Source organism: Staurois parvus, unplaced genomic scaffold, assembly GCF_062004578.1.
Source record: "Staurois parvus isolate SC_StPar_1 unplaced genomic scaffold, SC_StPar_1.0 ptg002776l, whole genome shotgun sequence".
Taxonomy (NCBI): domain Eukaryota; kingdom Metazoa; phylum Chordata; class Amphibia; order Anura; family Ranidae; genus Staurois; species Staurois parvus.
In genome coordinates this window covers 51,798-106,686 of record NW_028320572.1, presented here as the reverse complement: position 1 = coordinate 106,686, position 54,889 = coordinate 51,798, and the positions used below count along the sequence as shown (strand labels likewise).

General features: G+C 50.3%; 1 protein-coding gene and 1 non-coding gene across 2 annotated transcripts; both read right to left on the bottom strand.

Moving 5' to 3' along the window:
• Positions 1-18,462: 18,462 nt before the first annotated feature.
• Positions 18,463-32,901, bottom strand: LOC149429142 (eukaryotic initiation factor 4A-I). Its single transcript, XM_089666684.1, has 11 exons — positions 32,801-32,901; positions 25,585-25,633; positions 23,423-23,555; positions 22,771-22,910; positions 22,102-22,270; positions 21,724-21,833; positions 21,175-21,318; positions 20,253-20,390; positions 19,957-20,046; positions 19,360-19,439; positions 18,463-19,133 (listed from the first exon to the last, which is right to left on the bottom strand). The coding sequence occupies exons 1-11, from the start codon at positions 32,821-32,823 to the stop codon at positions 18,989-18,991; spliced, it is 1,221 nt and encodes a 406-aa protein (XP_089522810.1). The 5' UTR covers positions 32,824-32,901; the 3' UTR covers positions 18,463-18,988.
• On the bottom strand, positions 21,388-21,527 carry LOC149429143 (small nucleolar RNA SNORD10). The gene has a single exon (XR_016310600.1). It is a non-coding gene; the product is annotated as a small nucleolar RNA SNORD10 (small nucleolar RNA).
• Positions 32,902-54,889: the final 21,988 nt, after the last annotated feature.

The window sequence follows — 54,889 nt, the reverse complement described above, 5'->3', positions numbered from 1 at the left end:
AGTAGCTGCCCCCCCACAAGCTGCTCACCATCCATGCCCACATCCCCCCTGTTGGATTGGGCCCAGTACAGGGGGACTGGGGGTACTCCCTTATCCACAGCCCTGTTCCCACCATCCCTGTGCTGAGTTCCCGGGTCTGTACCCCTACTGTGCCCATTATGTGGGGTTCCCACCATCCCTGTGCTGAGTTCCCGGGTCTGTACGCCCGCTGTGTCCATTATGAGGGGTTCCCACCATCCCTGTGCTGAGTTCCCGGGTCCGTACACTCGCTGTGCCCATTATGAGGGGTTCCCACCATCCCTGTGCTGAGTTCCCGGGTCCATACACTCGCTGTGCCCATTATGAGGGGTTCCCACCATCCCTGTGCTGAGTTCCCGGGTCTGTACGCCCGCTGTGCCCATTATGTGGGGTTCCCACCATCCCTGTGCTGAGTTCCCGGGTCTGTACGCCCGCTGTGTCCATTATGAGGGGTTCCCACCATCCCTGTGCTGAGTTCCCGGGTCTGTACGCCCGCTGTGTCCATTATGAGGGGTTCCCACCATCCCTGTGCTGAGTTCCCGGGTCCATACTCTCGCTGTGCCCATTATGAGGGGTTCCCACCATCCCTGTGCTAAGTTCCCATGTCTGTACACCTGCTGTGCCCATTATGAGGGGTTCCCACCATCCCTGTGCTGAGTTCTCGGGTCTGTACGCCCACTGTGCCCATTATGAGGGGTTCCCACCATCCCTGTTCAGGAATCGTGTGTAGGAGATCTCAGTGTAGGAGACATAGGAGTTCCATGGGCTGAATAAAAGGCCATAATAGAAGTCTCAGCTGCAGCACAACATCAGCACACTGTGCTCTGTCTCCCCCTGCTGGTACAGAAGAGTACTGCACTTACTTTTCTTCTGAGTAACAAAATGTTTCCTGCTCTCTGCATATATTGATCTTATATCCTGTATAATAATATTACAACAATAGACCGAGACTCCGCCCACACTGTATACGGTGGTCTTATACATATTACAATCATTTTGTATCTGTCCCCAGACTCTCATACTGCCCACATGCTATATGGTGATCTTATATAACATGGTATCCATACCTAGACTCCGCCCACCCACGCTCGGTATGGTATTTTATCATGGTTCACTGAGACTGCATTATCTTTAACCCGTGACAGACCATAATAACTCCAAAGAAGTATTTTTAATGTCTCGCTTATCCATTGAGTGACAAATGAATTCTTCAATCATTGGGTTATACTGCCACCTACTGGAGGATTGGACATCGGCAACCAGAAACACCAGCCTCCACTATCACCCCTTCTCTACCCAGTCTCAGTTTTGAGAGCAAGCAGTGCAAGGGCCATCATCAAAACCTCTCAATGTTCTCCAGCATAAGGATTCTACAGTAAGTCCTTTTCTTTCTTATCCATTGACTGACACAGATATATGTACACCTTTGCGAGGAGCACCCACCAGAGGAACAACAGGAATACGGAAGTATCTGAAGAACCAATGCCCAAATCCAAAGCATGAAGAGCCAATGCCCAAATCCAAGGCATGAAGAGCCAATGCCCAAATCCAAAGCATGAAGAACCAATGCCCAAATCCAAGGCATGAAGAACCAATGCCCAAATCCAAGGCATGAAGAACCAATGCCCAAATCCAAGGCATGACGAACCAATGCCCAAATCCAAGGCATGAAGAACCAATGCCCAAACCCAAGGCATGAAGAGCCAATGCCCAAACCCAAGGCATGAAGAACCAATGCCCAAATCCAAGGCATGAAGAGCCAATGCCCAAATCCAAAGCATGAAGAGCCAATGCCCAAATCCAAAGCATGAAGAGCCAATGCCCAAATCCAAGGCATGAAGAGCCAATGCCCAAATCCAAGGCATGAAGAGCTAATGCCCAAATCCAAGGCATGAAGAACCAATGCCCAAACCCAAGGCATGAAGAACCAATGCCCAAACCCAAGGCATGAAGAACCAATGCCCAAACCCAAGGCATGAAGAACCAATGCCCAAATCCAAAGCATGAAGAACCAATGCCCCAATCCAAGCATGAAGAACCAATGCCCCAATCCAAAGCATGAAGAACCAATGCCCAAATCCAAAGCATGAAGAACCAATGCCCAAATCCAAGGCATGAAGGACCACAGCCCATATCCAAGGCATGAAGGACCAATGCCCAAACCCAAGGCATGAATGACCAATGCCCAAATCCAAGGTATGAAGAACCAATGCCCAAATCCAAGGCATGAATGACCAATGCCCAAATCCAAGGCATGAAGAACCAATGCCCAAATCCAAGGCATGAAGGACCAATGCCCAAACCCAAGGCATGAAGAACCAATACCCCAATCCAAAGCATGAAGAACCAATGCCCAAACCCAAGGCATGAAGAACCAATGCCCAAACCCAAGGCATGAAGAACCAATGCCCCAATCCAAGCATGAAGAACCAATGCCCCAATCCAAGCATGAAGAACCAATGCCCAAATCCAAGGCATGAAGAGCCAATGCCCAAATCCAAAGCATGAAGAACCAATGCCCCAATCCAAGCATGAAGAACCAATGCCCCAATCCAAAGCATGAAGAACCAATGCCCAAATCCAAGGCATGAAGAACCAATGCCCAAATCCAAGGCATGAAGAACCAATGCCCAAATCCAAGGCATGAATGACCAATGCCCAAATCCAAAGGCATGAAGAACCAATGCCCAAATCCAAGGCATGAAGAACCAATGCCAAAATCCAAGGCATGAAGAACCAATGCCCAAATCCAAGGCACGAAGAACCAATGCCCAAATCCAAGGCATGAAGAACCAATGCCCAAATCCAAGGCATGAATGACCAATGCCCAAACCCAAGGCATGAATGACCAATGCCCAAACCCAAGGCATGAATGACCAATGCCCAAACCCAAGGCATGAAGAACCAATGCCCAAATCCAAGGCATGAAGAGCCAATGCCCAAATCCAAAGCATGAAGAGCCAATGCCCAAATCCAAAGCATGAAGAGCCAATGCCCAAATCCAAGGCATGAAGAGCCAATGCCCAAATCCAAGGCATGAAGAGCTAATGCCCAAATCCAAGGCATGAAGAACCAATGCCCAAACCCAAGGCATGAAGAACCAATGCCCAAACCCAAGGCATGAAGAACCAATGCCCAAACCCAAGGCATGAAGAACCAATGCCCAAATCCAAAGCATGAAGAACCAATGCCCCAATCCAAGCATGAAGAACCAATGCCCCAATCCAAAGCATGAAGAACCAATGCCCAAATCCAAAGCATGAAGAACCAATGCCCAAATCCAAGGTATGAAGGACCACAGCCCATATCCAAGGCATGAAGGACCAATGCCCAAACCCAAGGCATGAATGACCAATGCCCAAATCCAAGGTATGAAGAACCAATGCCCAAATCCAAGGCATGACTGACCAATGCCCAAATCCAAGGCATGAAGAACCAATGCCCAAATCCAAGGCATGAAGGACCAATGCCCAAACCCAAGGCATGAAGAACCAATACCCCAATCCAAAGCATGAAGAACCAATGCCCAAACCCAAGGCATGAAGAACCAATGCCCAAACCCAAGGCATGAAGAACCAATGCCCCAATCCAAGCATGAAGAACCAATGCCCCAATCCAAAGCATGAAGAGCCAATGCCCAAATCCAAAGCATGAAGAGCCAATGCCCAAATCCAAGGCATGAAGAGCCAATGCCCAAATCCAAGGCATGAAGAGCTAATGCCCAAATCCAAGGCATGAAGAACCAATGCCCAAACCCAAGGCATGAAGAACCAATGCCCAAACCCAAGGCATGAAGAACCAATGCCCAAACCCAAGGCATGAAGAACCAATGCCCAAATCCAAAGCATGAAGAACCAATGCCCCAATCCAAGCATGAAGAACCAATGCCCCAATCCAAAGCATGAAGAACCAATGCCCAAATCCAAAGCATGAAGAACCAATGCCCAAATCCAAGGCATGAAGGACCACAGCCCATATCCAAGGCATGAAGGACCAATGCCCAAACCCAAGGCATGAATGACCAATGCCCAAATCCAAGGTATGAAGAACCAATGCCCAAATCCAAGGCATGAATGACCAATGCCCAAATCCAAGGCATGAAGAACCAATGCCCAAATCCAAGGCATGAAGGACCAATGCCCAAACCCAAGGCATGAAGAACCAATACCCCAATCCAAAGCATGAAGAACCAATGCCCAAACCCAAGGCATGAAGAACCAATGCCCAAACCCAAGGCATGAAGAACCAATGCCCCAATCCAAGCATGAAGAACCAATGCCCCAATCCAAGCATGAAGAACCAATGCCCAAATCCAAGGCATGAAGAGCCAATGCCCAAATCCAAAGCATGAAGAACCAATGCCCCAATCCAAGCATGAAGAACCAATGCCCCAATCCAAAGCATGAAGAACCAATGCCCAAATCCAAGGCATGAAGAACCAATGCCCAAATCCAAGGCATGAATGACCAATGCCCAAATCCAAAGGCATGAAGAACCAATGCCCAAATCCAAGGCATGAAGAACCAATGCCCAAATCCAAGGCATGAAGAACCAATGCCCAAATCCAAGGCACGAAGAACCAATGCCCAAATCCAAGGCATGAAGAGCCAATGCCCCAATCCAAAGCATGAAGAACCAATGCCCCATTCCAAGGCATGAAGAACCAATGCCCAAACCCAAGGCATGAAGAACCAATGCCCAAACCCAAGGCATGAAGAACCAATGCCCAAACCCAAGGCATGAAGAACCAATGCCCAAATCCAAAGCATGAAGAACCAATGCCCAAACCCAAGGCATGAAGAACCAATGCCCAAACCCAAGGCATGAAGAACCAATGCCCCAATCCAAGCATGAAGAACCAATGCCCAAATCCAAGGCATGAAGAACCAATGCCCAAATCCAAGGCATGAATGACCAATGCCCAAATCCAAGGCATGAAGGACCAATGCCCAAACCCAAGGCATGAATGACCAATGCCTAAACCCAAGGCATGAATGACCAATGCCCAAACCCAAGGCATGAGGAACCAATGCCCAAACCCAAGGCATGAATGACCAATGCCCAAACCCAAGGCATGAAGAACCAATGCCCAAATCCAAAGCATGAAGAACCAATGCCCAAACCCAAGGCATGAAGAACCAATGCCCAAACCCAAGGCATGAAGAACCAATGCCCCAATCCAAGCATGAAGAACCAATGCCCAAATCCAAGGCATGAAGAACCAATGCCCAAATCCAAGGCATGAATGACCAATGCCCAAATCCAAGGCATGAAGGACCAATGCCCAAACCCAAGGCATGAATGACCAATGCCTAAACCCAAGGCATGAATGACCAATGCCCAAACCCAAGGCATGAGGAACCAATGCCCAAACCCAAGGCATGAATGACCAATGCCCAAACCCAAGGCATGAAGAACCAATGCCCAAATCCAAAGCATGAAGAACCAATGCCCAAACCCAAGGCATGAAGAACCAATGCCCCAAACCAAAGCATGAAGAACCAATGCCCAAATCCAAGGCAAGGAGAACCAATGCCCAAATCCAAAGCATGAGGAACCAATGCCCAAATCCAAGGCATGAAGAACCAATGCCCCAATCCAAAGCATGAAGAACCAATGCCCAAATCCAAGGCATGAATGACCAATGCCCAAACCCAAGGCATGAAGAACCAATGCCCAAATCCAAAGCATGAAGAACCAATGCCCAAATCCAAGGTGTCAAGGATTTGCTTAAAAACGATCCACCCCGTCACGTGTCCACCACACGCCACGCCCACAGCGACTAGCTAACCGTGCGGCCGCGACAGGGTGGTAAAGAGGGGATAGTAAAGGGATTTGCACTTGAATATCTCAAACCGTATATAAGATCAGCCATGATACCTTTTCACAGCCCGCACTACCTCTGGCCACCACCGGATGGAGACTCCACTCCAATCCAGCTGGTTGACCACACACTGGCAGATACGATCTTACATACAACCTGGTGCCCTGATTAGAGTTGAGGACCAGCTTAGTAATCACACACCCTTCTAAAGGTCCCTTCAGCTATCCTAGCTTGAACCCCGGTGTTGATAACCCTTCCACTGTCCACACACCCCCACACCAGACGCACCACAAAGGTAGCCTGCCACCACCCAACAGTTTATCCGCAGAATGGTCTGTGGAGACACCCCACACACACAGATCTCCGTCTGGCAGATCTGTTACCTTTGCAATCTGCGTGCAATCTGCCCACTCACAGTGCAGTTGCATACAGACTGGCAATGAGCTTAACCGAGCGTTTTAAAGGCACTAAAATACAATACAATATAACCCAATCTAATCTCTCCGATCTCGTCTCCCCGATCTAGTCTCTCCGAAGATATGACCCCGAGCTTAAATACACAGAAGTTCACTAATTAATTTTAAGATTTAATTCCCCAAAGTGGGCAGTGCATAACATGTACAAAATATAACAAGTTACAGAAATACAAAAGATATAAGAAGACACACAAATGACTAATTACTATAAAATAAAAGGGAATAAAAAGACAGAATAACACTTTACCCTGCGGCTGGAGCAAGCCAGAAACTTGGCAATCCGCTAGCCAATCGAACCAGCTCCGTACGGATCACCCTGTCCAAATGTCCGTGCGTTCAATTTATTGCGATTTGGACATGGGCGGGACATTAGTCTTCGGCCAATTGACTCTGGGGGAGGTGGTCCTGACCTGCCTACAAGAGGTACTGTGTATGGACCTGCCCAAGTTCAATTGGGCCGAGACTGGCCTGAACACCAAGTCGGGGATTGGATTTCTGACACCAGCGCGTCAGCCCGATCGCAACAGTACCAAACACCATCAGACTGTCGCACCCCCGCGTCATCTAATCATTCCATGCATTTCCCTGGCTTCCTCCCCAAGCCACAAATATGATTCTTATATGTAAATGTAGCGCACAGAATGGTCTGCACAAAGGAAGCATTTCCATCTCTCTCCAACTAATATTTTGGCTTTTATAAGAGATTAAACATACTTCTTTGATGTGAATATTACTTATAAAGCTTTCCACAAAAGGCAGACAGTCTGTCTGCTGTCACTGGTTTTCCTCAGAAGGTGATAACCTGATTGACACACAAAAGTTGTCACCTCCAGGAACCTGGCTTTAGACTAATTAATGCTAAATGATGATTGGGTCTGTAAGGCCTATGGAGTAATTGTGTATACATACACATCTGACCCCAGACCATTTGTACCTTCTATTCATTTCCCTACTGCCCAGGCGCTCAATATACATCCTCAATGACCAGACTGTTCCTGAACACACCTTTGCAATGAAAGGGCCTGACATAATCTAATCTACTCAACCTGTCATGACTATGATTCCATATTTCCACTCAAATCCTACATGTCCGTTACAATAAATCTTACACGTACATTACACAAGGCATGAAGAACCAATGCCCTAATCCAAAGCATGAAGAACCAATGGCCAAATCCAAGGCATGAAGAACCAATGGCCAAATCCAAGGCATGAAGAACCATATGGCCAAATCCAAAGCATGAAGAACCAATGCCCGAATCCAAAGCATGAAGAACCAATGCCCAAATCCAAGGCATGAAGAACCAATGCCCAAATCCAAGGCATGAAGAACCAATGCCCAAATCCAAGGCATGAAGAACCAATGCCCAAATCCAAAGCATGAAGAACCAATGCCCAAATCCAAAGCATGAAGAACCAATGCCCAAATCCAAGGCATGAAGAACCAATGCCCAAATCCAAGGCATGACGAACCAATGCCCAAATCCAAGGCATGAAGAACCAATGCCCAAATCCAAGGCATGAAGAACCAATGCCCAAATCCAAGGCATGACGAACCAATGCCCAAATCCAAGGCATGATGAACCAATGCCCAAATCCAAGGCATGGTATATTATGGTGATATGGTATATTTACACATATTTATTTGTCAAACATTTTGAAAACCATTTCTCATTTTCCTTCCACTTCACAATGATGTGCCACTGTGTTGGTCTATCACATCAAATCCCAGTAAAATACATTGACGGTTTTGGTTGTACCATGACAAACTGTGCAAAATCTTCATGGGGTATGAATACTTTTTCAAGGCACTGTAGGCCAACACAAAGTGTGACCAACTGAAGCGACCGATGATGCAAAACTCAAAAACAGGTCTCGAGGAACCCGGGACAAGTACAAATGGAAAAACCAGCTGGTCCACCTAGGAAGGCCCAAACCTTAACCCCACCCCCCAGGATCAGGGAGCGAGGAAGAACCTGGGTTGCCCAATTTAGTGAGATGGGAAAACCTGTAGGAATCACCACTGTGTCACAATTTCACCAGATGAGGATAGCCCCAGAAGACAGCTTGACTTTAGTATAAGGGTGGCCAAGGAATAACCGTGCAAGGGTAGGCAGAGAAAAGAGATCCTTAGCTGGTACGTAAGAGTGCCAGAAGAACCAGGATAGGCATCAGCCCACCCATAGGCCAGCAACAGGTGGCTTTGGGTTAGATGGAGAAAATCTACAAGCCAGCCCCAAAGCTGGCAATTCAGTTATAATGTCACCATTCTTGATAAACGATGCAGATAGAGGAATCTTCCACTGCGACTATTGTACTCTAAGAGCCAATGCTGCAATTGTTAGCATACCTGAACTGCATTCATTAGGAACCGATCAAAATTCGCTCAGTTTATGGCCACCTTAACTTTAGCTTGGGGCCCCTTAGAATCCAGTCTTTAGGTCACAGAGGAATACTCAGCCAAGGAACGAGGAGTGGGAATCTTAGCAATAGTTCCAAAATTCTTCGTCTGATCAGGGGCTCTGACAAAACTTTGTTAAGAAGCTGTTATCCATACCCCTTCCCCTCCCTCTCCAGAAAAAAAAGGACCCATCACCTAGCAATTAGGTTCCATGGAGCCCTCCATACTCAGGGTCTCCCTCACAGCAGGTTCCAGCAACAGCATCTACCCATGGTACAGTACCAGGTCATCCAGCGGTGGGCATACTGGGCAAAGAAGGGGACTAGGAGTAGCCAGGAACCAAATCCTCACACTAGGATGAGGTGTCTCCCTGTGAAGGAGATCCTGATGGCAAAGTTTTGCCTCCAATTCAGACACAGAAGTCAGGGAGTACTACCCCAGTGTAATTCTACCAGGTTATTTGACGACACAGGGAGAAGTAATAAACAAAAATTTACAGAGGTAAGGGGCCCACAACACTACGGTACTGTCAAGCAGCGAGGAGGATAGCATGCCCAAACTCAAAAAGATCCCCTAACTGACTGGGAACTGTCTGATCTGGAGCATCAGACGTAGACCCTGAATCTGGAGATACATCAGAGAAAGGAGTCCGCTCTGGCCATGAGGAAAAAGCAGCTCACTCATCCCAAGAGACTGAGGGGTGGGCAGCAGGGATGGCTTGGTCTAAATAGACCTTCTGGATGCTATGTCCTGAGGTTAGGTCCCCAGCCATAAGGGTACGGGCTGAAAATGACCAGAAGTTAGAAAAAGGAGAAAACCCACTGCTCCGAAAATGGAAGGAGGGGATATGTTCCCTACAGGAGAGGGGGGCACCTAGGACCCACAGAGACTGACACCCCCACTCCTAATGGAGATCCCTGGGTACCAGCACCCAACAACTAGAGGCTCTTGTTCAAGTGTAGCTTTTGGGCGAAAGGCCCCTCTGAAGGAGTCTTGTCACAAGAATAAAAAAAAAATCAAGTTACACTTCCGGTAACGTCTTTTCCAGTAGTCTTTCAGGACAGCACCTTGAGAGACATCGGCTCCTCCCCACCTGAGGAAACACCTCCACCCAAAATAAAAGTTCTCCACTCCCCTCCGACCTCAGTTCTTAAATCGTACCTCCGGTCACCTGGGGAGACACAACATGAGACAACGTGACCGTAATAGGACGTTCTCACATAAGCAAATATCAACACTGGGTGGGCAATCGGTGCTGTCCTGAAAGACTACTGGAAAAGACGTTACCGTAAGTGTAACTTGATTTTTCCCCTTTCGTCTTTCAGGACAGCACCTTGAGAGGATAAGCGAGTACTCACCCCTCGGGCGGGCGGCTTGCAAGACTTTACACCCAAAGGCCTGTTCCTGCACCGAGACCAGGTCGAGTCTGTAATGCCTTACAAACGTGTCATAGCTGGACTAGGTGGCTGCCCTGCAGATTTGTCCTGGGGAAGCCCCTGCTAGCTCCGCCTGGGTAGTCGCTACTGCTCGGGTGGAATGCGCCCTGATTCCCTCTGGGGCCTCTAAGCCTTCCGCTTGGTACGCCCTTGTAATTGCCAGTTTTAACCATCTGGCCAGTGTCCTTCTAGAAGCTTTCTTGCCCTTCCTAGCCCCTGCAAAAGAAACAAAAAAAGATTCCGTGCTCCTAAACCCTTTTGTCTTTTCAAGGTACAGGAGTACGCACCTTCTAACATCCAAAAAATGTAGTTTCTCCTGAACTTTCCCAACCGGGTCAGAAAAAAACGAGGGTAGCACTATATCCTGCTCCCTCTGGAAGCTCTGGGCCACCTTCGGAATGAAGGATGGGTCCGGCCTTAACACCACCCTATCTGGAAAAATCTGTAGATAGGGGGCTCTGACTGAAAGGGCCTCTAGCTCACACACCCTCCTTGCTGTGGTAATCGCCACTAAAAAGGCTGTCTTAATTAGTAAGGTCTCTTATCGGGCAGGACTCTAGGGGCTCGAACGGGGCCTTAATCAGTACTCCAAGCACCTTGGCTAAGTCCCACCTTGGAAAAGGCCCGGACTTCGGAGGTCTCTGCCTCGCCAGGGCCTTAAAAAATTCTCCCTACCAGTGCCTCCCTGGCTAAGGGCGTCTCTAAGAAAATGCTGAGGGCCGAAACCTGGCCCTTGAGCGTGCTGATAGAAAGCCCCTTGTCCGCCCCTGCTTGAAGGAACTCCAATACCGAAACCATGCTATGGGTCGCTACTGACGCCCTATCGCACCAGGCCGTAAAGCAACCCCAAACCCTGCTATAAATGGCCTGAGTCTCCTCCTTTCTACTAGCCAGCAACGTTGCCACTAACCTGGTTGAAAACCCCTTCGCTAAAAGAAGCTGCCGCTCAAAAACCAGGCCGTTAGCCTCAGTCTCTCCAACCTGGGGCATAGTACCGGCCCCTGTCAGCAGATCCCTCCTTGGCGGTAACTCCCAGGGCGGGTGTGTGGCTAAGCTTTTTAGGGTAGCAAACCACGCTCACCGTGGCCAGAAAGGGGCGATAAGGATGAGTGAGGTTCTCTCTGCCCTGAATTTCCTTAACACCAGGGGGAGTAAGGGGACCGGGGGGAAAGCGTAGCACAGCGGGTAATCCCACCTCTGTCCTAACGCATCCACCGCTTCTGACCCGTCCCCGCGGTTCAGGGAGAAGAACCTCGGGACCCTGTTGTTCTTCCCTGAGGCAAAGAGATCTATGTCCGGGGACCCCCATCTCCTTATGATCGCCTGAAAAACCTCCATGTTCAGGGCCCACTCCGACTCTCTGAGCCGAGTCCTGCTCAGGAAATCTGTCTTCTGATTCAGTTCTCCCTTCAGGTGTACCGCGGACAGGGAAGCCAGGTTTCTTTCTGCCCAGGATAAAACCAGTGCCGCTAGGGATTCGAGAGCCCTGCTCCTTGTTCCCCCCTGCCTGTTTATGTAAGCTACTGTCGTAGCATTGTCCGTCAAAACCCGCACGTGCTGGCCCTTGATCCTGTCTTGGAAGGAGCGGAGAGCCTCTCCTACTGCCCTCAACTCTCTCCAATTCGAGGATTCTCTCCTCTCTACTAAGGACCACTCCCCTTGAACCACTAAATCTCCCAGGTGGGCTCCCCACCCAAGAGCGCTGGCGTCCGTTGTGACTTCCCTGGTCATGGGAAAACACCACAACAGCCCCTGGGTCACGTTGGACAACCTCCTCCACCACCACAGAGACCTCTTCACACTGGGGGGAACAAAGACCTGGTCCTCCAAGGATTGAATCTTTCTGTCCTAAATCCTCAGAACCCACAGCTGGAGGGGACGCAGATGCAAGCCTGCCCACTGCACCGCTGGAATGGAAGACGTTAATAACCCCAGTACCAACATGGACTGCCTCATTGTTACTGACCTGCTCCCCTGTAACAATCTGATCCCTGCATCTAATTTGGCAACCTTTTCCGAAGTTAAGATGGTCCTCTGCCTTACGGAATCCGGAATGTACCCCAAGTAAACCGCTCTTTGGGAGAGCACAAGACAGGACTTTTCCAGGTTCAAAAGCCACCCCAGGTTTTCTAGATGACCCCTTACTACGGCAATGTTCTGATGCAGCTGGAGCTCTGAGTCTGCGAAGAGCAGCAGGTCGTCCAAGTAGGCTATAACTGCAATCCCTTTCATGCGGACGGGAATCAGTGCCTCTGTCAGAATTTTGGTAAACACCCTTGGTGAGGAAGATAGTCCGAACGGCAGAGCCCTGAACTGCCAATGCTGTATTCCCCCCGTACTGCCAACTTGAGAAAACGTTGTGAGGGTTCCGCGATGGGCACGTGAAGATATGCGGCCCTTAAATCTATGGAGGCCATGAATGCTCCTGGTGGGAGTAGGGCTTTGACCGTGAAAATGGAGTCCATATGAAACCTCCTGTATCGCACCAACCTGTTTAGGGGCTTCAGGTTCAGAATCAGCCTGAATGCCCCCGACTGCTTCTGAACCATAAATACGTGGGAAAACCTTTCCCCTTTTCCCCCTCTGGGACCTTGGTAATGACTCTTTGGTCCTCCAGATCCCTCAGTGCGCCCATTAGGGCAGAGGCCCTTGCTGGGCCCCCTGGCCGGGCTGTCACAAAGAACCTTCCCGACGGCGGCTCCGAAAACTACAGCCGATAACCCCTTCTCACGATGTCTAGAATAAAGGGGCTGGCGACCGCTACTTCCCACTGTGGGAGAAAAGCCGCCAATCTTCCTCCCACAGGAGGAATACTGTCACCGTGGCTTCTGGGGCTGCTCAGGAGGGCGAAAAATTGCCCCTCCCCTGCCCCTCTGCCCCCAAGACCTACTCTGTCCTTCTGTCCTGAGGTTCTGTCTCTTTGCTGGGTGAGCCTTTCGCGTCCCTCCCTCCTGCAACTTCCTTTTTAGGGGGAAGGACTTTTTCCTGTCTGCCATCCGGTCTAGAATCTCCTCCAACCCCGGCCCGAACAGGAAATCTCCCGTAAAGGGGATGCCACACAACCTCACCTTTGAAGTGATATCGCCCTGCCAAGTCTTCAACCATAGAGCTCTCCTAGCAGAGTTCGTCAGGGCTGCTGACCTGGCCCCCAGCCTTACTGATTCTGCGGACGCATCCGCGATAAACCCCACACCCTGTAACAGGGTCTCGAAAGAAGCCAAAATTTTCTCTTTGGGGGAATCTGCTACAATATGGGCCTGCAACTGTGTCAACCAGTATTCTAGGTTCCTGGCCACGACAGTTCTGGCCATAGCAGGCTTCAGGTTGGACAGGGTTGAATTCCAAGCCTTCTTAAGGAGAGATTCCGCTCTCCTGTCCAATAAATCCGGCAAGACCCCCATATCCTCAAATGCTAGGTCCGTCCTCCTCGCTGTTTAAGAAAAGGCTGCGTCAAGCTTGGGATTTTTATTCCACACAGCCCCCGGATCCTCACTAAATGGAAATCTCCTTTTCAAAGCTCTAGAAAAGAAGGGCTTCCTTTCCGGATCCTGACACTCTTTTTTGATGGTATCCACTAAAATATTGTGTACAGGAAACACCCTGTGCAGGAGTGTGCTACAGCCATCCAAAGTATTGCTAATGACATGTCAAGAACGTGTCAAAAGCTGACATTACTTGAAGAGTGGTCTATTAAAAGATCCATGGACAGTTGATCCACGTCCCAAGCATGTAGCCATAGTGCCCTGTACAGACATCAGTCCCATGCGAGACACCAACTTTATTGCTTTTCATAAGCCATCGTAAGATAGGGAAACTGGAGTCATAAAGGGATGAACATGGTCAGCAACAAAACGCAGGTAGGCCGTGGCATTCAAACGATGCTTAATTGGTACTAATGGGCCCAAAGTGTGCCAAGAAAATCTCCCTCAAACCATGACACCACCACCACCACCCTGAACCGTTGATACAAGGCAGGATGGATCCACCACACCATGACACCACCACCAGCCTGAACCGTTGATACAAGGCAGGATGGATCCACCACACCATGACACCACCAGCCTGAACCGTTTATACAAGGCAGGATGGATCCACCACACCATGACACCACCACCACCAGCCTGAACCGTTGATACAAGGCAGGATGGATCCCTCCCACACCATGACACCACCATCCTGATCCGTTGATACAAAGCAGGATGGATCCCCCACACCGAGACACCACCACCAGCCTGAACCGTTTATACAAGGCAGGATGGATCCACCACCACCAGCCTGAACCATGAATACAAGGCAGGATGGATCCCCCACACCATCACCAGCCTGAACCATTGATAAAAGGCAGGATGGATCCCCACCACCAGCCTGAATCGTTGATACAAGGCAGGATGGATCCCCCACACCATGACACCACCACGAACCATTGATACAAGGAAGGATGGAACCCCCACCAGACTGAACCATTGATACAAGGCAGGATGGATCCATGCTTTCATGTTTACGCCAAAGTCTGACCCTACCATCTGAATATCCCAGCTGAAATCCAGACCAGGCAACGTTTTTCCAATCTTCTATCGTCCAATTTTGGTGAGCCTGTGCAAACTGTAGCCTCCATTTCCTGTTCTTAGCTGACAGGAGTGACACCCCGGTGTGGTCTTCTGCTGCTATAGGCCATCTGCTTCAAGGCTTGATGTATTGTGTTCAGAGATGGTATTCTGCATACCTTGGTTGTAACAAAGTTATTTGAGTTACTGTTGCCTCTCAAACATCATAAAACAGTCCGCCCATTCTCCTCTGACATCAACAAGGCATTTTCCTCCACACAACTGCCAATCACTGGATATTTAGCTGATAAGCAGTTTTTGAAATCCCCAGACTGACCCTGTCTGGCACCAACAACCATGCCACATTCAAAGTCACCTAAATCTTCCACATTCTGATGCTCAGTTTGAACTTAAGTAGTCTTCACCACATCTAGATACCTAAATGCATGGAGTTACTGCCATGTGATTGGGTGATTAACAAATTGTGTCATCAAGCAATTGAACGGGTGGATCTAATAAAGTGGCCGGTGAGTGTATGTTCTGACATCTGGCACATTTAGACCAGGAGGTGGAGATCCACACCAGTTAATTCAAGCTGGGATCCAAGGACTGAATATATATATATATATATATATATATATATACTGCCCATCACTGAAATCCTGAGGGTACAGATGTGACATGGACTCATTGTAGCATCTATGGGTATAGACCACTGGTTACTAAAGTCCCTAGCAAAGGGGAAAAGCTCCAACACTTGCTTTTGAGGGCCCCAAGATCCTGCAGGATGTTCCTAGTCATCACAAAAAAATAAAAAAGGCTGGATTTTAGGTAAACACAGAAAAACCCTTGAAACATTCTGGTCTCCAGGAACCCCAGCTAAAAAGAACTAAGTCTACAACTCATGATACGTTGGTGTGGTCAGCGGGAAGAATTATTCCTCTAGACACCTATAGGTGTAATGTGCCCCTGCCTACCATGCCCTACTGACCCCCTGCACCTCACCCTTAAGGCTCTCACTAACCCATTTTTGCATTTAAAAACACCAAGGAAAGAAAAACCTGCATGACAGTCAAAATCCTAAAAAAAGAACTCTTCACACTGGTTAGCTGTGTCTTTCCAAGTCCTACATCTTCGGTGTGAGGCACCAAAAATACACCTTCCCATTGAAATGAATGGAAAATGCATCAAAACACATCCAAGTATTTTTTTTCTAGTCACTTTTTCCCCCAGTTGCCAAACATAGGAAAACCCAATACAAATAAATTTTTTGCAAGGGACCAGCGTGATAGTAGCCTAAATAGCAAGTTAACAATTCCATCTCTAAAAACTGTTATATTACTAGCTTTCCAAGGGACCCCTTGAAGGTAGAGAAGTTGGGAAACCCTGAATACTACAAACCTTCAGACTCAATGCTGGAAGACATTGATAGAGGTTCTCAAAATGAAGGAAAACCCAGGGTTACCTTTATGCACATCACTTGGCCCATTAGAGATGTCCCGGCTTCATCAGGGTCTTGGAACCCTAGATGGACCACCAGTATAGCACACATCGAACTTCATGCCAAGATTAAGCACCTAAAAGCACAAGCCAGTGCCCAAAGCAAGCATTACTGGTTGGCCCTACACAGTGGGGTCCAGGTACAGTCCCCGAGGGGGAACCTATTAAAAACTACTCAGGGGAAAGAAACCACAAAAAACCCCCAAAACACGGTAGTCCGGAGAGGGTGTGGATCCAAGTGCCCACTAGGAGCAGCCCTACCAAGGTTTTTGTTAGCGTTCCATCACCTGAAGGTAGCAGCATGAAACCAACAGTCTACCAGTTCCAGTCTGGTACTAATAACCACTTGCCCTCCAGAGGCTCCCCCACCCCCATCCTGACCAGGATATTTTTTAGTGATACGGCGCTGCATTAGACAATTCCAGTCATGCAACACTGCACCCAAAATTAAATTCATGTCCTCCCCCCACACAAATAGAGCTCTTTTGGTGGTATTTGATCGCCTGACATCCCCATTGACACCCATACAGTGATCATAAAAAGCACTGACTGTACTAATGGCACTGGGCAGGAAGGGGATAACAAGGGGTGATCAAAGGGTTAACTGCTTTATACTGCAAGCACACTGATATGCAGAGCCATACAAAGCAGTGTGCAGGAGCTGACGGGAGAGATCTGTTTACACATAGGTATCTCCCTGTTGGAGATACTCAGCAATCACCGGCCAGGACCTAGTGACAGCCGAGGGCATGAATGGTGGCACAGGCAGGGCACATGCGCCCCCTACCCAGAACAGCAAAATCAAATGTATATACACATGCAATTTTGCACACCCATGCCCCCCTGTAGCAGTATTTCTGCTATAGGGTGGCACAGAACTGGCTAAGATACCTGCCTAGCGGATATTTAGAGGAACTTATTTGGCCTGTTCAGTATTACTCCTAGCAACCTCTGGACAAACCATAGCTGAGCATGGCTACTCTGGGGGAACCCTAGTGTTCCATGGAAACCTGGTTGAGCATGGCAGCTGTGGAGGAACCCTGGTTAAGTCTGCTCTGGGGGAACCCTAGTGTTCCATGGAAACCTGGTTGAGCATGGCAGCTCTGGGGGAAGCCTAGTGTTCCATGGCAGCTGTGGAGGAACCCTGGTTAAGTCTGGTCTGGAGGAACCCTAGTGTTCCATGGAAACCTGGTTGAGCATGGCAGCTGTGGAGGAACCCTGGTTAAGTCTGGTCTGGAGGAACCCTAGTGTTCCATGGAAACCTGGTTGAGCATGGCAGCTGTGGAGGAACCCTGGTTAAGTCTGGTCTGGAGGAACCCTAGTGTTCCATGGAAACCTGGTTGAGCATGGCAGCTCTGGGGGAAGCCTAGTGTTCCATGGCAGCTGTGGAGGAACCCTGGTTAAGTCTGGTCTGGAGGAACCCTAGTGTTCCATGGAAACCTGGTTGAGTATGGCAGCTGTGGAGGAACCCTGGTTAAGTCTGCTCTGGGGGAACCCTAGTGTTCCACGGAAACCCTGATTGAGCATAGCAGCTCTGGGGGAAGCCTAATGTTCCATGGCAGATGTGGATGAACCCTGGTTCATAGCTGCTCTGGGGGAAGCCTAGTGCTCTGGAGAAACCCCCAGTTGAGCATGGCAGCTCTGAAGAAACACTGGTTTAGATTCACTTTAAACCCATTCCTGCCCAGACAAGCATCTCCAGTAAGGTCTGTACATCCAGGGAGGAGGAAAGGATTGGTGATGTGACCAAACTGTCACATGATCAGGAGCCATGTTGCCGGCTACTGAGTTACTGCCGGCTACGGACACCAAGCAGTCTTGGACAGCTGTCTGCTATGGAGCATGCTTTCAGAAAACATTGGCTGCCAGTTTCCTTTTTAAAGTCCACCCCTTTTACGGCTACACATGCGTTGGATGGCAACAGGTTAAAGCCCTAAAGTGCACACGGCTTGCATAATTGCCATGCCAACTGAACACACCATTCAGGCAGATTGAACACGTAGCATGGAGGGGTCCTTCGTACACCTATGGGTCTCGTCTGAACACAAACTCCTGAGATTTCATTGCCGCTCGATTGTTAGAGGTCACAATGGTGGCCAACATCTGACTGCAATGTATAATGAAGCATTTCCCACCAAGACCAGCCTTATACAGAGGTAGGGGAAGGAGGGCGGGGGATGGGGCCAGCTGCTTAGTTTGGAGGGGGAGGTAATCAGGGATGACAGGGAAATGGGGGGGGGACAAGCAAAAGAGACAAACTATGTTGCAAAAAAAATTTGTTTTATTTAATAAATACTATACAGAAAAAGCAAATAAAATGGCAACAATTTATAGTCTTTGGGGAAAATTTCTTTAAAAAAAAAAAATTCTGAAATCCGAATTGATAGCAGCCTGATTGGAGGAGAGGGGGGGGATGGGTAGTGATTGTTTGGTCCTCTGATTTGGTGGGGAAACATTTTTTGGGGTACAGGAGGGGGAGGGGTTAGTGTTCAGTTTACAGAAAAAACACAAACAAATGTTTTACGGTCACAATACCTCAAAATAACATTTATTTGAAAAACAAAAAAAAAAACAAAAAAGTAATATAAATCATTTTAAGTCATACAGGAGGGGGATGGGGAAGCCCAAACGTTAAGGGGCTTAATAGAAAGCTGTACGCCTCCTCCCTGCCCGGGGACCCCCTGAGGAGGGGGCCCCACCAAAATGCAGAAAGGGTGTTTTTTGTATTTTCAGTTATACTATTTTTTTGTTCTTTTTTTTAATTAATGATCTCCTCGTCGGGGGAGGGCTCAGATGAGATCTGCCACGTTCATTGGCATCTCTTCAACAGTTGTGTTGTAAAAAGTCTCAATGTCCTTCAGGGTGCGTTTGTCTTCCTCGGTCACCATGTTGATGGCGACTCCTTTCCTACCGAAACGGCCGCCTCTGCCGATCCTGCAAACAAAGATGGAGGAGCATGAGGGGGAGGAGCCTATACAAGTACTAAACATAGATGGCGGTGTAGGCCATGTTTAAGTTGCGAAACGCGACAAAGCAGCGTTAATCGCGGTGGAGCATGGTCAAGGTTCATCTTCCAAGAGTCTACTGTCCGCGTTCAGCATGGAGGCTGGGCAGAGAGGGAATTCCCTTGGGTGCAGCATTCATATCAATGGCAGCTTACCTGTGAATATAGTTCTCTCTGTTGGTTGGCAAGTCGTAGTTGATGACCAAGGAGACCTGCTGGACATCAATTCCTCGAGCCTGCATGGAGGGAACCAAAGGGGTTAACTCAGCAGACCAATCAGAGCCGCAGGAGAAAAGCGCATGCAAGGATGAGTGATGTTTGAAAGCGAGGGGACAGGCCGGCCCCCTCAGCGACGTCACCAGTCGGGCGAGCGGACAGGCCGGCCCCCTCAGCGACGTCACCAGTCTGGCGAGCGGATGGACAGGTTACAGTGAATGGATAGGCTGCCCTTAGTGAGGTTAGTGAATGGATAGGCTGCCCTTAGTGAGGTTAGTGAATGGATAGGCTGCCCTTAGTGAGGTTAGTGAATGGATAGGCTGCCCTTAGTGAGGTTAGTGAATGGATAGGCTGCCCTTAGTGAGGTTAGTGAATGGATAGGCTGCCCTTAGTGAGGTTAGTGAATGGATAGGCTGCCCTTAGTGAGGTTAGTGAATGGATAGGCTGCCCTTAGTGAGGTTAGTGAATGGATAGACTGCCCTTCTCAGTGATGTCACCGCTCTAGGGAATGGATAGGCTGCAGTTGGCAATACTCACCAATAAATCTGTAGTAATAAGGACACGACTGGAGCCAGATCGGAACTCTCTCATAATGACGTCTCTCTCCTTTTGGTCCATGTCGCCGTGCTGGAAATAAAGTGCGATTTATTAGAACACAGAGCCGGCCGATATTGGCCGTGTCCCCACAGCATGAACCAGCCGACAGTCACAGGAGCTGCGCTGGGATGAATGTGGGTGGATTCTATTCCCCTGTCAGATATAAGACCACACGCCACGTGACGTGTCCTTGCCCAGTGACCCGGGGGGAGGTGTATGAAGACTGGAACACTCACCAGTGCAGACACAGTGAAGTCTCGTGCGTGCATCTTCTCCGTCAGCCAGTCCACCTTCCTGCGGGTGTTTATAAAGATGACGGCCTGTGTGATGGTGAGCGTCTCGTAGAGATCGCAGAGCGTGTCCAGCTTCCACTCCTGGAGGGGGAGAAAATGATTGAGGATCATACAAAATACTAACCCACGGCCAAGCAAGCCCCAGCCCAGGGTCCCCAAGGCCAAGCAAGCCCCAGCCCAGGGTCCCCAAGGCCAAGCAAGCCCCAGCCCAGGGTCCCCAAGGCCAAGCAAGCCCCAGCCCAGGGTCCCCAAGGCCAAGCAAGCCCCAGCCCAGGGTCCCCAAGGCCAAGCAAGCCCCAGCCCAGGGTCCCCAAGGCCAAGCAAGCCCCAGCCCAGGGTCCCCAAGGCCAAGCAAGCCCCAGCCCAGGGTCCCCAAGGCCAAGCAAGCCCCAGCCCAGGGTCCCCAAGGCCAAGCAAGCCCCAGCCCAGGGTCCCCAAGGCCAAGCAAGCCCCAGCCCAGGGTCCCCAAGGCCAAGCAAGCCCCAGCCCAGGGTCCCCAAGGCCAAGCAAGCCCCAGCCCAGGGTCCCCAAGGCCAAGCAAGCCCCAGCCCAGGGTCCCCAAGGCCAAGCAAGCCCCAGCCCAGGGTCCCCAAGGCCAAGCAAGCCCCAGCCCAGGGTCCCCAAGGCCAAGCAAGCCCCAGCCCAGGGTCCCCAAGGCCAAGCAAGCCCCAGCCCAGGGTCGTGTGCAACAGGTAAATTTGTCCCCACAGCATGAACCAGCTGACAGTGACGGAGCGGCTGCGCTGGGATGAATATGGGGTTGTATTATATACCCCTGTCAGATATAAGAATCTACGCCATCACGTGACGCATCCTTGCCCAGTGACAGGGAAGGGGGGAGGGTCATTGATAAGGCGACACCCACCTCACGCTCCACGTTGATGTAGAACTGCCGGATACCCTCCAGAGTCAGCTCCTCTTTCTTCACCAGGATACGGACCGGGTCCCTCATGAACTTTTTCGTCACCTCCAACACATCGGAAGGCATGGTGGCCGAGAGCAGCACCACCTGGACAAAAACGTAGACAATTAGAGATGGCCTCTCCAAAAAAAGCAAGATTCCATCGATGAGAAGGTTGCTTTCAGACAAGGTGGTGTGATCATCTCCCAGAACCCTCTGCGGCAGACTCTTCTGGCCAGCAGGACGCAGACCAGAGAGCTGCCGCAAGAGGGGAACATGGGCTTCAGATGACACGCATGGGATATCATCATTAAAGCAGCCCAACAGAACACAGGCTTTCCCAGCTACGACCCATTACTGCAACTACTCTGGTCAATGACTTCTGATGCCGCTGACCCTTGAACTCCTCACACAGAGGCCTCCCAGACCAAGTGTTCAGGCATTCGGCCATCATAAGAACCCCCCCCCCCAGGCCCCACACCAATGCAATTCTACATCCGGCTGCCCCCTTACCTGAGCGTTACTGCTCAGCTTCTGGAAAATATCGTAGATCTGGTCCTTGAAACCTCTGCTTAACATTTCATCAGCCTCGTCCAGAACAAACATCTTGATGTATTTGGGAGCTGCAAGAAAGGACCACAAGTCAATTTAGAGGATGCCGGAGGCCACTGTACAAGCCACCCCCTAACAAGAAGACTGACACCAAGCAACACCCCCACAGGTCAAGGTACACAAGCTTTGTCCCCACAGCATGAACCAGCTGACAGTGACCACACACCTGCGCTGGGATGAATATGGGGGTCACTCTGCCCCTGTCAGATATAAGGCTCGCATCACGTGATGCACCCTTGCCCAGTGACAGGGAGGGAATACACCGCCCCGGATACTTACACAGGTATCGCCTGTTCAACATGTCAAATACTCTTCCTGGAGTGCCGACCACTATGTGCGGAGCTTCCGATTGCAGCTTCTGTACCTCTGCCCGCACGTTGGTGCCACCAATACAGGCGTGGCAGGAGGCGCCCATGTAGTCTCCCAGTGCCATCACTACCTTCTGGATCTGGAAGAGAACACGTCACCGTCTGTTAAATCCATCAATATTGTATATTAGTTGTAGTTTTGGTTTGAGCCAGTAGGCAGTGCTGTAGGCTCCTTTTCATGTTTTCCAATGGACTGCTCAGCTCTTGTTGTAAAAGACCCACTTGCACAGGTCAGAATGTCAGAAGTCCACCCACCTCACTACCCCCCCATAACTCCAGGCAGGGATACATGCATCCCACCGCCACCAAATCATCCACCTCACCCCCATGGGACCACACACCACCAACAGGAGTCTATATACACCACCAACCCTGCTATGGTCTGCACACCTCAACATTCCATCAGGAGTCCACGTACCTCACACCCGTTCCCTGCCAGGATTCCCTCACCACCACATGGAAGCCATCCACCCACAAACTTGTTAACAGCCCCATTCAGCCCTCCCCTTGCCACAAGACCATGCAGATCACCATCAGTAGGTCATTCACCTCGTCCCCCATTATGATAGTCTGTACTCACCTGCTGGGCCAACTCTCGGGTTGGGGCCAGGACCAGGGCTTGTGTGGCCTTCATATCCAGCTCAATTTGCTGGAGGATGGAAATGGCAAATGTTGCTGTTTTCCCAGTTCCAGACTGAGCCTGAGCGATGACATCGTAACCTGCAGAGATACCACAAACTTTACTACGGCTGCCAATAGACCACACAGGGCCCCCATGTTTTAGTCTCCCTTCCCTTCATATGCACACATCTAGAACAGCCAAAAGCTTTACATTGGGGTGTATTTTGAGTGTTCAAGAGCATTCAATCTTTTCAGATGCCCCTAGAAAGTGCAATTAGGATGAAAACCAATGACAACTCTTAGAGCAGAAGGGTGGGCATCTCCTTTTAGTTAGAGCGCCTGTAAAGACAAGCTCAGATCTCCACCCCACAGGAGGGAACCCAATCAGACCTGCACTGCATGCATCTCCCAAAAATCAGCTCCACCCTTCCAGAACACATCGGGAGCTACGCCCACCAGGAACTACCTGTAGACCGCTCACCATTCCTGTCCCGAAGAGGACAGAGCCGTGTGCTGCACAATAGATCTGAACACAGAAGAGAGTTCTATGGGATAGCTCTGTAGAACATCTCCCCTCCCCCCATGGAGAGAACATGGCGGTTTTCACTTACCCTTGATACAAGGTAGAATAGCACGCTGCTGGATTGCAGACGGTTTCTCAAAACCATAGGCGTAAATCCCTCTCAGGAGAGACTCTGACAGGTTCATATCGTCAAAACTGTCCACCACCTCATTCCAATTACTCTGTGGAGACAGAAGGGTTTAGCTGGTGGTTACTATAATCCCAAAACAATCTTAGGGCAATGCAGCGTATGTCCCAACACAACATATCTACTGAACGTATGGAGAACCCCAAGGAGTGGGGGGGGCACACAAAAAACCCAGAAACCATGTAACTACTATTCCTCCCCATGACAACCAATGGCAGGGCACTATTCCTTACCCTGATACTAACAATGGGGCACCATTTACACCGGGGCATTTTTGTTTACTCCCAGTAAACTGCCACTTTGTTTAGAAAGGGGAGACCCCCTTATATAGAGGAGCCCAAAATAGCAGTTACCACGGAACCTCTGGGGGAACCCAAAGAGACACTATCACCAGTAAAAACTTGTGGAGCAGCTCAAAGCCAGTCACCACTGACCCCATGGAGGACCCCAGTCACCACTGACCCCATGGAGGACCCCAGTCACCACTGACCCCATGGAGGACCCCAGTCACCACTGACCCCATTCACCACTGACCCCATGGAAGAACCCCAAACCAGAAACCACTGAACCTATGAAGGAACCCAACATCAATCACTAGCGAAGCTATGGAGGACCCCAAAGAGCCAGTCACCATAGAACCCACTGAGGAAACAAATGAGCCAGTCACCACTGAAACCATGGAGGACCCCAAAGAGTCAGTTACCATTGAACTATTCTTCCTACTGACACCCAATAGCAAAGCACCATTCCTTTCCCCAATACCAACAAAGGGGCACCATTTACACCAGGGCATTTTTTTTTTTACTCCCAGTAAACTGCCCCTTTGTTTAGAAAGGGGAACCCCTTATATAGAGGAGCCCAAAATAGCAGTTACCACGGAACCCCTGGGGGAACCCAAAGACACTATCACCACTAAACTTGTGGAAGAACCCCAAACCAGAAACCTCCGAACCCATGGAAGAACCCCAAACCAGAAACCTCCGAACCCATGGAAGAACCCCAAACCAGAAACCTCCGAACCCATGGAAGAACCCCAAACCAGAAACCTCCGAACCCATGGAAGAACCCCAAACCAGAAACCTCCGAACCCATGGAAGAACCCCAAACCAGAAACCTCCGAACCCATGGAAGAACCCCAAACCAGAAACCTCCGAACCCATGGAAGAACCCCAAACCAGAAACCTCCGAACCCATGGAAGAACCCCAAACCAGAAACCTCCGAACCCATGGAAGAACCCCAAACCAGAAACCACTGAACCCATGGAAGAACCCCAAACCAGAAACCACTGAACCTATGAAGGAACCCAACATCAATCACTAGCGAAGCTATGGAGGACCCCAAAGAGCCACTCACCACTGAGCCCATGGAGAACCCCAAAGACAGTCACCACTGAACTATTCTTCCCACTGACACCCAATAGCAAAGCACCATTCCTTTCCCCAATACCAACAAAGGGCCACCATTTACACCAGGGCATTTTTTTTACTCCCACTGGCCAGTATGAAGGACAGTAAACTGGCCCTTTGCTTAGAAAGTTGAGACCCTCTATACAGGAGCCCAAAAACAAGCAGTCACCTCTGAACCTAATGCACCTCAACCTCCATGCAGCACATGCCCCACCTCAACACGTTTAGTGTGCCACATTGTACCTGCATCATACACTAGTATTACAGCACAGACCTGTTTTCATGTTCTGAGCAGAGGCATTTGACAAAGGAGAAAAAGCACAAATTGCCTCATACAGTGTTATGGTGTCAATGGGCCCTTACTCAAAGGTTGTCAGGTGACTCATTACCATAAACATCCAACACCATACGTGATCTAATGCTAAATAAAGGCTCCGTCTCCCATTATGAGATCACAGCGGGTCCTATGCATCACGGCTGAGGTTACAAGCTCTCCATGAATTCTCTGCAGGAATGTCTTAATTATGACCTTCGTGACCCGAACGGTTTTATTATTGGGTGGGTGGGGGGGGGGGGGGGAACCAAGTCAGGAAACGTACTACGAGACAACCTTTCCTAAAAGTAGAAGGCAAGACCATCACAAGGCTGACACTTACCTCAATGATACCATCGGGCTCCATGCCTTCGGGCCCATTGTCTCTGGATCTGGAAGGACAAAAACATGAAATTAAACCACATTGTACATAAGAGGAAAAGAATCTTCATGACAACATTGTGATCATTCCAGTCAGTAACAAAACAAACATCTGTAGAGTCTAAAGCCTATTGGGGCTTCTGGGACAGTCGAGGAGCCTTAGAAGTACCTCCAGGTCTCAGGGAGCCCCTGCCAATAAATACTATTCTTTACAGTTCATTCTCAAGCATTTGACAACCTCTAGAGGAACCCTTGAATGCCATGGAACCCTGACCTGTAAGAGATTCCCCAAATGCTGGTTACCAGACAGACATTCCCAACAAATACTTCAGGGGAAGTCCTAGACCCCATGTGAGAAGAAGCCATGGACAACACACTGGTGCCGGCTCAAACAACTGCACTGCTGTGGGATTCATTTTCAAGCACATTTGAGGGTTGAAGGCGCCTTGTGCACAAACATTAAACCCGACTGTGTAATTCCAGCACACGGTGACAAGTCTACCCTCCAGTAAAATGTACAGAACATCTGACAGCTCCCTGCCCCCACTCAATGCTGTGAGCTCAGCTTTCAGGTCTACAGTGCTCCAAGCAAGGTCAGCCCAGGGGGGAACCTGCATGACTGACCACACACCAACAACATCCCCAGCTTTAGGATCACCTTCCAAAGACGGAACCCAAGTACTCCTCAGCTGGGACCCACTATGGAGAACCAGCCACCCCTGGGCCTACGGAGGAGCCCAAAGGAGAACCAGCCGCCCCTGGGCCTACGGAGGAGCCCAAAGGAGAACCAGCCGCCACTGGGCCTACGGAGGAGCCCAAAGGAGAACCAGCCGCCACTGGGCCTACGGAGGAGCCCAAAGGAGAACCAGCCGCCACTGGGCCTACGGAGGAGCCCAAAGGAGAACCAGCCGCCACTGGGCCTACGGAGGAGCCCAAAGGAGAACCAGCCGCCACTGGGCCTACGGAGGAGCCCAAAGGAGAACCAGCCGCCACTGGGCCTACGGAGGAGCCCAAAGGAGAACCAGCCGCCACTGGGCCTACGGAGGAGCCCAAAGGAGAACCAGCCGCCACTGGGCCTACGGAGGAGCCCAAAGGAGAACCAGCCGCCACTGGGCCTACGGAGGAGCCCAAAGGAGAACCAGCCGCCACTGGGCCTACGGAGGAGCCCAAAGGAGAACCAGCCGCCACTGGGCCTACGGAGGAGCCCAAAGGAGAACCAGCCGCCACTGGGCCTACGGAGGAGCCCAAAGGAGAACCAGCCGCCACTGGGCCTACGGAGGAGCCCAAAGGAGAACCAGCCGCCACTGGGCCTACGGAGGAGCCCAAAGGAGAACCAGCCGCCACTGGGCCTACGGAGGAGCCCAAAGGAGAACCAGCCGCCACTGGGCCTACGGAGGAGCCCAAAGGAGAACCAGCCGCCACTGGGCCTACGGAGGAGCCCAAAGGAGAACCAGCCGCCACTGGGCCTACGGAGGAGCCCAAAGGAGAACCAGCCGCCACTGGGCCTACGGAGGAGCCCAAAGGAGAACCAGCCGCCACTGGGCCTACGGAGGAGCCCAAAGGAGAACCAGCCGCCACTGGGCCTACGGAGGAGCCCAAAGGAGAACCAGCCGCCACTGGGCCTACGGAGGAGCCCAAAGGAGAACCAGCCGCCACTGGGCCTACGGAGGAGCCCAAAGGAGAACCAGCCGCCACTGGGCCTACGGAGGAGCCCAAAGGAGAACCAGCCGCCACTGGGCCTACGGAGGAGCCCAAAGGAGAACCAGCCGCCACTGGGCCTACGGAGGAGCCCAAAGGAGAACCAGCCGCCACTGGGCCTACGGAGGAGCCCAAAGGAGAACCAGCCGCCACTGGGCCTACGGAGGAGCCCAAAGGAGAACCAGCCGCCACTGGGCCTACGGAGGAGCCCAAAGGAGAACCAGTCACCACTAAACCCATGGAGGAATCCAAAGAGCCAATCTCCACTGAACCAATGGAGGAACTCAGAATCAGTCAATGAAGGAACCCAGTCAACATCCTATGGAGGGAACCAGTCACCATTGAACCTCTGAAGGACACAAAAACTCACCCAAGCAAGAAAGCATGACCAGTCAGGCAGCTGACATGACAGCAACCATCAGACTTCAAGGTATTCTAATGGCCCCTGAAATGACACCTCCTGTGTTTCTAGAACAGGTCCACTTTAAAAGGCAACTGCAGTAGCTTTGATCACATACACTAAACATTTTAAACACAAGATATTTAATGCTAGGCCACCCAACGTCTAGCACTAGATCTGCACCTAGTTTCTGAAGTTCTAGAATTTTGGGGGCTGCTGAGTGCTCAGACCATCGCATTATGAGATGGGGGACATACAATTACTACCAGGATGTAGAGTGATACAATTAAGGGCTGTGGGTGTCAGTGAAGGACATTACTAGATAAAAGGACTACAAGATGGCAAACACAGCCAGCTATAGCCTAAAATGATGAAGATCAGCTCCTCCATCCCAAACCTGATTGCACATCCTAGAACTATGGGAGTTGCTCACATCAACCAGACATCTTCAGGAATTTTTCAGTAAGACAGGTTCACCCACTTTACACCACATTCTGGAAAACTTGGCCTGTTCCGAGATCTCAAAGGAAGGTTTGAGTAACTGGTACGGCAACCAGAAACATTACTGAACAGAGAAGGAACACAGCACACTTAGAGCAGCGTATGGCCTCCCTGAGGTTCGATCCAGGACCCCATGGCAGCGTATGGCCTCCCTGAGGTTCGATCCAGGACCCCATGGCAGCGTATGGCCTCCCTGAGGTTCGATCCAGGACCCCATGGCAGCGTATGGCCTCCCTGAGGTTCGATCCAGGACCCCATGGCAGCGTATGGCCTCCCTGAGGTTCGATCCAGGACCCCATGGCAGCGTATGGCCTCCCTGAGGTTCGATCCAGGACCCCATGGCAGCGTATGGCCTCCCTGAGGTTCGATCCAGGACCCCATGGCAGCGTATGGCCTCCCTGAGGTTCGATCCAGGACCCCATGGCAGCGTATGGCCTCCCTGAGGTTCGATCCAGGACCCCATGGCAGCGTATGGCCTCCCTGAGGTTCGATCCAGGACCCCATGGCAGCGTATGGCCTCCCTGAGGTTCGATCCAGGACCCCATGGCAGCGTATGGCCTCCCTGAGGTTCGATCTAGGACCCCATGGCAGCATATGGCCCCCCACAGGTTCGAGCCAGGACCCCATGGCAGCGCATGGCCTCCCCAAGATCTGGCCCAGGATCCTGTGGCTGTCCTGAGACCAAATCCAGGACCAATGGGGCCCTATGGGCAATGTATGGTCTCCGCAAGATCCGATCAAGGACCCAATGGCTGTGTATTGCCTCCCTGAGATCTGATCCAAGACGCCTGGGGCCCTATAACACTGTATGGCCTCTCTGATATCTGATCCGGGACCTCTGCAGCTGGGTGACATTGTATGGCCTCCATGGGATCTTGTCCAAGATCCTTGGGGCCCAGTGGCACTGTATGGCCTCCCTGAGATCTGATCCAGGACCCCTATTGGCAGTGTATGACCTCCCTGGAATCTGATCCCAAACCCTGAGGGGCCCCAGTAGCAGCGGGAAGCCTTGATGTACACCCACCACAGGCCGACTGCACACGAGGAGTTAACAGACTAATGAGGACAGTTTCCAGGGGCGGAGCGGAGACGGGAATGTATGACAGCGTGTGAGTGATGTCACACAGGCATAGAACATTGGGCGGACACCTGAGACAGGCCGGGTTACACAGGACCCCCACCCTCCCCCGGCTGGAGCCCAGCGATAACCATCCCCCGGCTTAGTCATCCCGCTGACGAATGCACATTGTGTAACCCCTGCAGGACTGACACCGAGAGCCCAGAACCATCGGGGACAATGAGGACCGGAGGGAGCCGGGTCATGTGAGCCCACAGAGCCCAGTATACGTCATCTATAGACCACGAGAGGATACATTCCACCACTGGCTGGGCGTTGTAGTACCTCCCTAGAGATATGGCCGGTGTAATGCAGAGTACAGACCATTCCAAGAACGAGGACCCCCCCCCAAAGAGGACAGATTACCTAAACCAGGAAGTCCCAATCCATTGTGAACATGGCTCACCCTCCACAGAACATACTGGGAGTTGTAGTCCCACCGATGTACATAACCAGAGGGAACATTCATTATACCCCTGACAAGACAATGGTGGGACCTACAGGAAGGTGGTCACTATACATTATAGGGAGGTTATACCCTGCTGAGAGTTGTAGTCCTTCCTCCTACAAGTGATCCCCTCATATGGGAATGACTACAACTGTGTATACCACCCCCCCACCCCATGATGGCCACCTTCCTGTAGAGCCATCCAAACACCAGGAAGAGTCCACTCATCCCAGATCACCAGGAGGTCCCAGTGTAATGCAGTGTGAGCTGCTAGGGGTTGTAGTCCATCCACAGCCCAGCACGATACAGAATCCAGCATCTCCTCCCACCATGCTGGGAGTTGTAGTCCATCCATAGCTCAGACTTACACCATAGGAGAGGTTATAATTGTATATACATCAACCCCTCCAGACCATGCTGGGGGTTGTAGTCCATCCATAGCCTAGTATGATACAGTATGCCGCCGCCTCCCGCCATGCTGGGGGTTGTAGTCCATCCATAGCCTAGTATGACAGTATGCCGCCTCCTCCCACCATGCTGGGGGTTGTAGTCTATCCATAGCCTAGTATGATACAGGGTATGCCTCCTCCCACCATGCTGGGGGTTGTAGTCCATCCATAGCTCAGACTTACACCATAGGAAAGGTTATAATTGTATATACATCAACCCCTCCAGACCATGCTGGGGGTTGTAGTCCATCCATAGCCTAGTATGATACAGGGTATGCCGCCTCCCCTCACCATGCTGGGGGAGGTAGTCCATCCATAGCCTAGTATGATACAAGGTATGCCTCCTCCCACCATGCTGGGGGTTGTAGTCCATCCATAGCCTAGTATGATACAAGGTATGCCTCCTCCCACCATGCTGGGGGTTGTAGTCCATCCATAGCCTAGTATGATACAAGGTATGCCTCCTCCCACCATGCTGGGGGTTGTAGTCCATCCATAGCCTAGTATGATACAAGGTATGCCTCCTCCCACCATGCTGGGGGTTGTAGTCCATCCATAGCCTAGTATGATACAAGGTATGCCTCCTCCCACCATGCTGGGGGTTTTAGTCCATCCATAGCCTAGTATGATACAAGGTATGCCTCCTCCCACCATGCTGGGGGTTGTAGTCCATCAATAGCCTAGTATAAAGTATGCCTCCTCCCACCATGCTGGGGGTTGTAGTCCATCCATAGCCTAGTATGATACAAGGTATGCCACCTCCCCTCACCATGGCCCTATAGGAGGGCACTGTCTGGTATTGAGGCTTTGTAGGTGGATGGACTATAACACCCAGCATCCTATATACATCACCCCTCCAGACCATGCTGGGAATTTGTTGTCCCCAAGAACAAAGTGCAGTAAGCCATACCCTCTCCACAGGTGATGCTGGGCATTATAGTCCATCCACCTACAAAGCCTCAACACCAGACAATGCCCCCTATAGGGCCATGGTGGGAGTTGCAGTCCTAAGCAGCATACATTGCCTTCTATAGATCATGCTGGGAATTGTAGTCTATCCACCCATAAGGCCTAACTACCAGACAGCGCCCCCTATGGCAGGGGTGTCCCCAAACTGCTGCAGAACTACAAGTCCCATGAGGCATCGCAAGGCTGACAGTTACAAGCATGACTCCCAGAGGCTCAAAAATGATGGGACTTGTAGTTCTGCAACAGCTGAAGCACCACAGTGACACCTCTGCCCTACAGGGCCATGTTGGGAGTAGTAGTCCCCGGCACCATGCACCGCCCCCTACAGGGCCATGGGGGGAGTAGTAGTCCCCGGTACCATGCACTGCCCCCTACAGGGCCATGTTGGGAGTAGTAGTCCCTGGTACCATGCACTGCCCCCTACAGGGACATATGGGGGGAGCAGTAGTCCCCGGTACCATGCACTGCCCCCTACAGGGCCATGTTGGGAGTAGTAGTCCCCGGTACCATGCACTGCCCCCTACAGGGACATATGGGGGGAGTAGTAGTCCCCGGTACCATGCACTGCCCCCTACAGGGCCATGTTGGGAGTAGTAGTCCCCGGTACCATGCACTGCCCCCTACAGGGACATATGGGGGGAGTAGTAGTCCCCGGTACCATGCACTGCCCCCTACAGGGACATATGGGGGGGGGGGGGGGGGGGGTTGGAGAGGAGTAGTAGTAGTCCTCGGTACCATACACTGCCCCCATGGGGGGAGGGGATAGTAGTAGTCCTACCATAATACAAACTTGGTCATGTTAGGTAAGCTGTAGTCCATCCACCCATAAGGCCTCAGTACCAGACATTGCCTACTATAAGACCACATTGGGATTTGTAGTCCTCGGTATCATACAGCCCCCCCCCCCCCATACAAAATCAGCAATGTGCCCCAAGCTGTAGTCCCCCACAGAACACAGGGGCGGGGGTTGTAGTCCACCCACAGAACACAGGGCCGGTCATGCTGGGAGTTGTAGTCCCCCCACAGAACACAGGGCTGGGAGTTGTAGTCTCCCCACAGAACACAGGGCCGGTCATGCTGGGAGTTGTAGTCCCCCCACAGAACACAGGGGCAGGAGTTGTAGTCCCCCCACAGAACACAGGGGCGGTCGGGCTGGGAGTTGTAGTCCCCCCACAGAACACAGGGTCGGTCGGGCTGGGAGTTGTAGTCCTCCGATCTGTGACGATTCCTTCCCCCAGGGTCCACGTGCAGCACCGGAAGTGTCCGCCATCTTAGAGGAAAGCTCCCCTCCCCCACCCCGGCGGCCATCTTGTCTCTCTCCCCCCTCCCCCCCACTCGGAGTTAGGCGCCCACGTGCACCGGGCGGAGGCCGCCATCAGGGCCCGGAAGGGGGAGGAGCCCACGCGCGGCGCGTGCCTCTGCGAAACAAGTAAGTAGGCCCCCTCGGCCGGTCCAGGTGATATGAGGGGTGGGGGAGAACAATCCGCCCCGAAGAGACACCTCAACGAATGTACCTCATCCGGACCCTTCTGTGCCCCGCCACCCTGTGTTCGCCCTCCTAAGGGCCCCGGGCCCTCAACCGTCCCCACCACTCACCGGTTATCGTAGCTCGCAGACATCCTCAGAGCGGAAGCTTCTCCAAAGCCGGTGACCGCCTATTATATACCAACCTGGGAGCCACGCCCAGCCGCGCTCCCATAGGCCAGATCTTGCCAGTCTCCCGTTACGTAAGAGTCGCGTCTCAGAGCTCCTCCTCTCTGATTGGGTGGTGCGTCCGCCACTCAACCCGGCAGCAGACCGGCTCGGAGCGCTATTGGCCGGCCTGAGGGGGGAAGAGACACGCCCCCGGATGGCGAAGGAGTCTTTTCTTCAACCACCATCCCCCCACGAAGATGTAGCTCATTGGGCGGCTGGACGCACGTGACTACCTTACTGCAGTGGCCAAGCCCGCCAAGCACCTCTCTTGCCCATTGGCTGATCTTCCTATCAGTCACCCATACTCTTAGTGGGATTGGCGGACCGACACGTCGCTCTGCGTTTCCAGGCGGCTCATTGGCTACGCGGCTGGAACAGACCCCGCCCGCTAGCGCTATCCCCTCCAGGAAGAAGAACCCATTCCTGTCCCCCTCAGAGACAGAATGGGGGGGGGGTGAGACGGCCATGTCTGAGCCCAGGACACGTCTGACTGGCTGGGCCCAGCTTCATCCTGTCCTGAGGGGGATCAGTGTGTGAAAAAAACATGGCTGAGGGGGGGTAATAAATGTCACCAGACACATCACTATTGAGGGGGACCCCAATAGATGAGGGGAAGTGTGTACAAAACATAGCTGACTGGGGGACCCTGATAGATGAGGGGAAGTGTGTGTACAAAACATGGCAGACAAGGGAACCCCAAAAGATGAGGGGAGGTGTGTACAAAACATGGCAGACAAGGGGACCCCAAAAGATGAGGGGAGGTGTGTACAAAACATGGCTGACTGGGGGACCCCAATAGATGAGGGGAAGTGTGTGTACAAAACATGGCTGACTGGGGGACCCCGATAGATGAGGGGAAGTGTATGTACAAAACATGGCTGACAGGGGGACCCCAATAGATGAGGGGAAGCGTGTGTATAAAACATGGCTGACGGGGACCCCAAAATATGAGGGGAAGTGTGTGTACAAAACATGGCTGACTGGGACCCCGATAGATGAGGGGAAGTGTGTGTACAAAACATGGCTGACTGGGGGACCCCAACAGATGAGGGGAAGCGTGTGTATAAAACATGGCTGACAGGGGGACCCCAAAATATGAGGGGAAGTGTGTGTACAAAACATGGCTGACTGGGACCCCGATAGATGAGGGGAAGTGTGTGTACAAAACATGGCTGACTGGGACCCCGATAGTTGAGGGGAAGTGTGTGTACAAAACATGGCTGACTGGGGGACCCCGATAGATGAGGGGAAGTGTGTGTACAAAACATGGCTGACTGGGGGACCCCGATAGATGAGGGGAAGCGTGTGTACAAAACATGACTGACAGGGGGACCCCGATAGATGAGGGGAAGCGTGTGTACAAAACATGGCTGACGGGGGACCCCGATAGATGAGGGGAAGTGTGTGTACAAAACATGGCTGACAGGGGGACCCTGATAGATGAGGGGAAGTGTGTGTACAAAACATGGCTGATGGGGACCCCGATAGACGAGGGGACAACAAATGTCCTCCCTGCAAATCATGAAACCACAGATCCTCTGATAATGAGGAGGGAAGGAACCCCAATATACAAGGAGGCCATTTTGTATTGTCATGGTGACCAAACACATCGCCATGAAGTTGGGACATTGATATATAAAGAGGGGGGGGGGGGTTGTGTGTGAGGGTGCAAGGGGGACCCAATAGACCAGGAGGCCATTTTGGAATGTCGACCAAATACATCGCCATGGCTCCCTTCAGTCTGCCCCACCCCCGGGAAATGGGGGTCTGAGGTCCGATTTATATCATACAACATAATTGTTTGTCTGAGAGAGGAAACCATATCTTTCCTCACAGTCTGCAGACAGGAGCCAGGAAAAGGGGTGACATCACCCCAAATATCACAGAGAAAGAGGCGTGACATCACCCCAAATATCACAGAGAAAGAGGCGTGGCATCACCCCAAATAAAACTGAGATGGAGGTGTACGATCGTCCTTACCTATCAGCACAAAGTATAATCCAGGAAAGAGGTGTGCCATCCCCCAACTATGACCCAGAAGGAGGTTCACCATCACCCCAAATATCACCTAGATGAAGATGTGCCTTCACCAGAAATACGACCCAAAAGGAGGTTCACTATCACCCCAAATATGACTCAAAAAGAGGTTAGCCATCACCCAAAATATTGCCCAGAAGAAGGTGTGCTATCACCCCAACTATAATCCAGAAGGAGATGTACCCTCACTTGAAATATAACCCAGAGGAAGATGCACCATCACCCCAACTATGACCCAGAAGGAGGTTCACCATCACCCCAAATATCATCCAGAAGAAGGTGTGCCTTCACCCCAAATACAACCCAGAAGGAGGTTCACTATCACCCCAAATATGACTCAAAAAGAAGTTAGCCATCACCCCAAATATCGCCCAGAAGAAGGTGTACTATCACCCCAACTATAATCCAGAAGCTTGTGTGCCATCACCCCAAATACAACCCAGAAGGAGGTTCACTATCACCCGATATATGACTCAAAAAGAAGTTAGCCATCACCCCAAATATCGCCCAGAAGGTGTACTATCACCCCAACTATAATCCAGAAGCTTGTGTGCCATCACCCCAAATATAACCCAGAAGGAGATGTACCCTCACTTGAAATATAACCCAGAGGAAGATGCGCCATCACCCCAAACGTAACCCAGAAAAAGGTGCATGATCACCCCAAATAAAGTTGGGTAAGGAGTCTTCATCCAGTTTTCTGTCTGGAAGGATGGGGCCATCTTTGTGTAGCCATCATCCAGGATCATCATCCACTTCCTGGACATTGTAATGTATTTTTACAATGGCCGGTCACAGGTGGGGGGTTCACCTATTGGGATTGTGATGTATTTGTACAATGACATGGACAGTAGGGGGGAGCTCACCTATTGTGACACACCTGGTGGCTGTATTTACACACAAATATTGTTGCAATGCAGGTACCATGGGTGTTGCTGTGCCATTCAATTGCAAAGGGACCTCATTGTACTAAAGCAATACACCTGCAGTGCTGCATTCTGTTACTCTGGCCATCCATTCACGTGGAAAGGCTGCCTTCAAAGAAAGTCAATGGATGCCCCAACAATGGACATCCCTATTCGGCTCCCTTTCTGTCTGTTCAATATCCCATAGAAAGCATTTTGTTATATCACCCAGAAGGAATTGTGCCTTCATCCCCCAATTATCCAGGAGGGGTTTCATCACCCCCAAATATCAGCCAGAAGAAGGTGTGCCTTTGCCTGAAATGTGACCCAGAAGGAGGTTCACCATAACCCCAAATATGACCCAGAAGGAGGTGTGCCTTCACCCAAAATATGACCCAGAAGGAGGTTCACCATAACCCCAAATATGACCCAGAAGGAATTGTGCCTTCATCCCCCAATTATCCAGGAGGGGTTTCATCACCCCCAAATATCAGCCAGAAGAAGGTGTGCCTTTGCCTGAAATGTGACCCAGAAGGAGGTTCACCATAACCCCAAATATGACCCAGAAGGAGGTGTGCCTTCACCCAAAATATGACCCAGAAGGAGGTTCACCATAACCCCAAATATGACCCAGAAGGAGCTGTGCCTTCACCCGAAATATGACCCAGAAGGAGGTGTGCCTTCACCCGAAATATGACCCATAAGGAGGTTCATCATAACCCCAAATATGACCCAGAAGGAAGTTCACCATAGGATGATGGAGTTGTGCCATCATCCCCCAAATATCCAGAAGGAGGGGTTTCATCACCCCCAAATATCAGCCAGAAGGTGTGCCTTTGCCTGAAATGTGACCCAGAAGGAGGTTCACCATAACCTCAAATATGACCCAGGAGGTTCACCATAACCCCAAATATGACCCAGAAGGAGGTGTGCCTTCACCCGATATATTACCCAGAAGGAGGTGTGCCTTCACCCGATATATGACCCAGAAGGAGGTGTGACTTCACCCGATATATGACCCATAAGGAGGTTCATCATAACCCCAAATATGACCCAGAAGGAGGTTCACCATAACCCCAAATATGGCCCAGAAGGAGGTGTGCCTTCACCCGATATATGACCCAGAAGGAGGTGTGCCTTCACCCGATATATGACCCATAAGGAGGTTCATCATAACCCCAAATATGACCCAGAAGGAGGTGTGCCTTCACCTGATATATGACCCAGAAGGAGGTGTGCCTTCACCCGATATATGACCCATAAGGAGGTTCATCATAACCCCAAATATGACCCAGAAGGAGGTTCACCATAACCCCAAATATGACCCAGAAGGATGTGTGCCTTCACCCGAAATATGACCCAGAAGGAGGTGTGCCTTCACCCGAAATATGACCCAGAAGGAGGTTCACCATAACCCCAAATATGACCCAGAAGGAGGTTCACCATAACCCCAAATATGACCCAGAAGGAGGTGCGCCTTCAACCCAACTAAAGCGTTTTGTTATATCTGTGCAATAACTGCAAAGAAGGAAAAGAAAAGAAACCCACCCGTGGATCAGTTGATAACTCCCCATGCTCTCCTACACTGTTCAAAGCTTTCTCTATAGACTACAGAACCCCTCCGTTCTACTGTGATGGAGATAAGGGGATGGGGGAGATGTTCTGCAGTTCAGCCTCCTCCATAGGGATAGTACAGAGGTTGTCAGCCTAGGACAGGAAGTGGCAGGATCATCAGGTGAAAAGTTAAAAAAAAATAATAATCCCTGAACAGCCCACCAGAGGGTGCCTGCTCCCTTGTGCGCCAAGAGGAGAAGAGAAGGGTGGCACGTGCACTGCATCCTGGCAAAGGAGGTGTGAGGGGCTTGAACCGTAAACCGGCATCTAGAGTACATAGATGTGCTGTATAAATGATATCATTGAGTGCTTATATGCTAATGTTAGGATCTTTATTATATTCAGTTCAATTGCTAGAATGACTTTGCTTAAAGATGCTATTGGAGCAAATTGTTGTCCTCTGGTCCTTCGAAATCCGAGCAAATTGTTGTCTTCTGGCCCTTTCGAAATTCTTGGGTTGGAAGATGGAGACAGTACAGCTCAGATTTCATTCAGTTTCCGATGAATGAGACAAAATCCAAGCTATGGGTGGGCCCTATCAGACCACTTGTCCATCGAGGCATTCTGATATCCGCATAACTCATCCAAAGAGGAAGCCCACTGCTTCCATCAGGACTGAGGACTCGAAGGAAGGGTGCTGTGATATGTTCAGCAAGCTGGTGGTCCCTTCTAGCAGCCATGATCTGCCTGCATTACATAGAGAAGCACAGAGAGCTAGTGATGACATCACTGAGTCTATAAAAAAAAAAGTAATGTAGTAAAAGAAATCACCCCCAGGTCCAACCCACATGGCCTTTCACCCGCTCTGTCCTATGCCGGGTACTCATTCTACCGCACTACTCAAGTATCATCCCCTCCTACTAATACTCTGACTCATCCCCTGTCTGTCTGCCCCAGATACATATATTATAAAAATTACCTTTCACCGGCGGCCGTGACCTCAGTGCGCTGTGTCACCATCAAACGGTTATTGCGCTTTGTGGTTTTTTTTTTTCACAATAAACTAAACATTGACATGAATGACCCAATATGCCGCAGAGTCCTGTCCCGTCTAATGTGCGGATCCCTCAGTTCCCCGCCACTTCCAGGAGCGAGCAACGTGAGGATTTCTTTTCCTTTTCATCACACATATTTCCTACAACATTCCATGATCCACGCTGGAGAATGTGATCATCGCCCAGTTACTAACCCTATTATTATGTTATAGCCTGTTCCGGCTCCGTGTATCTGCTGGGTTATCCTCACCAACCGGCCAGACTGGGATCATGCTGTAGGGTGACAGAGAGGTTCACGTGGAGTCCATGTTGTGGGCTAAAGCAGTAAACGGCCAATCTGCTCGCAGTTACACGTATTACTGACGCTCCAGGCCCGTATTGTATCAATTGCCGGGGAACAGACTATGATCAAAGATAGCTTGACTCCTGACCATCAGATCTACCATTATATGACCACGACTACATGGACTCCTGACCATCAGAACTACCACTGTATGACCAATCATATGTGGACTCCTGACCATCAGAACTACTATTATATGACCAAAACTACGTGGACTCCTGACCATCAGATCTACCATTATATATGACCAAAACTATGTGTACTCCTGACCATCAGAACTACCACTGTATGACCAATCATATGTGGACTCCTGACCATCAGATCTACCATTATGTGACCACAACTACGTGGACTCCTGACCATCAGATCTACCTTTATATGACCAAAACCAAGTGTACTGCTGACCATCAGAACTACCACTGTGTGACCAAACATATGTTGACTCCTGACCATCAGATCTTTCATTATAAGACCAAAACTGCGTGGACTCCTGACCATCAGATCTACCATTATATGACCAAAACTACGTGGACTCCTGACCATCAGATCTACCATTATAAGACCAAAACTGCGTGGACTCCTGACCATCAGATCTACCATTATATGACCAAAACTATGTGTACCGCTGACCATCAGATCTACCATTATAAGACTAAAACTACGTGGACTCCTGACCATCAGAACTACCACTGTATGACCAAAACTATGTGTACTCCTTGACCATCAGATCTACCACTGTATGACCAAAACTATGTGTACTCCTGACCATCAGATCTACCACTGTATGACCAAAACTATGTGTACTCCTGACCATCAGATCTACCATTATAAGACCAAAACTATGTGTACTCCTGACCATCAGATCTACCATTATAAGACCAAAACTATGTGTACTGCTGACCATCAGATCTACCATTATAAGACCAAAACTATGTGTACTGCTGACCATCAGATCTACCATTATAAGACCAAAACTACGTGGACTCCTGACCATCGGATCCACCATTATATAACCAAAACTAAGTGTACTGCTGACCATCAGAACTACCACTGTATGACCAAACATACAGTCAGGTCCATAAAATATTGGGACATGGACACAATTCTAACATTTTTGGCTCTATACACCACCACAATGGATTTGAAATGAAACGAACAAGATGTGCTTTAACTGCAGATTGTCAGCTTTAATTTGATGGTATTTACATCCAAATTGGGTGAACGGTGTAGGAATGACAACAGTTTACATATGTGCCTCCCACTTGTTAAGGGACCAAAAGTAATGGGACAATTGGCTTCTCAGCTGTTCCATGGCCAGGTTTGTGTTATTCCCTCGTTATCCCAATTACAATGAGCAGATAAAAGGTCCAGAGTTCATTTCAAGTGTGCTATTTGCATTTGGAATCTGTTGCTGTCAACTCTCAAGATGAGATCCAAAGAGCTGTCACTATCAGTGAAGCCATCATTAGGCTGAAAAAACAAAACAAACCCATCAGAGAGATCGCAAAAACATTAGGCGTGGCCAAAACAACTGTTTGGAACATTCTTAAAAAGAAGGAACGCACCGGTGAGCTCAGCAACACCAAAAGACCCGGAAGACCACGGAAAACAACTGTGGTGGATGACCAAAGAATTCTTTCCCTGGTGAAGAAAACACCCTTCACAACAGTTGGCCAGATCAAGAACACTCTCCAGGAGGTAGGTGTATGTGGGTCAAAGTCAACAATCAAGAGAAGACTTCACCAGAGTGAATACAGAGGGTTCACCACAAGATGGAAACCATTGGTGAGCCTCAAAAACAGGAAGGCCAGATTAGAGTTTGCCAAACGACATGTAAAAAAGCCTTCACAGTTCTGGAACAACATCCTATGGACAGATGAGACCGACATCAACTTGTACCAGAGTGATGGGAAGAGAAGAGTATGGAGAAGGAACTGCTCATGATCCTAAGCATACCACCTCATCAGTGATCATGGTGGTGGTAGTGTCATGGCGTGGGCATGTATGGCTGCCAATGGAACTGCTTCTCTTGTATTTATTGATGATGTGACTGCTGACAGAAGCAGCCGGATGAATTGTGAAGTGTTTCGGGAATATTATCGGCTCATATTCAGCCAAATGCTTCACAACTCATTGGACGCTTCACAGTGCAGATGGACAATGACCCAAAGCAGACTGCAAAAGCAACCAAAGAAGTGGAATGTTCTGCAATGGCCAAGCCAATCACCTGACCTGAATCCGATTGAGCATTTCACTTGCTGAAGATACAACTGAAGGGAAAATGCCCCAAGAACAAGCAGGAACTGAAGACAGTTGCAGTAGAGGCCTGGCAGAGCATCACCAGGGATGACACCCAGCGTCTGCTGATGTCTCTGCGTTCCACACTTCAGGCTGTAATTGACTGCAAAGGATTTGCAACCAAGTATTAAAAAGTGAAAGTTTGATTTATGATTATTATTCTGTCCCATTACTTTTGGTTCCTTAACAAGTGGGAGGCACATATGTAAACTGCTGTAATTCCTACACCGTTCACCTGATTTGGATGTAAATACCCTCAAATTAAAGCTGACAGTCTGCAGTTAAAGCACATCTTGTTCATTTCATTTCAAATCCATTGTGGTGGTGTATAGAGCCAAAAATGTTAGAATTGTGTCCATGTCCCAATATTTATGGACCTGACTGTATGTGGACTCTTGACCATCAGATCTACCATTATAAGACCAAAACTACATGGGCTCCTGACCATCAGATCTACTATTATATGATGAAAACTATGTGAACTCCTGACCATCACAACTGCCACTATATGACCAAAGGTATGTGAACTCCTGACCATCAGATCTACCATTATATGACCAAAGGTATGTGAACTCCTGACCATCATACCTACCACTATATGACCTCAAGTATGTGAATCCCTGACCATCAGATCTACCACTACATGGCCCAAACTACATGGACTCCTGACCATGAGATCTACCATTCAATGATCAAAACTACACTTACTACTACCCTTCAGATCTACAATTATGACCCAAACTATGTGGACTGCAGACCATCAGAACTACCATTATATGACCAGAATTACTTGGACTCCCGACCATCATATCTACCTTTATATGATCAAAACTACACATACTACTGACCTTCAGATCTACTATTATGACCCAAGCTATGTGAACTTCTGAGCGTCAGATCTACAACCAAAAGTATGGGAACTCCTGATCATCAGATCTACCATCATATGACTAAAACTGCGTGGACTCCTAACATCAGATCTACCATTATATGACAAAAACTACATGGACTTCTGACCATAAGATCCTACCATTATGACCCAAACTATAGACTCCGGACCTGGATTTCCCTCCAGATAATTTAGTTCAGGGGTTTCCAGTGAAGGTTACTGTGAATACATCATGCAAAGACATTGGAGACAATTGGGCATTTCCAACCTTGTGGTAAGTTTGGTGAAGACCCTTTTCTGTTCCAGCATGACTGTGCCCGTGTGCACAAAGCCAGCTCCATAAAGACATGGGTTGACCAGTTTGATGTGGAGAAACCTGAGTGGCCTGAACAAAGACCTGGCCTTAACCCTACCAGATGGTGATTGCAAGCAAGGTCTTCTTGTTTTACATTACATTCCTTCTCACCTGGCCATCAGTCCTACCACTATGTGACCAAAAGTATAAAGAAACCCTCCCAATGATTGCATTGAGGTGTTGCCAGTGAAGGGCATTGTTGATTCTATATCATAAAAAGTCATTTCTGATCATTGTGCTCTTCCAAGCCTTGGACCAGTTTGGTGTGGTGAGTTTGGGGGTCCTGTACAGAGCCCGACCCCAATCCTACTGAATCAGAATGCCAGTTAGGAGCTGGGACTTCTCCTCTTGTACAGGGCTGTTCCTTTGGCTAACCGAACACAAATTCCCACACACGTCAACATTTTCTGGCCAGTCCCACCTGGTTTGACCACTTTGGTGTGGAGGAACCCGAGTGGTCTGCACAATTCCCTGACCTCAACCCTAGTGAACAGCCAATGGGAGGAACGGGAACACCGACTGTGAGCTAGGGCTTATCAGCAGTATCTGATGGGTCACGGATTCCCACGCACACACTCCAAAATCTTGTGGAAAGCCTTCTCAGAAGAGTGGTGGGGCTCTTGTAGCTGCAAAAAATGGGGTCCAGCTCCGTATTAATGGCCATGGTAGTGGAATGGGATGTCCAACAAGCTCCAATAGGTGTGGTGACCACAAATGTTGAGTCATGTAGTGTGTATTCTATGTAGTGATCCTCCCCCTCCCCCGGCTGCGTGTATAAAGCAACCCTGTTTTGGCCACATTCTTGAAGATGGCACAACAGATGCTGGGTACTGACATGGCTGCCCATTGATTGACAAGACTTTGGACAGTGACCTGGTCTGTGCCGTTGGTTGTTCATGGTTACACATCCCAAAAGGAAAGCCAATGCAGGCTAACAAACTTTTGGCCATATATAGATCAGTGGTCTCCAAACTGTGGCCCGGATGTGGCCCTTTGCTTACCTTTAATTGGCCATTGGGGCACTAATCCTTCCACTACTACCAATAATGAGGTGCTATTCCTCCCACTGACACCAATGATGGGGCGCTGTGCCTCCCACTGACACCAATGATGGGGCGCTGTGCCTCCCACTGACACCAATGATGGGGCCCTGTGCCTCCCACTGACCCCAATGATGGGGCCCTGTTCCTCCCACTGACCCCAATGATGGGGCCCTGTTCCTCCCACTGACCCCAATGATGGGGCCCTGTTCCTCCCACTAACCCCAATGATGGGGCCCTGTTCCTCCCACTAACCCCAATGATGGGGCCCTGTTCCTCCTCACTGACACCAATGAGGGGGCACTGTTCCTCCCACTGACACCAATGAGGGGGCACTATTCCACCCCCTGACACCAGTGATGGGGCACTATTCCTCCCACTGACACCAGTGATGGGGCACTATTCGTCCCACTGACACCAGTGATGGGGCACTATTCGTCCCACTGACACCAGTGATGGGGCACTATTCCTCTCACTGACACCAGTGATGGGGCACTATTCCTCTCACTGACACCAGTGATGGGGCACTATTCCTCCCACTGACACCAACGATGGGGCACTATTCCTCCCACTGACACCAACGATGGGGCACTATTCCTCCCACTGATACCAACGATGGCTCACTATTCCTCCCACTGACACCTACGATGGGGCACTGTTCCTCCCACTGACACCAATGATGGGGCACTATTCCTCCCACTGACACCAACGATGGGGCACTGTTCCTCCCACTGACACCAACGATGGGGCACTATTCCTCCCACTGACACCAACGATGGGGCACTATTCCTCCCACTGACACCAATGATGGGGCACTATTCCTCCCACTGACACCAACGATGGGGCACTATTCCTCCCACTGACACCAACGATGGGGCACTATTCCTCCCACTGACACCTATGATGGGACACTATTCCTCCCACTGACACCAATGATGGGACACTATTCCTCCCACTGATACCAATGATGGGGCACTATTCCTCCCACTGACACCAATGATGGGGCACTATTCCTCCCACTGACACCAATGATGGGGCACTGAGGTAGATGAACAGTTCTCGTGAACAGAAGACCAGTGTGAGACTCTGTCTCTATGCAGGAGACCAGTCATTGCAGCTCCCTCTGTGTTGCAGGGTGACTGGTCTTGTCCCCGCCCCTCCTATAGACTTCTGCAGGAGGCGGCCTGTACTGGTTGAAGCCCCTCCCACAGCCCTGCTCTCCGTACAGCACAGCGAGGATTATTATTATTATACAGGATTTATGGCGCCAACAGTTTGCTCAGCGCTGTACAATATAATGGGAGACAATACAGCAACACCACAATACAATACACGAGGGGTTCGAGGGCCCTGATCCTTGGAGCTTACAGTCTAGGAGGGAGGGGATGCCACCAATACTTTTACAAGGTAATATCTGGGATTGCCAAGGCATCTGGTGCTCACAAAGCGGATTTCTATCCTTTGTAGCTATTGAGGAGACTATCTGAACGAACGTTTCTGTGGCTGAAATTCAGCTTTATCTCTGAGCCCGATCTGGGCTCTGCCAGGGAAGTGACACAGGGGGCGCCACCATCATACCTAAACAGTGCCGAGTGTCTGCAGCACCAACTCCCAATACAAGCCGAGTCAGCACGACTGCCATTAAAGGACAAACCCCCCTTAATTAAAGGACAACCCCCCCCAAGAAGAAAACCGTGATATATTGCAGCTCACCCGGCCTTGGATTTGGTGGCTGCATTCGTTTTCATTTTTCAGAAAGTACAGAAACACAATTATCTCTGTAAACTACTAATCCCATCAACCTGCCATGTAATGGAGAGGAAAACGATTGTGGGCAAGCCTGTGTGACAACCACGGCTCCTTCTGTCGAGCACAGTCAAAGCGTTGTCACCCTTGAACAGGAAGTGTATTGTTATGTGCAGAGCAGCAGGGAAAAAAAAAAGCAAGCCTGAAAAAGGAAAACAAAGGCAGCCACCTCTTCTAAAGGACAGATAAGCTGCACTATAGTAGATTTTTCTTTTGTTTGGATATGCTTCACACAGTGAATGCGGGGTCCGGGGAGAGAGGATACAGTGAATGCGGGGTCCGGGGAGAGCGGATATAGTGAATGCGGGGTCCGGGAAGAGCGGATATAGTGAATGCGGGGTCCGGGGAGAGCGGATATAGTGAATGCGGGGTCCGGGGAGAGCGGATATAGTCAATGCGGGGTCCGGGAAGAGCGGATATAGTCAATGCGGGGTCCGGGAAGAGCGGATATAGTGAATGCGGGGGCGGGGAGAGCGGATATAGTGAATGCGGGGTCCGGGGAGAGCGGATATAGTGAATGCGGGGTCCGGGGAGAGCGGATATAGTCAATGCGGGGTCCGGGGAGAGCGGATATAGTCAATGCGGGGTCCGGGAAGAGCGGATATAGTCAATGCGGGGTCCGGGGAGAGCGGATATAGTGAATGCGGGGTCCCGGGAAAGCGGATATAGTGAATGCGGGGTCCCGGGAGAGCGGATATAGTGAATGCGGGGTCCCGGGAGAGCGGATATAGTGAATGCGGGGTCCGGGGATATAGTGAATGCGGGGTCCGGGGATATAGTGAATGCGGGGTCCGGGGATATAGTGAATGCGGGGTCCGGGGATATAGTGAATGCGGGGTCCGGGGAGAGCGGATATAGTGAATGCGGGGTCCGGGGAGAGCGGATATAGTGAATGCGGGGTCCGGGGAGAGCGGATATAGTGAATGCGGGGTCCGGGGAGAGCGGATATAGTCAATGCGGGGTCCGGGGAGAGCGGATATAGTCAATGCGGGGTCCGGGGAGAGCGGATATAGTCAATGCGGGGTCCGGGGAGAGCGGATATAGTCAATGCGGGGTCCGGGGAGAGCGGATATAGTCAATGCGGGGTCCGGGGAGAGCGGATATAGTGAATGCGGGGTCCGGGGAGAGCGGATATAGTGAATGCGGGGTCCGGGGAGAGCGGATATAGTGAATGCGGGGTCCCGGGAAAGCGGATATAGTGAATGCGGGGTCCCGGGAGAGCGGATATAGTGAATGCGGGGTCCCGGGAGAGGGGATATAGTGAATGCGGGGTCCGGGGAAAGCGGATATAGTGAATGCGGGGTCCTGGGAGAGCGGATATAGTGAATGCGGGGTCCCGGGAGAGCGGATATAGTGAATGCGGGGTCCGGGGAGAGCGGATATAGTGAATGCAGGGTAGGGGGAGAGCGGATATAGTGAATGCGGGGTCCGGGGAGAGCGGATATAGTGAATGCGGGGTCCGGGAAGAGCGGATATAGTGAATGCAGGGTAGGGGGAGAGCGGATACAGTGAATGCGGGGTCCGGGGAGAGAGGATATAGTGAATGCGGGGTCCGGGGAGAGCGGATACAGTGAATGCGGGGTCCGGGGAGAGAGGATATAGTGAATGCGGGGTCCGGGAAGAGCGGATATAGTGAATGCGGGGTCCGGGAAGAGCGGATATAGTGAATGCGGGGTCCGGGAAGAGCGGATATAGTGAATGCGGGGTCCGGGCAGAGCGGATATAGTGAATGCGGGGTCCGGGAAGAGCGGATATAGTGAATGCGGGGTCCGGGGAGAGAGGATATAGTGAATGCGGGGTCCGGGGAGAGCGGATATAGTGAATGCAGGGTAGGGGGAGAGCGGATATAGTGAATGCGGGGTCCGGGGAGAGCGGATATAGTGAATGCGGGGTCCGGGAAGAGCGGATATAGTGAATGCGGGGTCCGGGGAGAGCGGATATAGTGAATGCGGGGTCCGGGAAGAGCGGATATAGTGAATGCGGGGTCCGGGGAGAGCGGATATAGTCAATGCGGGGTCCGGGAAGAGCGGATATAGTGAATGCAGGGTCCGGGGAGAGCGGATATAGTGAATGCGGGGTCCCGGGAGAGCGGATATAGTGAATGCGGGGTCCCGGGAGAGCGGATATAGTGAATGCGGGGTCCCGGGAGAGGGGATATAGTGAATGCGGGGTCCGGGGAGAGCGGATATAGTGAATGCGTGGTCCGGGGAGAGCGGATATAGTCAATGCGGGGTCCGGGAAGAGCGGATATAGTGAATGCGGGGTCCGGGGAGAGCGGATATAGTGAATGCGGGGTCCCGGGAGAGCGGATATAGTGAATGCGGGGTCCCGGGAGAGCGGATATAGTGAATGCGGGGTCCGGGGATATAGTGAATGCGGGGTCCGGGGAGAGCGGATATAGTGAATGCGGGGTCCGGGGAGAGCGGATATAGTGAATGCGGGGTCCGGGAAGAGCGGATATAGTGAATGCGGGGTCCGGGGAGAGCGGATATAGTGAATGCAGGGTAGGGGGAGAGCGGATACAGTGAATGCGGGGTCCGGGGAGAGAGGATACAGTGAATGCGGGGTCCGGGAAGAGCGGATATAGTCAATGCGGGGTCCGGGGAGAGCGGATATAGTCAATGCGGGGTCCGGGAAGAGCGGATATAGTGAATGCGGGGTCCGGGGAGAGCGGATATAGTGAATGCGGGGTCCCGGGAGAGCGGATATAGTGAATGCGGGTTCCCGGGAGAGCGGATATAGTGAATGCGGGGTCCGGGGAGAGCGGATATAGTGAATGCGGGGTCCGGGGAGAGCGGATATAGTGAATGCGGGGTCCGGGGAGAGCGGATATAGTGAATGCGGGGTCCGGGGAGAGCGGATATAGTGAATGCGGGGTCCGGGGAGAGCGGATATAGTGAATGCGGGGTGCGGGGAGAGCGGATATAGTGAATGCGGGGTCCGGGGAGAGCGGATACAGTGAATGCGGGGTCCGGGGAGAGCGGATACAGTGAATGCGGGGTCCGGGGAGAGCGGATACAGTGAATGCGGGGTCCGGGGAGAGCGGATACAGTGAATGCGGGGTCCGGGGAGAGCGGATATAGTGAATGCGGGGTAGGGGGAGAGCGGATATAGTGAATGCGGGGTCCAGGGAGAGCGGATATAGAGAATGCGGGGTCCGGGGAGAGCGGATATAGTGAATGCGGGGTCCGGGGAGAGCGGATATAGTGAAGGCGGGGTCCGGGGAGAGCGGATATAGTGAAGGCGGGGTCCTATAGCACCGTCTATGGCAGTACTTCCTCATACAACCCATCCATCACAGCACAACTGACCGGCAATGAAGACTCACACTTTAACCCCTCCAGAGGATTCCCCCCCTTCCCGACCAGGCCATTTTTTGCGATACGGCACGGTGTTACTTTGACAATTGCGCAGTCATGCAACGTTGCACCCAAATTAAATTGATAGAGCTTATTTCCCACAACTAGAGCTTTCTTTCGGTGGCATTTGATCACCTGAGCATTTTTTTTGTTTTTTGCTCTAGAAACAAAAAAGACAATTTTGGGGGAAAAACCCCACAATATTTGTAACTTTTTGTTATAAAACATATCCAGTAAAAAAAAAATCTGGTTTACGTGAAGGTTTTGGCGTCTACAAATGGCGGTTATAGATACTGGGATTTAAAAAATAAAAAAAATAAATTTACACTAGTAATGTCGGCGATCAGCAACTTATAGCGGGACTGCGGCGGGCATTCTGACACTGGGGGGGGGGGGGGGGGGGGGATTAACTGCCACTGACACCAATACAGTGATCAGTGCTAATAAAAAGCACTGACACTGTACTAATGGCACTGGGCAGGAAGGGGTTAACATTTGGGGTGATCAAAGGGTTAACTGTGTGCTGTGTAGGGAGGCATGCTGTGCATAGAGATAGAAAGCAGCATGTCCTTGCTGGCTGGAGCCGAGAGCTGTGTTGTTTACACACAGGTCTCTCCCCTGCCAGCTGTACACGGCGATCGCTGGGTGCCGGTGGGGAATCTCCTCATTCACATCCCTAGCTGCCAATAGCGGCGCACGCCCCCTACCGGGAAATCCAAATCACGTATGTACATGTGATTTTGCACAGCCCCACCCCCCTGTAGCCGTACTTCTACTATAGGGCAGCAGGTAAGTACTCCAGGCTGAGTTCTGGTCAAGTCGTGATTTTCAGGAGACCAGAAGACGAATTTCTGGGATTGTAGCGCCTGTATTCAAAGAAGAAATTCCATGCTGGGAGATCTCTCTGGGAGAGGCTCACACTGCTTTTGGCAATGCAGATTCTGAGACCCCTCTGCCCCTCAAGATCTGAGCTGTACCAGCCAGACCCCTAAAGCCGTGACTGAAGCTGTCCACACGTCGCTCCGTTTTTTTGCTCAGCCAGTGGGCTAATCTATAAAAACTAAATTGGTTCCCCCATCCACACATCAACATTTCCACCGTGGTATTGTTGATTTATTGATTTTTTCCAAAAGGTCTGTTTAGCAGAAGTCGATCAACATTGAATTCTGTTGAGTGCCAGTTGCCCCACATGTATCAGAACTTGGCCCGTTCCCGCTGAACCATCAGAATTTCAATCCAACCATGGCCACCCTAAAAAGCAGGATGGAATAGAGGGCCCTCATACAGGCAGGTCTTATCTGTTTGGAAGAGGCTAGGGTTCAGCTCCCAGACGTCTGTGTACCAGGTCCTCCTGGGCCAGTTTGGTTCGATAAGAACTGTTTTTTTTTCTCTTGATTTTGCGGAGTAGTCCAGGCAGAATTCACAATGGAGGAAAGGCATAGATGGCCTGAATGGCCAGGGAATTATCAGAGCAGCCAATGCCAAGAGGATTCTTGGTCCTGGCCATATACAGGGGTAACTTTTTGCTGAACTTGGAGGTCAGGATAACCACATCCGGAGTCTGCCATCTCTAACATATCAGGTTGTAGATGTTGGGGTGAAGGGCCCATTCTGCTACCCCCAGGTGTTGACAAATGAGGTATCCCGCCTTCCAATTGTCTACTCCCTGGATATGAACAGAGATCGCTGGACAGTATTTCTTTGCCCATGAGATAATCAGACATGGTTCCATCAAGGCCGCATGACTCCTGATACCCTCCTAGTGATTGATGTAGGTGCTTTGCAGTTGTCCAATTGCACCCGATTGGGTCAGTAGTGTATTTAGGTTTTGTGCTGCCCTAGGCAACACAAAAATCATCTGCCCCCATGGATAACGACCAACACCACCCCCCTCCCTCCTCCCGCAGAGAGAGCCTGACATTGACCAACAACACCCTTGCCCCCCACCCAGGAGAGCCTTCCACTACTCTCCTGCTGATAGAGAAAAAGGCACTCATCTTCACAGCTCCAGACATCCCCAGGAACGGAAGTCAGGACCTACATACACCATCAAGCAGCCCACAGCCTCTTGGATCCCACCTGGTTCCCGTGGCACACATGTCCCTTCTTTCATCCCTTCTTCTGGGGGGGGGGGTGCTGCCCCCCTGAAACCTGCTGCCCTAGGCAAGTGCCTTGTGGTAAATATGCCCCTGGATCGGATGTCTCTGAAGAAGAGGGGTCCAGTGGTGCAGAGCCATTTTTTTCGCTCTGGGCTCTAAAGATGTTGGTGGGGAGCTTGGCTTATATGGGTGACCAGGTTTCCTGAACTGTGAGAAATTGGAGCCCTCTTCCCCAGCCTGAGAGGCCAACATCTGTGATCACATTCCATTGGTATGGCAGAAACAACTTTCCCTTTGGGTTGGAAATCTACCAGACTAGACTTTCTTGCTTAGCTGGACAGAAGCACAGAGAGGAAGCGTGTTTGTTCATGCCAACAAAGACTTGTTGAGAGGGGCTATGAATAGAATTGGGTAAATGGTACAGCCTTGAAGGAGGCCATCATGAGGCCCAAAACTCTAAGAATCCTTCAGAGGGTTGTCTCTGTGGTTTTCAGGTCTAAGTGCGAAATCCAAGAGAAACTCGTTTTCTGAAAGTTTAGTTTGGGCTGTTTGTAGAATGAGGCCCGAGTATTCCAGGCCGATTTGATTAGTCAAGCAAAAGCCTGAAGTGTTTGAATATCTGAACGTTTGCAGATGGAAAGCAGGAGAGTCCTTCTAAAGAAGGTCATCTAGATACCCTGTGACCTGAATGCCGAGTTCTTTACAGGACAAGTAGGGATGCAAGTGCCTTTGTGAATACTCTGGGAACAGACATACCAAAAGGCAATGCGACAAACTACAACTGATTGTCCCATACTGCAAAGCACAGAAAGCACAGATTAAGTGAGTAAATGGGATTTTGCAGATAGGCATCGTGGATGTCTACAAATGCCAGGTATCCCCCCTCGTCTCAGAAGTGGTAACTGACCTTGCAGATTCCATACAAAACTTTAGAACTTGAAGGCATTTGTTTAGGGATTTTAGGTCTAGGATAGGATGAATACAACCATTGGGTTTTGGTACCGTGAACAGGTTTGAATAGAGTCCCTTGATCGGGTCTTCCAGAGACCCAAACTACAACTTCCTTGGAAAAGTGGTGGTCCAGGGCAATCTGTAAATCTAACTGTCCTTGGGCAGATTTTGGTTGGTTTGAGAAAAAGAAAAAAAAAAAAAACGGAGGGGATAGAGTCTGAAAATATTTTGAACCCACAGCTTTGGGACATCTGTCATCCTGAGTAAAGCAAACTGTAACAGACTCGGGAGGGAGAGCACCTCTTCGTTGGGCAGAGGGTTTTGGGAAAGACTTTGTGTTCCATGTTTTGTGCCGAAAGGAGGGGATGAGTGTTTGCTTAGAAGCTGAAGCATGGGTTGAGTGAGATGCTTGTGGCTTTGAAAAAGTAAAGGCCCACAAGGAGGAAGATTTTGGAATCTTATATTGTATAAGGAGGAACTTTCCTTCTGTAAGATCTTTGATGGATTTAAGTGCCTCACCAAAAAAGACATTCTCCGTCAAAGGGCATATTTGAGAGGCGTTTTATAAACAAATACTATTCAGGATATACATTAGTGTAAAGCAAGTTACAGATCTTATGTCTCATACATGCTATGGGGTAACAGTCCAATATGAAGGGTGACACTCCCAATAATGTCACTGGCTTCTCCTCTCATGGTGGGCATACCCCTTGGATGATTCTTCAGGGTCTGGGTTCCATTGGGATGGACCACAGCCCTGGACCTGTAGAGTACCCTGAAGCTACCTAATCGCTGTTCACAAAATGCTGAGGTGTACCCCAGGACTTAACCATCCACGTCACTCATCCCTACAACGAATCCAGGCTTCTCTTCTCATGGTGGGCATACTCCTTGGAGGGCACGTCAGGGTCTGGGTTCCATAGGGATGGATCACAGTCTTAAACCTGTAGAGTACCAAGCGGCTAACTACATGATGTTCACAAAGTGCTGAAGTGTACCCCATGCAGGATCCAGGAGCCTGAAGCAACATTACAGGCTGTCCTCATGGTGTGGGATCTGGGTATGGCTCCTAAAGGTGCACTGGTCAGGGTGCACTGCTTCTACTATTGTATTAGAAGACAGCGAAGAGTTGATTAAAGAATCTGAAGTAAAATAATAAACGAGTTACATGAAGAGGGATTTCTCTGTAAGGGAGAAGAGGTCCATCACCCTAGGACACTAAGGACTCACGGAGTGGGATAGAAGTATAGGGGGATGCCTAGGAGGCGTATCCTCAAATGTTTGGCCAGTGTCCAGTCACCTGAAGGTACCAGAGCATGCCCAGGGTCTATGAATATCAAGCCTGTGTCCTGTTTTGTGCAATAAAATAGCAAATATTGGTTAGCTTGTAGGAACATCTAGAGATGTTAATTGTGCCTAGGCACAATTCCTGTGCTTAGGCACTCATAGCTTCATCTGCAGTGTGAGGTCATCTAAGGCACTGCTGTCTGACTCCAAGTCTGCCCAGGTTTGTTGATGTCACTACTCTGCTGCTCAGTTCTCCTTGCTGGAGAGGAAGCTGTACCTAGGGGACTTGCAATGCAAGTCTTCCTGCTCCCGCTTCATCCATTTTCTGGATCTGTGCTTCCTTCATTGCTCTTGCTGCTTCAATACCCTAATTACTCCTTGGTTTACCAGTCATCAAGGGTGCAAGTATGACACAGGGAAGCAAAGCCCTGCTCATCTACCAAGATGGCCGCCACCACCACACAGATGCACAGTGCAGAGCAACGTATGGGAAGTCAGTAACGTGGAAATTAACTGCAGGGAGACCACAGGCAATACTGGTGACTGGTCCTTCTGGTCTTGTGTGTGAATAAAGCTTTAGGTCTGCACTTGTAAACCTGATGCCAACACAACTAAAATCTCAAGAGTTGTTCCTGAACCCTTTACTTGTTGCTGAAACCGTATTCTGTACATCATAACTTAATAGGCCCCTCCCCAGAGCCAGCTCAGCCCCACCCCCTTTCCATAACTAAATATAGGTCAGATAATCAAATATTTGCACAGTCAAGTCCCTCCCCAGAGTCCCCACAACAATCACTCACTTCACTGAGACCCACCCCCTTCTCTGACCAAACATAGGATAGTCTCTCCCCAGAACAACCCAAAACAATGACTTCATTGAGATCCACCTTCTTTGGCCTCTTCCCAGAACAATCCCAACCAATGACACTTTATTGAGATCCACCCCCATCTTTGACCAAATATAGGACGGCTCCTCCCCAGAACAACGCCAAACAATGACTTATTTGAGATCCACACCCTTCTTCAACCAAATTTTGGTTAACTACCCAAATATGAGTAACTATAATCCCCGCCCCAGAACTAACCCAAGCAATTACTTACTTTGAGATCCACCCCTTTTGACCAAATATAGGTTGGCCCGTCCCCAGAACAAGCCCAAACAATGACTTACATCATTGAGGTCCACCCCCATATCTTTGACCAAATAAAGGTTGGCCTCTCTCCAGAACCTCAATGACTTCCATGAGATACACCCCCTTCTTTGGCCCTCCCAAGAACAACCCCAAGTGACTTACGTTATTGAGATCTATCCCCTTTGACCAAATACAGGTTGGCACCTCTACAGAATGACCACAAAGACTTATTTCATTAGATCCACCCCCTTCTTTGATCAACTTTACGTTGGCTACCCAAATATTTGTAACTATAAGCCCCTCCTCAGAACAAACCCAAATTACTTACTATATTGAGATCCACCACATTCTTTGACCAAATATAGGTTGGCCCCTCCCCAGAACAAGCCCAAACAATGACTTACATCATTGAGGTCCACCCCCCCTCTTTGACCAAATAAAGATTGGCTTCTGCCCAGAACCCCAAACAATGACTTCCTTAAGATCCACCCCCTTCTTTAGCACCTCCCCAGAATACCCCCAAATGACTTACTTTATAGAGATCTATTGCCTTTGACCAAATATAGGTTGGCACCTCCCCAAAACGACCACAAAGACTTATTTCATTGAGATCCACTCTCTTCTTGGATCAACTTTATGTTGGCTAAACAAATATTTGTAACTATAAGCCCCTCCTCAGAACACACCCAAACAATTACTTACTTTGAGATCCACCTCAGTCTTTGACCAAATATAGGTTAGCCCCTCCCCAGAACAACCCCAAACAATGACTGACTTTGTTGAGATCCACCCCCTTCTTTGACCAAATATAGGTTGGCCTCTGCCCAGAACAAGCCCAAACAATGACTTACATCACTGAGGTCAGCCCCATCTTTGACC

Bases quoted from the DNA above. Each gene is read 5' to 3' on its own strand.
- LOC149429142 (XM_089666684.1), bottom strand. From the start codon at position 32,823: ATGTCTGCGAGCTACGATAACCG. The intron at 22,911-23,422 runs GTAAGTGAAAAC...GTATCTCTGCAG, and splicing joins TATTCTACCTTGTATCAAGG to GTTACGATGTCATCGCTCAG. The intron at 20,391-21,174 runs GTGGGTGTCGCC...CTCCCCCTCCAG, and splicing joins ACATCAACGTGGAGCGTGAG to GAGTGGAAGCTGGACACGCT.